At 38.3% G+C, this 72,089-nt stretch overlaps 1 protein-coding gene across 2 annotated transcripts; it reads left to right on the forward strand.

Moving 5' to 3' along the window:
* Positions 1–6,067: 6,067 nt before the first annotated feature.
* On the forward strand, positions 6,068–28,917 carry tfeb (transcription factor EB). Of its 2 annotated transcripts, none has more exons than XM_057327152.1 (10): positions 6,068–6,295; positions 7,594–7,677; positions 15,800–16,065; positions 18,093–18,380; positions 20,129–20,221; positions 22,867–22,984; positions 24,360–24,416; positions 24,984–25,059; positions 25,213–25,360; positions 25,508–28,917. In XM_057327152.1, the coding sequence occupies exons 3-10, from the start codon at positions 15,859–15,861 to the stop codon at positions 26,027–26,029; spliced, it is 1,509 nt and encodes a 502-aa protein (XP_057183135.1). In that variant the 5' UTR covers positions 6,068–6,295; positions 7,594–7,677; positions 15,800–15,858; the 3' UTR covers positions 26,030–28,917. The 2 variants fall into 2 exon arrangements, with proteins under 2 accessions (XP_057183135.1, XP_057183136.1); XM_057327153.1 differs by having other exon boundaries at positions 6,069–6,295; positions 24,366–24,416.
* Positions 28,918–72,089: the final 43,172 nt, after the last annotated feature.

A 72,089-nucleotide genomic window follows, 5' to 3' on the forward strand; every position in this document is an offset into this window, starting at 1 on the left:
GACGAGTGTGAACCACAAAGCGTGCAGTGTGTGTCCCCCCTCCACTGCTGAAATGTACACTGTGGGCTAAACACTGCTTTAGTGGCCTCTCAATTGGAGCTGCTTGGCTTATTGTACCTCTAGTACAATAAGCTTTTCTCCATAGGCAGTGCTGTGCCACGGGCTTGTGCTGTTCGCCCCCTGCCTTTGTACAGTATAGTTTGTGATGTATCCAGGCCTCAACGCACGGGACAGAAGTGTAGATGCTGCAAAAGTTCTTATACATTTACTATATAAGCTGTCATGTTTTTTTTAACGTAACCTTTGTTAATCCATACCATGCATTGCAGGACTCATTGTTTGTATATTACATTTGTGTCACACTACAGCATTACAAGGTACTGTTTGCATACTCCGCAAGCTTTCTCAGTAAATACATTTAAATTCCACTTCCTGTTTGGATCTTTCTCAAAATACATCCAACAGCAAAGTCATTCTTGTTTGCATATCGCTCTTCTGTAGCACCTAGAAAAGAGGAACTCTTCTGGTTGGGTACTCCCCAGGTTAGCAGAAGACACGGGGCGTGGGTCTTTCTGTAGCGGGGCGAGAGACATGGGGTTGAGGATGTTTTGGGGTGTTTCCATGTTGAAATTGCCACTCACATGAGTTGAAAAGAAAAACAAAACTGCGCCTGACCATCACATGACTTCCCCAATCACACTTATTACACACACATCTGATATGTGTTTATTCACAGTCTCAAGTGAATGACATTCATAAAATGAATGACACGACAATTAACAATTGTAATAGATGATAATGCCTAGATTTTTAGAAAGAAACTCTAGCGATAAAGCAAATCATTTTTGTTATTCTGCAATAAAAGTCATTGTAGGATCACTTAACGGGACAGTTCACCCAAAAAATGAAAATTCAGTCATCATTTACTCACCCTCGTGTTGTTCCAAATCTGTGTACATTTCTTTGTTCTGATGAACACAGAGAAAGATATTTGGAAGAATGCTTGTAACCAAACCTTTCTTGGCCACCATTGTATACCATAGTAGGAGAAATTACGACAGAGTAAATGATGACAGAATTTTCATGTTGGGTGAACTGTTCCTTTAAGGCCATTATGCTTTAACAGTAGACATCAGGCTCAACAATAAGAACATATAATATGAAATATATATTTTTATCGCTATGTTTTCTTTATATATTTAGACCTATATATTCAAGGCCAGTTACAACATTAGTAGGTCAGGTAAACATCTGAACTACTTCCCTAACTGGGCCTGCAAAAAATCCTTATTTTTTAGTCCTGTAATCCTCTAAAAGCATAAAAACAAAGCCTGATTCTACATGTTAATTTAAAGCAGTTATGTAGCAAATTACAGAAGTAACATTATTCACTGATAGTAGTAGCCATATTTATCACCATAGGCAGAACCAGGCAGTCCTGTTCTAATGTATACAGAAGCGTAATATCCTGTTTCAGTCTCATCCACACTGTATGCATTAGCAGGGAGTGAAGATACGGTGGCCACACTCATCTGAGAGTCTTTTCAAGACAGATATTTATCAAACAAGAATACAGTGTAAAGTACATGGGGGGCATGGAAACAAACAGGGGTGTGGTGTACTCTGTGTGCTGGGGGACGTGAAGGTCAGGCTGTCCAGAATGGAAGTAATTTCAGAGGCACAGGGCCATGTTTTCCTTTAGGCATGTACCTGGACCATGTGGAGTCCATTATCATGTAGAAGGGCACTTTACAGAAGCTGTAAACAAAAGCCCTATAGCTATAATTATTTTGTTTACAATTAATTATTTGATTATTATTTAAACAAACACAGTTTCATTTTGAGGACACTTTTGTGTGTTTTGTATAAACAATTGTGGTACTGTTTTGGGTTACCATGTCATGCCCTCTGTAAATCAGGTCCTGAAGAAAAACTAGGCCTAGTTAAAAACAAATGTCATGAAAATAACAGTATAAATACAATATCATTTACTTTTTAATTTTAGACAAATAATAAGCTCATCAAAATACCACAAACGTAACTATGATTATGTCGCGACGAATAAAATAAATCTTGTTATATACTGTATGAGCATCTTCAATGTAGTCATCTTTTGCCTAAACTTTTCAGAAATATTCTCTTGGCATTTATCATGCCACTTCTTGGGGTTTCACCCTAATGCTGTGTTCACACCAAACACGAACAATCACGTAGTTTTTCAACTTGCGCGGATGACACAATCGACGTACGTTGACGGCAAGCGCCCGATTCGCGTCATTCATGTCGCCCGGTCCGAGTTCGCATCTATTCATGTCTTTGCATTGACTTTGTATGTAATGTCCTCGTGCAAAATGCTTAATTCGCGTTTGGTGTGAGCGTAGCATAAGATGTCTTTTAAACAATATTAAAGGAGTTCCCATCTATTCATCCATTTAAGAGACATTTTTTATTTAAAAAAAATTATATTAGTTTATAATGAGAAAAGTTTATTTTTACATAATTATATTTTTGTCTATGAAACTACACCTCCAGTTGAAAACCTTTTTAATACAATAAGAAACATTTCATTCAAGTGTTCAAAACTTTTGACCGGTAGTGTGTATATATATATATACTGTATGTTATATATATAAATATATATAAATATAAATAAAAAATACAAATAGCTTTGTTTGTGTTCATCACTGAACCGAGCGTGTGCAATGGTTCAGTCATATCTCACACAGCTAAACATGGGCACAGTTCCTTTCTTTAAACTCTGACTAAGGGCCACAAGCATGTCATCTCTCTTTCTCAACCCTTCTCTCTCGACATACACTACACGCCAGATAGGCCAAAGGCTGGCCTAGTTGCCATACCGTAAATAAACAGCGCTGGTCCACTTTGCAGTTTTGAGAGGGTGAGCCAAAGAGGGAGTTGGTATGAATGGAAGCAGAATTCTTAGACATGACTCGCCGTTAGCACATTGACAATTGTGAACCGTGCTCCGTCACCAATGTTCCTAATCTCCACATCTCATTCCTTATCTAAACTCTTGCTAACAAATTTAAGAATGCTGGTAAGCTTGTTTTTTTTCTATTTTAGTTTCTTTAAATATCCTAACATGCTTGTTTAATATGTAGCTTACTCATATGTAACTTTGGGATTCCCCTCTGTCAGTTTTAAGTTTGTAGTTCCCTCACCTGTGATCAGAAACACCGAGGTAACAAGTAATAGAAAAGCCAGACCAGCTGGTTTTAAACGTATAGTCAGAGCCTAGAAATATCTTTTGCATGCCTTTCCTGTCCATAGGCTATTGTCATGAACACAACAGTTCCTTGGTCATAAACACGGCCTCCTACACAGGAGCCGGGCATTGCAATAGCCTAGCAGCTGTTTCGACCAATGAAAAACAGTTTTGTCTCCACGCTCTCTCTCTGCACCAAAATAATACTGTAAATACATTGTTGTCTGTTTTTAGTTTAATAAACCGCCTCAGTGTATCTGCACACAAGGATAGGCTTGTTTGTGAGTTGAATGTCAAAAAGCGGTTGAAATCCTGTTTTTGCTACAGTCTGCATCTGAGCAACTCTGTGTTTTTATTCTATGGTTTCAAAAGCCCCCCAGTAAGATCTCTTTGGAGGAAAGGTCACTGGTGGTTTGAGTGCTCTGCAGAGGTCACACTGCCTGAATAGAAATGCATGGTGGCCAGCCTTTTATTACCCATAATGCACCATCTGAACAAAGCCATGAATCACAAAAGCCTGAGAAGGGATTCTTAAATCCAGAGGTAAATAAAGATGTTTTTGTGTTGATGTAAACACACTTCAACTAGCCCAGGTTAATATGCAGAGGCAGGTGTACGTATAAGCACACTGGTGCTGTGGGTGCTTTCAACATTAGTCTGTTTGTTTAAGCGATCCAATACGGCAACACTGACATGAATTTGTTTGGCTAACTGATGACAGCTGATTTGCTATTTTGACTGGTGATGAATAAAGCAATAAATCAATAAGCAATAGTTTCAATCTGAAGCAATAGATTTGTAGCTTCAGTGCTGTATACAGTTGGATACAAAGAATGCTATTTTTTGCAATGTATTTAAATCTACAAGAATGTAGATAAAATCCCTCTAGACTCAAAAGCTTGTGTTGTCCAAAATGAAAACTGTCACGTGTTGCGGCGGAGACACAAACATTGTATATTAAAGGACCTGTCAGTGAAATCTAGGGGCATGTAGCGCTGAGGTTGCGAACTGCAACCAACGAAATAGCTCTTTCTTGGGTAATAAAAAATAACGCTTTATTATGTATGGTCTTTATACACCTCTGACATAGTTATATATATTATATTGCATTTCTGTCAATAGATCCTCCAAAAATGATACACTGGTGAAATAAAACTTTCTGATCTCTGTCAAGGTCCGTGAAGGGTGATTCTATTATGTTGTTATGATTTGATGATGTTTAATTGCGATACCATTACAATAAGCCTTTTATTGCATAATTGCATACATTGACACAGTCTGTTACACGCTACCATAGTGTGTATGCTACAGTTTCACAGTAGCTTGGGATCAAAACAGAATTTTTAAACTTCCGTAAATGGCCACAGAACGTTCTGCTGTCTCATTCTAAATCTGTTAACGTGGTTTTGTGGTCTTGTGTATCTGTGATCCACAACCAGCCTTTTTTATTGTCATATGCGTCCTGTAGCGCTGGGAAATGGAAAATTAAATTACGAAACAATATTCCAAAATGTTCTTCCATGTAAAAATCCATCACTCAGATTAGAAGAGTGTACTAGAAATATACATGGACGTAAAAAATGTAAGAACTGTCATTATCAGTTCAGAAGTCTTGAAGCAGAAGATCTGATGTCTGTTTAAATGACACACATTGTCATAATGCAGAAACCAGGTTGTTTTTCGGCTGCACATGATCTGAAGCATGGGTGGGGATAATTCAGTCATAATGCAATACTCATTTCTTGTAAGCAACATCTCGCTTCCTCTTAAATCAGACCTCCATGCTTGTGTTTGTCTGCTGTGAACCTTGAAAATGTCATCATGGTCTGTGGGACGTAATCTTGTGATGTGAATTAAAATAGGTCTCTGAGTTAGACATATTAGATGTGAAGGATCGATGCACAGCACAGGTTAATGAAAATCTGTTACTAAATTAATGGCCTAGTTTCTTAAAGGTAAAGCTTATATTTAGAAATGCACCCTCAATGAAAAATATGAACTCCTTGTTAAATCTGATTTATTTAATTATGAACTGCAATATTTTGCTATTGGTTATTTTTCACCACCAGGGGGAGACAGACTGTCAAAGCTGTTGTATTTTTTGATACTTAATGGCACCAGAGTAGAATCCTTATCCAGGGGTGCTGGAACTTCCCACAGGGTTTGTAAGCAACAGCTCTCCCGCTATCATGTTTACGGTTGCGCTGCAGTCATATTTGCTTCACATGTGACTTTACTGCTGGACCCACAGCACTAAAAGAGGAAAACCAATACATCAACGTGTATTAACATACGCGTGTATTAACCACCATTATTAACCACCTGAAGTGTGATATTCATGTCTGAAGGTTTCTTATCATTATCATGTGAGAGCTGAAGATCATATCACAGGGTTTCCACACTGGACACTCTGGAAAGACTAAATGTGTAGTTTTCAGGTCCAAAGTTATAAAGATAACAAATTTTTTAGAGAAATTGCTCCTTGTGAATGTTACCATTATTAAATCCGAAAACAGTCTTTCCCAATGTAGTTTATTCTGTGCTGCTCTTGTATATCACTTACATCATTTTAATTCAGGGTTGTGTGTATCTCTGTGGTTGTAAGAGGTGTGTATACATGCGTCTTCATGAGTATTTTCTTTCCCACTCGAATTAGTGACTCACCACCCCATACTCCCTGCATTCAACAGATTCAGATAAGACGGAAGAAGCCTCAAGGAGCGGGACCAGGGACAATGAGGCCTCCTTGTCCCTCTCTCACGGAAGCTTGTCATTTAGGGGAAGTGGAGGAGGCAATAGACAGCGGAGAAGTTCTGTGAGGCTTCATGACTAAGGATTTCCCTGATTGTTTGATCGCTCCCTCTCTCTCTCTTTCTCCGTGGCTATTGGTCACGGGTGACAGCGGTATAAAAACGATGCATCAACATGAAGGCTCAGTATTGTGTTGTAGCACCACTGGGTTTGGACTAGGCTGTGACTTACGTGAGGTTTGTGTGTTTTTGTGTGGATAACTGTACAAGACGAATATTGACCGGCACTCTTCGCTTTCGCGGCCCGTCTGTTAATAAGGTATGGAGATTCTATATACAGGGAGGGAGATTGATGTATACTGCAAAACAGACATTGAGGGAATCATTTTTAAGAAATTTGTTCATGGAGTTAGATTTCAAAGACGTACGGGCTTGAATACTTTTTGGAGGACATGGAAAGTTTTTTTGTTGTGTTTTTAAAGGTCAAGGATAGTAAGAAAATGTTTTGTTTCATTGGATGTCACTCAATAAATCTGCTTTGCTTGTTGGTTATAAAGTACTGCATTATTTTTTTCTAAATCTTGTTTCAACTTTACATGGGTTTTAATTTTCCAAAATCTGTAAAAAAAAAAGTAGGGCACAATATACTTTCCACATAGATTTGTGTTTCACCTTTACATATTGTTTTTTGTACCGCATTATATTAACGTCATATTGACATTACATAATATTAACGTGTATTTTCCTTGCGGAAAATTACCAGTACATTTTCCATTTGCTTTGTTTTAACAGTGTAGGCCACATTTCTTCTTGTACTACTGTTGCCTTTGAATTGATGGTCAGAAAAGTGTTTATAAGTGTATAAAGTGCATATATGAACTTAAAGGATCGTGATAGACACAACAGGCTCAGATGGAATCTGTGGACTTTTTCACATTCCTGTGCTAATCTGTGGAATTCTGTGAATGATTTTTTTAAATGGTACAATGTGCTGAACACAACTGAGAGTACTGCGCTCTTACTGGTAGGTAAGCATGATTTAGTTAGCCAAAATATTTAATAAACAAACATGCAAGGGACGGAGAATGCGTAATACTTTGTGAATAATACAAGTCTTCAGGGCATGAATTCCATATGGGTATGCCTGAAAAAACCCATATTGCCTCATGGTCAGCAATAGCGTGTATTACCTGTAATGTAGGCACCTGGATCAGCACATACGACATAATATTTATGTTGGGATATGAACCTTTTATTATCAAATTTAGCCTGACTTTTCCTTTGAAAGTGTATATGCAATGCATGCAACAATTCTGAAGAGTAGATTTACATAAGGTGTGAATTTAATAAATGCACTGTATTTTCTGACACTGGCTTGGAAACGAGTTTTATTAGATGTCTCACTGTTTGGCCATGATATCAAAAATACCTATAAATAGATATATTTCTATAATGCACCTGTTGTCTTGTTACTTTGGCCATCGCAAACAGCACAGCTGAAGCTCTCCGTAACATCCTCGGTCATACTAGGACTCTTTCTGCCAGACACCTTTATATAGCCCTATATACTGTGTTGCTAATAAACCACACTAAAACCGATCTCTGTTTCTCTTTCAGTTTTTCAGCCCGCTCATAGACGGGCACACAGTCATGTAGAGAGCAGAGAGTCGAAGACACCCAGGTCACTTTCTGCACAAAGAGGTAATTGTGAAACATTTCTCACAGTGATGCATGAATATGGGCTCAGAAAGCTGTGGAGAATACAGCATTCAGTATGTGTCTGAGCACAGCTGAGACTGTCTGTTTGGGGAATCCATGTCGCCGTTTGTATATTTTCCTGTAAATGCTGTCGATTAGATTGGGGTCGTAGTTGGGCAACTTTTGGCTGTAGGGTAAAGTGAGTAATCGGGGACAAAGGTTGAGCAAATGCCCTGAGATGTTTCATTTATTTTTTTTAAAGAGCAAACTTTTCAGTACAGAATTCAGGCAAAATGTAAAAATGCTGTCTGTACCGAAAACTCGATGATCTACTATATTTATGGTCCTCAACTATTTCAGTCCAAGATAGTTTTTTGCATGTGGCACAAACAGCACTCTTAAGATGATTAATCTATACAAAAAAAAGAAAAACATTTAATAGCAGCATCGTCTCTTAATAATACGCAAAAATATCCATTGATTCAGGTTCAACAAGCATAACATGGTGCTGTTTGTGTTTTATTTTGCACGAACTGAGAATATTTTGAGACCCACTGGTCATTGTTGAAGCTGGGTAAATTGGAACTTTTATGCTAGCTTGACGCTGTGCCCAATTTTATCAATCATCTTGACACTTGTGTACAAGGAATTCAGGAATGGCACACTCTTTCTGTATCTTTTTGCATCTTTACCATTCAGACCTGTGATGTCTTTCTTTATCGTTCATATGAACCAAAACACAGATTTGTGAAATGGTGTTATTTTGGGTTTTCTGGTTACAATGGGAGTGGGTTGTGCACCTCTTTTCAAGCTTCAAAAACACGAAGTGTCTAACTGTCCTGAAGGCATACAAACATTTTGTGAAGAACAAAAAAATTCTTGACCTTAAAATAAACATTATTATTAATGTTGTGTTAATACTTGACCTATGATAATATCATATATAGTAGTCAAATCTGTAAGAGCAAAAGTTGCTGTGAAGTTTATTTAGTTGATTGCGTGAGTTTTGGTGTTGATGACTCAACAAGTGCTCAAGAGGCATGACCATTCTGCACATGATCATTTGGACATTTTTGGGGATTGTCTTTAAATCACGAGACCCTAGATGTATTCAGCTTATAAAGGGCACCAATAGAAGCAACAAACAAAAATAATCACTAAACTGTTTTAAAAGCACTCCCCTTACTTTCCAAAAAATAAAAAAACACCCTGAAAGTCAGAAGTTGACATTTTGGGCATGATTAGTCAACTGATTAGTCTTTGAATGCTTTTATTAAATTAGTCATTGGAAATATTATAAAAATCAATTTGCATCTTAAATTCTGTACATCTTTTTAAAACAGCACTGACAGAGTGTACTTGTATTTTAATAGTTATGTTTTGTTAACTTCTCAATATTTAATGTGGATTCAGCTACTTTCATTCCCAACTTTTTAAGTTGTAAAGGAAAAGGTTTTTTACTCCTAGTAAAGTTTCACTTTAGTATGAGTCAGCCACCCGAGTTCTGCATTTCATCTCTTTAAAAACAACTCTTAAAGGGATAGTTCATCCAACAATGAAAAATAATTTACTCACCCTCGGGTTGTTTCAAACTTGTATAAATGTCTTTGTTCCAATGAACACAGAGAAAGATATTTGGAAGAATGTTAGCAATTTTCAGTTCTGGGACATCATCCTGTCATCTCTTGTTTTATGTGGAGAGAGACAGTTTTGGCCTTCCATATACTCCCTCTCTCCAGTGTGGCGTCTCTGTTCCCGACCTTTCATCTCCTTATTGCTTGTTAATTAGTTCATGTCCTGCACCTGTCCCCTTCTTGTTTTAGTCCCCTTTATATAGTCCTCTTGTTTCATTGTCCTGTGCTGGTTCATTGTGTTGCGTGTGTGTCCTGTTTAGTTTAGTTTAGTTTAGTTTAGTTTAGTTTAGTTTAGTTTAGTTTAGTTTAGTTTAGTTAAATGGTTAACAGTAGTCTTGTTTAAGTGTAGTTAGTCTAGTCATGTTTTATATCCTTGTGTTTTGTTGTTAACCCCCACGTGGGTCTTTGTTTTGTATTTTTGTAGATATTATTAAAGTCTGTCTTGTTAACCCCTAAACGCTGTCTGCACTTGGGTGCTCTGTCGTTGTCTCTGTGTCTCATCCCGAGAATCGTGACATCATCCACTGCCATAGTAGGAAAAAAAACATTTTTTGTTCTGTTGAACATATAATGAGATATTTTGAAGAATTTAGGAAAATAAAGAGTTCCCGGGCACCTTTGACTACCATTTAAATCTTCCTACTATGGTAGTCAATGATATCCCGGAACTGAAAATGACTAACATTCTGACAAATATCTTTCTTTGTGTTTATCGGAACAAAGTAATTTATACAGGTATGAAATTACATGAGCATTTTTGGATGAACTATCTGTTTAAGGCTGTGCTTATACTTATTAAGCTTTCCTGTAGCTCAGTGGTTAGAGCATGGCATTAGCAACGCCAAGGTCATGGGTTCGATCCCAGGGATTATTGCACATACTTGGAAACAAATGTGTAGTATAATGCAATGTAAGTCGCTTTAAAAAAAAGCGTCTGCCAAATATATAAACGTGTGTTTTTGGGAAACAGTGTTTCAACTGGTAAGGATTTTATAATACAATATCAGCAAAGATCAGAATGCAATGCATGATTATTTATTTCATATAATTATATTGTGTGTCAAGTTTCCTTGTCATGCCTGAAATCTGTTGTTTTACAAATCAAAACTTAAAGGCGCAGTTCTTAATTAACAGCGGCTACTAGCGTTGTATTATAGATTTGCCATGAATCGCTCAGTCCAAACACGACGGTGGCCACCACAGTACAAAAAAGATGTCGTTCTCATGTTGACGCAGGGAAGAGATTTTGCAGGCATTAGAAGGACTGTAGAAAGAGCGATGACTTATGTATTATACAAAATAAAAGGTTTGTGGATTTTAAGTTTAAAAAGGATAAAAGTCAGGCAGGAGCTAGGACCTGCGCTAATATTATAAAGACTTTACAGCAGAGACATGTTAGCAGATATGTACTCACAGATATCTATGGAGATACTTTCCAGCAGAGAGAAATGTTGGAGAGAAAGATCGTCTTAAAATCATCCCTGAGGAGGTTGCTTTGATTCGGATCAGTATGTGAGTAACATACCAAGATATGTTGTTGTTGTAATATTAGCTGTGTGACGGAGCAGTTTTGAGCGTCATTGTTTAACTTATCTGGAACCACTTTAATATTGTACTTGTCCAGATACTGGAGAGAGAGAGAGAGCGCGTTGGAGCTGCAACTGGAGAGCGAGCGAGAGCGCGTTTTACTCTTTTACTCAATGATGAATAAACTTTAAGTTAATCCGCGGGTCACATGCGTTCTGCACCGGAGAGAACGATCCGTACGGATCTTCCTGCGATCCGTTTCACCACGATACCGCAGCAGAGAGGAAGAGGAAACGCGTGTTGTAGAGTTGTTTGTCCGTTTAGGGCTGCTGTACAAAACATGGAGGCGAATTCAATGTATGTAGGGCCGCTCTGATTGTAGATATAAACAGCTTATTCTAAGGTATTACAAACATAACTGTTCATTACGTAAGGTCTTTATACACCTCTGAAGAAATAGTTTTGTATATTATATTGTATTTCTGTCAATAGATCCTCCTAAAAATGCCGTATTGGTCCTTTAAAGGAGAGCAGTAGAATCCGATTCTCGATTTCGTCTTGTGTATATATTTCTTCCCTCAGCTTTTCAGAGAATTTACACTTTTGAATAGCTTGAAACAAAAGAGGAAGTAACAGAGTTTGCCACAGTACATAGACAGTTGTGGCCTAATGGTTAGAGAATCGGACTTGTAACCCAAACGTTGCCGGTTCGAGCCTCAGTACCAGCAGGGATTGTGGGGGGGGTGATCAGCGCTCTCCTCTACCTTCAATACCACGGCTGAGGTGAGACCCTTGAGCATGGCACCGTCCCCCCCCCCGACTGTTCCCCGGGTGCCACAGCAATGGCTGCTCACTGCTCTGGAGGTGTGTGTGTTACTCACTGCTGTGTGTGTGCACTTGGATGGGTTAAATGCAGAGCACAAATTCTGAGTATGGAACACCATACATGGCTTCACATCACATTGACACTATCAGAAGACTGTGTTTTCATCTCGAAAGTTATCCTTTCCCCATCTCGCCCAACCAGACGGGTGTTAATCCCATGTGCAGCCGTGAATCTGTAGAACATGTCACATAAATTGATAAAAGTCTGAAAAGTTCACTGTGTGTGCTGCAGGGACTAGAATTTACACACCAGTGGTCTGTTACCCCAAGGGAACAGAGTGTCTCTAGAATAAGGAACAGAAAGTGTGGCTGTTATTTTTGTTCCGCTTGCCTCACTAGACAGGGGTGATAAATCAGGGCGGGTAGAGGAGGCAACAGACCCCTGGCCGCCTTTCCTTTTGTAGGTTCCTGCAAGCCACCCCTCAACTGTCTACTGCCGAGGTTTGATTTATATTTGTGTGTGGCAGTACACTTCAGGATTGATGGACTTGCTCACTAAATCATAGCGCTGCTCATTTCATCCCCATAAAAGTTCTCGGAGTGACAAAAACTGAACGTTTGTTTCCTCTTGTACTAATTTTAGTCAGTGGGAATGTTTTTGAAGTTTAAAGCTGTTGCTTATGTTTTATCAGCAGTGGCACTTGCACAGACAACAGGTTGAGTCTTGACATCATATCCTTTTTGTATTCTTTCCTATCATTTTCTGTTGCACTGTCCACATAAAGTTGACAAACATAAAAACACAGAAAGCAAGTTAACGTTAAGTGAAGCATTTTGCTTTATTAGTTTTTAATAGCAAAGACATTCTTCCACACATGTACTGAATATTGTGATCAGTGACATCGCATCTTGTTTTTAATGTTAAAGGAGTAGTTCACTTTAAAATAAGCCCCCATTAACTTTCCATAGTAGGACTAAAAATGACTAAAGAAAGTCAATGGGGGCTTATTTTGAAGTGAGCTACTCCTTTAATAAACACACATTCATTTCAGATTTCCCTATTATTGATTCCATAACATGCTTTGATAGGTGAATCTTCCATTTTTAGCTAAGCAGAGATGATAGGTACATGTTATTTCACCCGTCATATGGCTGTTTACAGAAACATTTACATTCAGTCCCGCATTACTGACGGTATGATTTTTAGGTTATTGTTAGCATCAGCCGCCACTTGTTGACCCACTTTTACTCTCTGCAGAGCCTTGTGTTTTGCAAATTAAATGAAATACATGCTATTTTTGCCTCCACTTTGGATGTAGAGATCCCAGGGTTTGATTTGCCACAGAGACAATGGGGCACTTTGATTTGTGGCTCTGTTGGATGTGTGTCTATCAGAGCAGTGTATGCCTGGCATTTGACAACGGGTGGAGTGGGAGATCTCTGTAGAGGAGCAACGTCACAGATGAAGGTGGTGTGCGAACAGAGCAGCGTCAGTGTATTTTTACATTGTTTTATGTCATTATGTTCAGAGATCGGCCTGACCTGCTCCACTTTAAACTTTAGTAATACTAGATGTAAAAAATATGGTGAAAAAAATCATGCACATATATTGAAGGAGGAACTTAAAGGGATAGTTCACCCAAAAATGAAAATTCTGTCATGAATTACACAACCTCAAGTTGTTCTAAATCTGTATAAATTTCTTTGTTTGGTTGAACACAACTAAAGATATTTGGAAGAATGTTAGCAACAGAGATTTCTGGGGCACCATTGACTGCCATTAAAATGGTTGTCATAGGTGCCCCAGAACCAATTGTTTTACTAAATTCTTCAAAATATTTTTCGTTTGTGTTCAACAGAACAAAAAAATAATAGATTTTTTTCTCCTATGGTAGTCAATGGTGCCCCAGAAATCTCAGTTGCTAACATTCTTCCAAATATCTTTCTTTGTGTTTAACCAAACAAAGACGTTTATACAGGTTTGGAACTTTAGGGTGAGTAATTCATGACAGAATTTTAATTTTTGGGTGAAATCATATGGGCTCTTTAAACTTGGGCAGTTGCCACCCAGAACATCATAGAAACCACATCGCAACAACATGGTTAAAAACTACTATAAAAACCTGATCTGATCTTGTTACTAATGCAGTTGTGCTACAACATCCAAATTTCTGGGGGTCCAGTTCTGAGTCCCAGTCTATGAATTAGTCCAGCTGTGGTCCCTTTCTTTGCAAGCCAGCCTGTCCCAAAGCTCTGCTCTCCTGGAACTATGTCAACCTCTGGACACAGCCCTGGTGACAAAGCCTGAAAGTGTCCACTGACGAGTGTGAACCACAAAGCGTGCAGTGTGTGTCCCCCCTCCACTGCTGAAATGTACACTGTGGGCTAAACACTGCTTTAGTGGCCTCTCAATTGGAGCTGCTTGGCTTATTGTACCTCTAGTACAATAAGCTTTTCTCCATAGGCAGTGCTGTGCCACGGGCTTGTGCTGTTCGCCCCCTGCCTTTGTACAGTATAGTTTGTGATGTATCCAGGCCTCAACGCACGGGACAGAAGTGTAGATGCTGCAAAAGTTCTTATACATTTACTATATAAGCTGTCATGTTTTTTTTAAGTAACCTTTGTTAATCCATACCATGCATTGCAGGACTCATTGTTTGTATATTACATTTGTGTCACACTACAGCATTACAAGGTACTGTTTGCATACTCCGCAAGCTTTCTCAGTAAATACATTTAAATTCCACTTCCTGTTTGGATCTTTCTCAAAATACATCCAACAGCAAAGTCATTCTTGTTTGCATATCGCTCTTCTGTAGCACCTAGAAAAGAGGAACTCTTCTGGTTGGGTACTCCCCAGGTTAGCAGAAGACACGGGGCGTGGGTCTTTCTGTAGCGGGGCGAGAGACATGGGGTTGAGGATGTTTTGGGGTGTTTCCATGTTGAAATTGCCACTCACATGAGTTGAAAAGAAAAACAAAACTGCGCCTGACCATCACATGACTTCCCCAATCACACTTATTACACACACATCTGATATGTGTTTATTCACAGTCTCAAGTGAATGACATTCATAAAATGAATGACACGACAATTAACAATTGTAATAGATGATAATGCCTAGATTTTTAGAAAGAAACTCTAGCGATAAAGCAAATCATTTTTGTTATTCTGCAATAAAAGTCATTGTAGGATCACTTAACGGGACAGTTCACCCAAAAAATGAAAATTCGGTCTTCATTTACTCACCCTCGTGTTGTTCCAAATCTGTGTACATTTCTTTGTTCTGATGAACACAGAGAAAGATATTTGGAAGAATGCTTGTAACCAAACCTTTCTTGGCCACCATTGTATACCATAGTAGGAGAAATTACGACGGTAGTCAAAAGTGCTCCAAAACTGTTTGCTTTCCTATATTCTTCAAAATATCTTCTTTTGTGTTCAACAGAACAACGCTATTTATAAAGCAATTTTCATACTATGGGAGTCAATGGTGGCCAAGAACTGTTTGGTTACAAGCATTCTTCCAAATATCTTTCTTTGTGTTCAACTTCATCAGAACAAAGAAATTTATACAGATTTAGAAAAACTTGAATGTGAGTAAATGATGACTCGCACTCTTGCAGTATTCGACCAATCACTACGCACTAGTTAACTGGCCCCAATCATAGCACACCTCGCTTTTCAGAGCGATGAGCTTTGTAAAAAAGGCGGGGCAAAGAGGAGATACAAACATGCACGGTATGTGGAAAATACAGCGTTTTTTTTATGTATACACATTGCATTACATCTAAAACAAATGATAATATTCCTTTTAGCCGTTTCATATGACCCCTTTAAGACCATTGAGAGGGTTTTTCACTATTGGAAAATGACAAGATTTTTCCATCCGCTTCCTCTCGTGTACATTCTGTTTTGTTCTTTATTTTAACTGCAGGGTTTAAAATGTGTTTGTTACCTTGGCAATATGTTACCCACAGTCATCAAGTTTATATTTTTAGTGTTTTACTGCTACAGGGCATTTTTATAACATATTTTAACATAACTAGTGTTTTATTATGATAGAGAGATATGCAGCCCTCCAATTATAATTATAATGGATACATTTACTTTCTCTAACGCACCTGTTTACTTTGCAGACCCCCCTCCACTGTTCGGGCTGGACTGTACGGCAGCCCGCCCCCCGCGTCCCCCAGCCATGTCATCGCGCATTGGCCTGCGCCTGCAGCTCATGCGGGACCAGATGCAGCAGGAGGAACAGCGGGAGCGGGAGAGGCAGCAACAACAGGCAGCAGCCATGCATTACATGCAACAGCGCATGCCAGGCCCACCCACGCCCTCGCCTGCCATCAGCGCGCCATCTCACTTCCAGTCACCCATGCAGGTCCCTGTTGAAGTTCTAAAGGTATGCATAAACATAATCCTACATGTGTTTTTAGTAAATGTCAATAAGTGTTTTCAGACATGCCCATTCCCATGAATCTCTGCAAATGCCAAATTACATAATCATCATGTAGGTGTGTGATCAAGGGCATGAATGAGCTCACCCATGAGACCACAATCTATCTTTGCATTGGCTACAGGATGAATAAATTCTACGGTGCACAAAGACCTAGTTAGGCAGGATTAGGTACTCCAGTAGGTACTCTCATACTGTGTTTCTATAGGGAAAAATAGTGGCCAAAGTCCTAAAGTCAGTGGGACATGCATGACTGACCACAGGTTTACAGCACTGGATTACATTTCAACCAAGATGAAAAAGAAAACAAAAAATATTTATGAAAGAATGTGGTGGAACGGCAGGCAGGTAGGAGGAAACGGGCAGAAAAGAGAAGCCAAATAGACTAGATGTGTTTCTTTTACGATAACACGTTTCTGTCTGATTCTATAGATCTGTTACAGGAGGCAAGCCATGTGCTTTGTCTGCATATGAAGAGTTCATTTGCAATAACAGATAACTGATAAATATTCAAAAATCATTGCAAAAATTTTGCATTCAAGTAATATCACTCAAACTGCAGTTGTGTTTTATTTGATTGAGTAATAATAACTCAAAAAAATACAGCTAACTAACACAATAAAACACAATAAAAACATAACTCAATAAAAAAACATGATTTTTTTATGGAGCTTTTGCTAATAAACTCTCCGCATACACATGTAATGGTAAAGCATGTGTGATGTTTGCCTTGTTTGTTTCCATTCATGATGATTTTAACTCTTCACACAAAATAAATAGAATGCTTTTCCACATGCTGAAAGCAGAAACAGCAGAATTGTTTGTTTCAGTAGACATAAGAATTTTAAATTCATCTCAATCCTGTGTTTTCATGCTACTTTTACACCATTTACATACAGCTATACACAATTCCACAGACAAAAAACAAAATACCAGGTGCAGTACACAGTTCCGAGATCATCTTTTAAGCATATTTAATCTTCTACTTTGGGAAAAAATATTGTAACTGCATGAATATATCAACTCAAAGGCTCAAGAAAGTTTTTAAGACTGGGTGACATGATGTATTACTTAACATTTTAATGTTTCCTGACTGATAACTATCAACGTTAATGATAGATGCCATCAGAGACTCTGCTATCAATTCGCTTACTTGCTTAACAACTTTGTGTGTGTTAGGCAACTAAAACCATTGTGTTTTCACAAGTGCCTCCAAAATGACAGTTTCTGTCAAATCGCATCTAAATAATTTAAACTTTTGAGTCCTGAGGACATTAACATTTCCAAACTGACCTTGTTTTCAAGAGTGAAACAATCTCCAATGATCTTAAAGGTTTTAATATGAAACAAAAGCTACTCTGATGGTTTTCTTTGGTGTACACGGCAAGAACTTTGTTCTTAGATGTTGTTGTTGTCCCCATGCAACCAGTCACGTGTCATCTCAGGATTAAGCAACAGTGTCTCTGGTTTCACCCAGCCCCCTATCATTTATCTGGACATTTACTGCTACCACTCCTAGATTAAATAAAAGTATGTGATGAAGATATGTATCCGTGTGAAATGACCTTCTATCTAACTTCTGTACCTTCTGTAATTTCACCTCTGAGAGCACAGAACAACTGGCCCTACCCAAAATGCCCTTTGCATGGGCTGCGTGGAGGCATTTAACCCCAGGGAAATGCCCTTCCTGGCAGTGCCAACTTTACAGCTTGTGTCCTATATCCGCACACTTGCACTATAAAGTTTTTATTTGATCCTCCATGTTTTCTTCTTTCAGTTTTTTCGGACAAGGGTTGGATAATTTGACAGTTGTTGTATATAGAGCGTTCAATTCGTTCACCAGTTCTGAGGCTTCTTTTTATTTTAGAAATGTGTTTTAGTGCCATTTAACTCATTCTGGATGACTTTGCTTTTTTGCATTCATAATCATTCATAAAGCCTTGCTTTCTAATCGGACCTCTTCATGTTAAAAGGTGCAGACTCACCTCGAAAACCCCACGGACTACCACATCCGGCAGTCTCAGCGGCAGCAGGTCAAAGAATACCTGTCCACAACCTACGCCTCCAAGCAAGCAGTTCACGCTGTAGCAAACTTGGTGCAGCCCTCTCCACCCACCATGGCCCAGTGTCAGACAGGAACCGTCCAACCTCCCCTACTGTCCCCTTGTATGCGCACAGAGCAGCTCATGACCTCTGCTGGAAACAGCGCACCCAACAGTCCCATGGCAATGCTCAACATTGGCTCCAGTCATGAGAATGAGGTATAGTCGGCTTTAAAGGACTTTAAAGAAATCACTTTACGAACGTCGTGTGTTGACACAGTTCATGTTAAAGTTTGTATTTACCTCTCTATAGAGAGAATTGTAGAGAGCGAATGTATGTAGAGCAGAATGGGTCATTATTACTTTTAGTCCATTTTAAGAGAGTAAATATTTAAAGGAGTACACTAGAGTATAGATGGATTCAAATTTATTAGAAATGCACTGGAAGCTTTTGACCTATTTTTATGATTTTGTTATATTTGTCTTCACATTCCTGCACAATGTTACAACACATTTTGCAGTCACATGTTTGTTTTACAATTTATATTTCTCGTACAGTTTTATATTAAGCCATCAACGTTTGATCCTCTTTTAGTTCACAGAAATCTGGGCCCGTATTCTTAAAGCTTCTAAGAATCCTCAAAGAAAGCTATTAATTTAGCTTAAAAACTTCTACGTAGGAGTCTTGGCTTAAAAGTGATTCAGGATCATGAGAGCAACTCTTAGCAAAGAAAAGACAAAAACGTTTATCTTAGTGAGGAGGCGGGGCTGACCCCGTTGCTGTCTTTTGAAGACTGTGATTGGTTGGTTGGCCAATAAGCAAAAAAAGAGCGCTTTTAAGCATAGGGTCATTAGTTTGAAATTGCACATGTAATTTATTCTGTTTTACCATACTCAAGCACACACACATGTATTCTTTCTGCGCTATCTTGGAGATGTTAGCGTGTCTCTTATAGGATCGGTCACAAACATCTAATGTGTTGTGTCTTATTAACTCACAGTCATCCAATTCAATGTAATTTAATGTTATAGCGCGTTTACAATTTGCATTGCATCAAAGCAGCTATACAAGAAAATCAAAGTTGAACACACACAAAAACAATAAAATAATTTGATAAACCTTTAAAGTAATATGGAAATTGTCATGCATTGCAACACATTTCTTCTCACTTTTCGTATTTCGTCCATTTTCTCTGCTGCTAAAGAAACTCTTAAGTCACTTAAAAGTCCTCCTTGCTACTTTTAAAATGTTGGACCTTAAGAGCTCTTTTAAGGTTTAAGATGCTTTATGAATTCATTTTTTCTTTACTAGGATCTTTTCTGTAATTCTAAGGGGAAACGCCCACATTTCTAAGAATTTTCTTAGAATTTTGTCACTAGGAGCAACTCTTTGCGCTAAGATTTTTCATGAATACGGGCCCTGAAGTTTAGTAAATGCCAAGTTCTTGCTCATCTCTGAGTGGTCTATTTCTCATCTCCGGTATTGTGGGTGTTATTCGCCCAGGTGCACGCAAAGGTCAGGGTGTTAACTAACTTAACTTCATTGTCATTGGAGTTTAAGTGGCCAATTATGGCCGTCAAGGTATAATTAAAGATTAAAGAGTGACAGGGATCCCACAGAATGACCCTTTGGAACCAAGCAGACTTTGGTCCTGTGTTTCTCTTCTCCCTGTTCCACCAAATGTTACGGGAGGATGAAGTGAATGTGCGATTGTGGCACATTATCAACATTTGTGAGCTATACAAGAGAGGAAGCATGTCCGTAGGGCTGTTGAGTGGAATACATCTTTCATCAGTAATTTCCATTGATTTCTCATTAGTTATAGTTTGTTTAGTTATTTTGGGTTCATGAAGAAGATTTGCAATAATCAAGAGAGAATGTATCGGTACCTACTTTGTATGCAAATGCATGATGTGTCCAGGTCCATTTTTTTTTATAAAGTCTTATGTGTTTGTTTTTTGACAAGATGGATGAGGTTATTGATGACATCATCAGCCTGCAGTCCAGTTATGATGACATCCAGGCTTATATTGACCCTGTGATGCAGATGCCAAATACAGTAAGTAAAAGCCGTTGCTCATAGTCTCGCTTACTCCTTGACATTTCTGCCGGTGACTAACGTAGATACTGTAGCCGAATCTCAAACGTTACGTAGAAAATTAAGTGAATGATTTCTCTTTATGATGCACAGACTGCGTCTTATTGTCGCTGAATACTGTAAGTCTATTTTTGAAACCCCCACAACCTTCTGCTTTGACAATGGAGGACTTATGCAGGATCATTTGTTGTGCTCTTTCTTTTTTAAATCACGGTTTAAGAGATGAAAAGCCTCTTTGTTATGTCCACCAAAAGTCAAATCTAATTATAGCTGAAGTTAAATGATGCAACTGTTTTGCTCTCATGCAAACTCAAAACAACTTCGTTTTCTGTTTAGACCAGGGCAAAAAAAATTGAATGGGTATTGAATCATACCTCATTTACTGGACAACCAATTTAAAGCCATTTCTAGGCTGCCTTCAGCCTCCGTGATGGAAAATGTTTGTGAAAGTGTTTAATCGACTTAAATAGTTTGACCCGATTCACTTAACAGAAGAGAAGACATTCTGAATAAGTAAAGTGGATGCACTGTGCTGTGTATCTAAAGCATCTACTCAACATTAACAATTAAGCCATACTCGGTTAGAGATCAACTTGTTTACAAGGCATTTTGTGAAGGTGGGGAAGCAGCAGAAGGGGGCAGTTTGGGAGAGAGAGAGAGAGAGAGACGGCTCGGGGAGGGGAGGCTGAAAGTCCAGATAGGAGAAAGTTCAGCATTTAGTGGTTAAGAAAAAGTAGAAGAGAGAAGGTCCTGAAGCGACTCAGGTCAGTCTCTCTAGAGAGGTCTGAGAGGAGGAGGGGGTGAACAGCAAGTGCGTGCCGACCATGAGAGACTCAGAGGCAAATATGAAAGAATCGAATAAAACCTATGCCATCGTGGAGGTTATCGATGGGGAGAATATTCAGCTGGTAAGACTCTCTGTGCAGGCCGGCAGGGGTAGGAAATGGGAAGTAGGGTTGTGTTTGCTTAATATATAGCCTATTCCTTGAAGCCAAAAATATAGAAATGCCAAATGCCACTTTAAGGTCACCGGTAACCTCTGTCACACGCGTTTAGGCATGCAACCTGTTGCTGATAGCTCGTATGTGCAGATGACTCGTTGTTTATGACTGTTGTTTAGTGACCAAGTATAATCACCTCTGCTATATTTACAAATTCTTTGTTTGCGTGATGTGGGCTGTAATGTAATGTCTATACAGTATTGAGTGAGAGTTGAGTGATTGACTTTTCTATTGATCAGTGGTCCTGGGGATCAGTTTCCGAGTTTGATAATTGATCTTTTGTTTCATCTGCTCTGTGGGATTTGCTGCTTGTTTGAATTGAATTTGTTTTTTGAATAAGATGGATTGATTAAGAACGTTTTACTGTTGGTATTATAGAGGGAAGATCATTTAAGGTCATCTTTAATTTGATTTCATTTCATTTTTTATTTCGAACAAAGATAAATATATGTAAAACGCAGTAAATATGTTGCAGCATTGAAAGAAAAAAAAGAAAAGAAAAACATCAACAGAATCTGCCAAAAAATCTTCTGTTTACCAGAAGCACTGCTATTATTTTCTACTTCCCGTTTCTTACCTGAATTCTGTATTTGACCGTTTTTAGTATTTTTTAGGTGATATATTCTCAATGAATGTTTAGTGTGCAAACTTTGTTTCACATGGGGTTTAAAGATCAGATTAGACATTGGGGTGAAGAGGTGGGGTTTAGACGTGACTCCAAATGAGTCTGCACCACAGACCACCCCTGACCTCTTGTTTGATCACTGCTTCAAAACTCTTTGATCAGTGACTTTAAATCTTTCTGAATGCAATTCCAAACCCAGCAGAGAGCATCCATTGCTTTCTCTTGCATTGTGCAAAAACATATTTTGAGTCATTAATTATCATGAAGCGGATTTAGCTTTTAGCCTTATTTTAGCTTTTAAAATGCGTATTGGGCCGATTGATCCGGATCAAAATCTTAAATTGTGAAGAACATGCAGCACAATTTCTCCCAGAAGCAGCAGCCTCACATAACGGGTCTCTATCTGCGCCGTTCTCTTTGTCTGGCTTTTACTGTTGATTTATGTTTGTTTGGCGTTGTGCTTCACAGTAGCGCCTGTGATAAGGTATCTGAGCTTTTCCGATAGCGGATTTGTCTGTTGCAGCTCATTAGGAGCTGAGAGCTGCATCAACTGCAACTCTGCGATGGAATAAAAGACACAACCGGTGTAAAACAATAAAGAGCACGATAAGAAAGAACTGTGATAGTCAATCATTTCTCTCACCTCAGGAGCAATAGTGAGTTTTATCTGTGTGTTATCTCTAGAGTTTATAGCTTTGCTCTGGAGATAAGATGCGTGTTTATGAGGCTTCCAATGATTGTGATGATTTACCAGGGATACGCTGAATATTGCTTTGTAAAAATGCCACATGCAAGACATGCTAGTCTTCTCCAGCAAGGAAGGTTTAGATGGTCTTCTCAAGCAAGGTGCATGGTTAAGGAAATCCAGTAGTCCTCAAATGCACGAGATGCATCATATGTTTGGGTTGAATTGTAGCACAGTGTCACTGTTTTATGCAAAAATACACTCACCCAGACTCATGTGTTTTTGTACAATGTAGCTCCCACTATCTAGCAGTCATTTGGACGTGTACACGGGGCCAGGTATGACCAGACCAGGAGTCGCCATGGCCAGCAACTCTTGCCCTGCCAATCTGGCCATCAAGAGGGAGATTTCAGGTAAACCACATCTCTAGAACCATACACTACCATACTGAATACAGTACTGATTCACACATAGGTAGAGTTTTATTGTTTTTATGAAGAATTCGCTAATGCTTTATTATAAGGTTGTATTTCTTAATATTAGTAAATGCATCAGCTAACTGGACTAACAATGAGTAATAAAGTTGTCAGCATTTATTAAAGGTCCAATGTGTAATTTTTGGGAGGTTCTATTGACAGAAATGCAATATAATATACATAACTATGTCTTCAGAGATGTGTAAAGACCTTACATAATGAAGCTTTATGTTTTTATTACCTTAGATTGAGCTTTTTCTATCTACTACATATACAGTGGGTCCCCTTGCATGGAATTCGCCATGCTGTTTCTACAGTAGCCCTAAATGGACAAACTGCTCTACAGAGCGCATTTCGTAAATACGTTATCTCCTTCGGCACAGAAAGCGAAAAGGTGACGACATCTTAGTTTTGTGTCAGTCACCGTAGTGCTTTGAAAGGGAGGGGTGGAGTGAGCCGTTGGTTGCAACTCGCAACCTCACCGCTAGATGCTGCTAAATTTCATACACTGGACCTTTAATCTTTGCTGATGTCGATACAATTGTTCAAGTTAGTACATGATGCGTTAACTTGTGTTAACAAATGCAACCTTACACCGTGTCTACACCGGACGCGGCATGGCATGACACGATAAAATACAATAGTACGCATTAGAACCAATTATAATTTTAAATTTTTGTCTACACTGGATGTGGCTCGATGCGACATGACAAACCCATTAAGAACAAGCAGTTGCCGTGTTGTGTCGCGCCAGTTGTGTCTGGTGTGTGTTATTGTAAAGTGTTAGCAAGAAGGCACAATTTATAGTTTATTCAAGATTTTAGGATCATCTCTCCTAAACTAAATTTAATTGATGAAACTAATGACTTTTATAGGGGGTTAAACATGTAGTTTATTGTAGTTGTAAGTGATCTGAATGTCATGATTGTAAAGAAACATCAAATCACTGTCACAGAAAAATAGGTAAGGTTTAATCAACGTTATTAAATTGTTTTCTGTGTGTGTGTTATATGCATGTCTTAAGAAACCTCACGCAAAACTTTAAACACTCTTATAATGTCTTGACATACTAACCTGAAATGAATAACAGAATATTAAGCTGAGCGTAAACAACAGTGCTGTAGGACCCTAGTAAAATATTCATTACATAAGCCTACTGGATAAAGTTTAAGCAAAGTTTCAGCGTGCCTTCGCTGTCCATCAACCTTACAAAATGTCAAGGAAATCCATGTCAAAGCAGCTTTTACACCTACACCAGAACATGCTCACAATTCACAGTCAATTCACAGGATCGCTTTGTGTTTTTGACAAGCTACAGATGCCCGTGTCATGGCTAAAGAGAGACAGAAGAAAGACAACCACAACTTGAGTGAGTATTCGCTTTTTCCTCCTCATTTCTCCCGGTTTACAAGCGCTCACAGTTTAAAGTACAGCAGCTCTGCCCTGCCATTGACACCCTTCATCACATCTGCCCCTGCACAAATTCAGCTGACACCGCAGAGCACTTTAGTGTATTGTTAACTCGGACGGATCCTGCTGCTGTGGCATTAAAATGTAATTGCCTGTGACAATTGGCAGGTATTGGAGTTGTACAATAAGACGGAGTAATTCTGCTAAGATGTGCTAAGCTTGGCCTTTTCCCAAGTACATCATTATACGATAGTATATAGAGCCATATCTCTTGCATTATAAATTGCGATGCTAGTGTGAGTGCGTGCAGTGGTGTTATTGCCTAAAACCTCACCTCATTTGACCTCATTAAAAGTTTTGAGTCATAAAACAAATAAAAGTCTTTATTATGGTATATTATGTCAAAGTCAGCTCAAATTAAGAGACAAACGTGTTGTAAAATACTGTAGATAGTATAGAGACTGTACTTTGTAATACTTGACATTAATATTGCCATACTAACAAATCCATTTTACTTTTCTATTAGTTGAAAGGAGGAGAAGATTTAATATTAATGATCGAATTAAGGAGCTGGGAACCATGATCCCCAAAACCAATGACTTGTAAGTTTGCATTTGTTTGAGCATGTGGACTTCAGTAATTGTTATTTCATCCAGCCCAGATGTGAATTTCTCTTTAAGCTGCATGGGTAGTATACTTTCAATCGCGTTCTTTTATCAATAATCAAATGACCATCTGGAACCTCTCATGTTCAGGGATGTGCGCTGGAATAAAGGCACGATTCTGAGAGCCTCTGTGGAGTATATTAAACGCATGCAGAAGGACGCCCAGAGGACCCGAGAGGTGGAGAACAACTTCAAAAGGATGGAGATGGCAAACAAACAACTGTGGTTCCGCATTCAGGTGAACATCTTTTCAATATACTTTACATATGATGTGGTAAACAATTTAGTTTAATTTGTTAGCTTTCATTTTTTGTATAATGAGTTTCCACAAATTCAGATCAAAACGGATGACAGTAAATGGTAAATCTGTGGTTGTTCCCGTCAGGAACTTGAGAGGCAGGCCCAAATGCACGGGCTTCCCAACAGCTCTCCATCTGGCCTGAACAACGTCGAGCTTCTAAACCCCTTCGTCAAGCAGGAAAACAGCCCAGAAGAGAACCATCTCCAACATCAGCCCCACCTCCCCCCTCACTACCCCCAGCATCAAGGCCAGCCGCAGCCACGCCCCCACAACCAGCTCCATCAGCACCAGCACCTCCACCCTCAGCCCCCACTGCAATATCCGGCTGTGGGCAGCTCTCAGCACTTTGACTATGCCCAGTCACTGGACTTGTGTGACGGAGGCATTCCTGGATATCAGGATGCGATGGGGGGCATGGGGGATCTCGGCTCGTTGGTAGGAGGCCTTGCATCAATGGGAAAGAAGAGCGAGCTGGGCTTCTTACTGATGGATGAAGCCCTGTCGCCTTTGGGAGGAGACCCACTGCTATCCGCCATGTCCCCCGAAGCGTCTGTGGACAGCAGCCGTCGTAGCAGCTTTAGCATTGAGGATTCAGACATACTATGATCTGTACCGCATATACACACACAGATCTCGCACATATCACAGTTAAAGGGACGGTTCACCATTAAAATGAACATTCTGTCATTATTTACATGCCCCCTTGTCATTTCAAACCTTTATGAATTTCTTTCTTCTGCAGAACACAAAAGAAGATATTTTGAAAAATGTTGGTAGCAGTAACTCGTTGGTCTCCATTGACTTGCATTGTTTTTGTGTCCATACAATAGAAGTCAATGGGGACCAACATTTTTCAAGATATCTTTTGTGTTTTGCAGAAGACAGAACATCACACAGGTTTAAAATGACAACAGAGTGAGTAAATGATGACAGATTTTTCATTTTGAAGGTGAACTATCGCTTTAAAACGGAAGGGTACGATAGAGATGCACAATGCCATCTGCAATACGGTTTAGGTACTTTTTTTCTGATTTTGTTTGACACATGAAATTCATGCTTTTAGTATGATTTATAACTTTTACAAACAAACCCTGTTCGCAAAAATCAGAATATGCACACAATGATACATGCAATATATACTGTAACTAAACAAACTGAAATGCTCGAATCCTGTCACTCAGAAATGGCTTTTATTGTACAAACGTCCAAACACAGAAAACTAGCCTGCTTCAGATGATTCCAATTGAACAGTGTTTTGTAACTCCAAGAAATGTAGCATTTAAACCATTGAAATAATTATATTCACCAATCATAACAAATCAAACCACTCTCCCACGTTCTCTCTCTTGCACTCCTCTACTTTTTAGCTTTGACATTTATCACTCTTTCACTAGTGCACCTGTCACACTTGATTTTATTATTAGTAGATAGAATGATGGCATTTTCAAAAGATTTATACCATAACATCTGAGCTGTTGAAACAGTTCCTCAGATTTCCCACAATCATGAAAATACATTCTGGAATTTTAAGATTGTGTTTTCCAGGCCAGGAAACGAAAAACATTTTAAAAATGTTGTGATTTGTTAAAAAACAAGTTAATTGTTGTTCTTGGGTATAGAGTAAGCCATTAAAATGCTTTATTTCTGAGTGAATTGGCTCCACATGGATCTGTCTAATGAATTGGTCCAACAACGTTAAAAACCCTCATCCAGTAGTCACAAAGGACTAAGTTAAGGTCATGGGAAAGTAATGGAAATTCTTTGGTCAAAAAAGTGCGATCATGGAATCATGTAATATTTTCGGTTATTGACATACTCGCCACCAAACATTGAGGAACTCGCCAAATACTGAAAAATACCAAAAATAACCTGCCATAATGCCTAAAGCATTAGTTTATTTTTGATGTAGCAGCACTTGTGATTGTTGAGGATAAAACATTGCTGGCAGGCTTTGTTTGTTTAACAGGCCAGACCAGGTGCTTGTGTGACAGTTGAGTCAGTAAACAGTGCAGAATGCAACATAAATTTACTGCTTACACTTGTTGCAACACACTCCTATAAGGTGCCTTAAAGCCAAGGCTGGATTCTTCAAAAAGCACAAGGTGAAATGTCCTCACATGTTGGCATGCCGTAAAATAGAGCCAACAGCGAGTGGCATTTGCCAAGCTCAAGTTTAAACAGCTCAAGGTGCCTTTCAGGGAACCTGGATTAATTTTCTGTTTAGTTTATCCAGGTTTTTTGGCTTTTAAGCTGAACGGTAAATGAAGTAAAATATGTAGAAAGGGTATATGTACTTATATGAGTTTTCTCTTTTTTTTTGTTCTTCCCAAAGCACTGGAAAAACCAATTATAATTTTATTGACATTATAAAGATTTTATGAAGTGAGTTTTATTTCAAATGTTTTATGCCACTAAGCCACTTAAATGTATTGTATCTGTCCTATTTTTATTTTTCTTCTGAAAAATACTTATCTCACTGCCGAGCCACTGAAATATACAAATATTTCATCTGCCATTCTATTATACAAATGGCAAGTGCGGAGCCATATTATATAAATATATATATTTATATATATATATATTATGTACAAAATCGTTAAAACACATCAGGGTTTTAAGAAATTGAAAGAACTTGTAAATGTTGTTTTTATATTGATTTGATTCCTTTTTTTTTTTTAAGAAAAACTGTTATTTGAGGAAAACTTGAGTTAGCGATTTATTGTTTTCATTAAATTTGAATTAAAACTTGGCGAATGTGAATTTTACTTATTGTGTTATAGGTTAAACTCAAGTTGGTTTGTAGTCTTTGTTAAACACGAGCTTTAATAGAAGCCAAAATCATGTTCCAAATGCAGTATGATTCTAACCAGCTCTCCCTCTGTTTTACTGCTTTATTGTTTTAAAGGTACAGTTCATGACCACTTAAAACCTCATGATGTAGCTTTAAAACTACAGGGGAGACACCATCTGTGATAGTGTGTTTTACACATTATTGTAATTGCAGGGGTTTGTTGTTATGACTAACCGCCTGCCCACTGCAGCAATTATGGATCTGGTTACTGTATGCAAATCTTTGACTTGGTAAACTAAAAAATGAATAGAAAAATATATGTAAAAAAATCGACGCTTGGGCATTTTTGGATAGCGTAGCAAGGGGCTTCTAATTTTGCTTGTGTGGTGTTTTTGTTTTTAGCCGTGCGCCGAGAATGAGAAGGTTTGCCATTAGGAATGAAAATAAATCTCTTGAAGTGAAGGAGTATGCTTTGGTAAAATATCTTGATGATTAAAAAACTTTGCCATTTCATTATACAGCATGCTGAAAGATAATACAAGCAGAATGTGACTGTTTTTCTCAGAGAGTTTTTTACCAAAACTCTCTGAAGGCCGTGAGAATGTTTCATTACTGTGGATGTGTCATGTATGTGGGATTTGCTCTTTCAAAGAACTCTGGATGAAAATGACACCTCTCATTAAACGTATTTAAGTTAATGCGAAAACGACGTCGGAGTGTGTGTTTTTCCTGTTATTTTACAGTGGTCGGAATGTGAAGTATCTTAGCATTGCCAGAAGAGGGCATTCTACTCTAACATTACACTACAATGCTACAAAATGTACTTGTATACTGCACAGGTACTGCATACTGCCAATTTCGTAGACAGTATGTGCAATACTGCATTGTTATGACCTCATTACATGTTTAATTTAGCAAGTCAGCAAATAAAAAAATATATAAAACAGCAAAAATCACATATGATATTAATAAACAAATAAGAGGTCAAGTTCACCACGTTGCATTAGGATACAGACACTCATGCATCGTTAGAAAATATCAGAATAGAAAAATTCAGAAAAAGTGTTCAGAGTATGCATACTACATGGCTGAAATAATAAGACTAGGAAGGTAATGTTTATAACAAAAAAAAAAACGTTTTCACTAGACCTTATGTAAATGTAGCTTTATTTATTTATGCATTTATTTATTATGTTAGAGATTCAAATATAATAATTTAATATAATATCTATTGAGATAAACATTGCTCTTTAGGGTCTTATACAAAAACATTTATTCATGCAAAATTCAGAAAGGGAATGTGTTAATCATTCTAGATGCAGATGCAGACATCTCTGTTCCTCTCTTTTAAACAATATTACGCACGCACACATACTTCTTCCTTAATTCAGGTTCTTTATAATATAAATTACACAATTACCTTAAAAACTTGATGACTTAAGCACCACAGTTAATTTGGTTTGGCACAAATTATGAATTGTTAGGGTATAAAACGCTTATTTTTGGGGCATGGACTCTTATTGCTTAGTTCAAGCATCAATCACCAGTAATCTGCCAAACCAATTAATTTTCCTAAGCACTCATGATTTAAGAGATCATCCTCAGTGCGGATAGAAAAGGACCGTCACACACAATACACACGCAGCACACAACATGTTACGTTATATCCTCTAGGGGGCACCAGAGAATCATGAAACGTCCTGCAGTCCTTTCAGAGCAGGGCCTCATTTATTTGCTGTAACAATTACAGAAACCGCACTGCAATGCAATTAACCTATTTTTAAATACCATTTTATTAGGGCAGTTTATCCCAGATAAAGAGAGGCTTAAAATAGGACGAGGTGAGGAATAATTAGCTCGCAGTCATCTTAGTAAGGCTCTTGCCACCTCACGCATATAAAAAAGGTTCTGGCCAATATTTGAATGTTGCTTCATTAAAAAGAGTGAACTGTAAACAGAGGCACAGGAAAGAGGGAGAATTAATCTGCTCCTAATGTATGGTGACAATTAAATTGAACTCATGTTTCACCTCTTGATACATCATCTAAAGAAACAAACAAGAATGTATCAAAGATAAAACAGTACTCGCATCATGAAGGCACGCAGGATAATATAATCAGATCCAATTATCACTATGTAATGATCTGTTGACAACAAGGGCCTTGATGTTCTATTCTGAATTTTTGTCAACTGAATACAAATGTACACAATTACATAACATAAATGAATCATTTGATGCATTTATTTTAAGCTTCTTATTATTTGAAGCTTCTTATAAAAATGTTCATGTTATTTTAATAGCATTAGAGTGCTAAAATAAGTGATTTGTTCAGATTTCCAAAATATAAAAACCCACACTTTTAAAATGAGACTGATAAATCGGACCTGGAAAAAGTCCTGTTTTATGTAGAGCTTGTCACATTTTCAACTCTTAACTTTTGTGGAATATGTAAGAGTGAAAAAAATCAATTTTCATCCGTCAAAGAAAGATTGTATCTTTAAACCTTGAAATTTGCTCACGCAAGCGTACACAAATGAAAAGACATGCACACACTCACATTTCACACCCAATACACCATCTGTGTCAGATTGAACAGTGCATTCGTGTAAACACTGCTAGTAAGTGCTGTGCAGGTGTACAGCATGATCGCTGCCGCTGTGGGCTATCGGTGGTCTGTCTCCCAAACCTTATGATTGAGTGAGTAAAACAGTCTTTCTCGCATGGCTTAAATCAAGACAAATCAGCTTTTCAGATTCAGGCGTCCATGTGTCTAGCTTCCTCAGGCCCTGGCACAGCGCCATTCTCTGTTTGTTCTTTATGATGCTAATAGACTTCCATATCAAATAAATCCTTGTAGATTTGAAGTGTAGAGATGTTATGGCTTGCTTCTAGAACTCCCAACCCCTGCAACACACATACACCTTTCTTCCTTTCACAAACAAGCTTCTCATCTTTAAAACATACACTGACCCATGCTGACTGGTGGTTTAAAAAAACCTGATATGTGCGAGGAAGAGAAAAATTAAATGTGAAAACATAAATTAAGGAGCAGGAGGGCTTGTGTTACACCACAAGGTTTTAGCACTGCTGAAGCATGTCTGCCCCGGAGGTGGCCTGGGCGGGACTAAAAATTCCTGCCTGCAATGGTGCTTGGCAGAAGCAAAGTTTGGAATGCCTGCATGTAGAAGTGGGCTGGAGAAAAATAACACGCAAGTAAACACAAAAAGGAAAATAATCAAGTGGTCATTTTATTGCCTCAGCAAACTACAAAAAGAAACAAGGGAGTCCATTCGGAATGTTTTTTCTCCCTAATTCTAACGTAATACACATGGAATATATTTCACATATTCATATAAAAATGTGAGGAAAATCTTAGATCGCAGGTGAAAAGTTCATCTGACGCTCCTCCACTCTCTAGTCCCTTTCAGTGCTTTCCAAAAAAGTTCACACCTATCCAACTCCACCTTCTCCTCTTTCTCTTAAAACACATCTGTGCTTTCTATATCACTTCCTGTTTCTCTACAGTATGTGCTCAATGGAGCGTCATCATGTATCATAGGGCTAATGATTAATGTAATTTACCCCCATGATGCATGGATGTTGGAGACTACCTTGTCATTTTTAATAGGCATGTGTCAAGATTAGTAAGGAAAAGTGGGTTAGAGGTTGTAAAACCTGACGGATTGAAATAAATTTATTAGGTTTTGTTCAAAAGACAGTAAAAAACTTTTATTAACACAAAGTGACATTGTGCAGTGCGTAAAGGTTTATGCACATTGCCTTGCTTTAAAACCTCAGATATTGCTTATCGATCCTACTCTTATCCATTAACACACCGTTCATCAAGGGATTTTTTATGATCTTGTCTAAGGGAATCGACAGCTCATTCGGCCTGCTGTGACACAACCCGTCAAACGTGCGGATTCTAAGCAAAATTGAAGGTTGTACGTATTCTTTATGGTGCTATGATCAATAGTAACCTTTGTCGGTCCATAGCGGCTAATTTTAATGAGGTAGGCCTAGACCAAACTCCGTGTCCTGAGAGAGGCTTCTCAAAAAGAGAATTATAAAGTTGGACAATCGACACATGGAGGATTGTGTCTGAGAAGTAAATGGGGGCGTTTTTTTTTACCCAGAAAGGTCAATTATGTTCGGTGACAGCTTCCTCTCAGGTAGTTACCCTGTCATCTTCCACCTTCCCCTCACTGCAGACTCCACTACATATTTAATACTTTTTCTTCCAGACTTCTTTCAATCCACCATCATACAGAGACCCAAATTGGCAGGGGTGAGAAAAGAAGGTGAATAATTCTCTTCTGCATTAACATGGTTTGGAGACGGATTGCCCTTTCCCGTCTTGAGAACGTGAGTGGGGGCTGAAGGAGCAGAGGTGAGAGAAGGTAAGAAAATGACATTGTTCAGCCTTCAGGATGCCGTCAGTCTTTAATCCGGCACAGATCGCAATTTTCCCTCGTGACGGCGCCTGCGACCTGCTGATGTCTCACAAGGTTCTTTCTTCTCTTTATATAGGCTTAATTAAGTAAGCTGCTCTTGAAAATCAGGAAATAAGAGGTCAATTTACAACTTATAGAATGAAGAGATCAAATCAAGTCACTGACAATTAACAAGGGAATGAGTGAGAATAAAAGATGGGACTGGGCCTCCAAGGGGCCTTTTTTAGTACTCGTGCCATTAAGGATTAGTCAGTAGGTCATCAGAAACCAGGGAATGACCTTGGAGATTAGACCTCCAGTTTACCCTCATGCAAACTCGACTGTGTCCCAGTGTAACCAATCTAAGCTGTCCCGTGAATGAACGAGAGCATCCTTTGAGTGCCACTACGATAACGGCTGGAGCTCTTCTGCACTGTAGCTCCCGTGCCGATCAACCTCTGTGTCATTATATCAGGAAGAATGTAAAAAGTTTTTAAAGTGCATACATAATGAAAGGACTTTTTTTCGGCTTCAAATCTGCAGGAATAATAGATGTCAAGTTTTTGAAAATCAATGAACACTTCAGTTAAACAGTCAAACCCCTGATCTCAACCCAACAGAGAGACTGTGACACTCTCTGAAACCTGCACGTTTAACCTGAACAACCTGCTCCAAATTTGTCTGGAAGAATAAAAAAAGAACAGTGCGGGATCCTGGAGGAGATTTACACCAACAGATTTGCAGCTTCTTGACTTTTAGCTTTTTGAATTTTCGGTAAGAACATTTTCTAACATAACCAGAATAAATGAAAATACAAATATTCACACATTGTGAAAAGAACAACATACAACATTGATTAGTGACCTGTAAAATCTTAAACAATTAATTATTATTTTACATCATAACTTTCTTTTTTATATTTTTGCTTAATAATTGCTTACATTTTCTTTCAGGAATGTTTTTGGATCCCAGATTTGAAATGTGATGTCATAGGCTACATTTCGACCCCATTCTAATACAAAAATTATACCTTTGGCGTGTAACTGTGTGCTTGTGCTTGTTTGTGTGTGTTCTCATGTGTTTAGACGTTACATGTAGATGTTTGTTTATACTGCAGGAAGCCTCCAGCTGTGTTTTCCCAGGCCCCTCTCTGGCTGAATGAATCTCCAAGCCAAATAAACCGAAGCAAAGCCTGATTAAGACCCATATTTCTCCCTGTGGTCTGCACCAGAGCAACAGCATGCAGATGAGATAAAACACATTCACTGTCTATTTTGCTGAAGTTGAATAAAAATGTACATGGGCAAGATCCGTAAAAGATTAGCTATTATTTTTGTAATCGTCTGTTTTGGAGTATATCTGTGTGATTTATTACAGTACAAATACAAAAAGCAGACTCACTGCCAGTGTTTCACTAGGCCAATTTGATTTATGTGAATTAATCTACAGCAGCGCAAGGAAAATGATGACAGAAAAAGTTAAAATAAACAATACCCGTACCATCTTCACATCTGTGCTCGAGTCTCTCGACTAATCGAGGATACGATTTTTAAGAATCTAATGTAAGAGGTTTACACCTCAAACTTGTAAACAACGTCAGGGAAATTTCATCCTACCTGTCAGATTGTTTTACCAGGCATGCGCACATAAATGTTACATCATTTTTTGCGCTGTAAATTCTTTCTTTTTTTATTGAAACAAATGTACAAACAAATTCGGCATCAAATAAACAGAATTAACAATTCATAAAAAACTACAACACTATTTCGCTGTAAATTCATAGTACCTGTTTATTTTATAGCCTGAAGTTAACTTCCGGTTTGTGTTTGGCTAGTGTCTAATAATATAACTATTTATATTTTATTTAATTTATGTTAATATTAATTTGTATGATTATTTTACTGTATAATAATTGTATTAAATAAACGATTTATTGAATGGGTCCTGTATTTGGTCGCATTTAAACAAACCGCGTGGTACATTGACATTTAGCGGTTGAGCTTGGCATCGGAGTCTAAATTCAAAATATTGGAGAGACAAGTTTAGCAAAGTAACGGTTCTTCTCGGTTGTTTCTTTTTATTGTTATCAGAAATAATCTATAGGTACTCTATTGTTTGTGAATGTGTACCGGAAGTTAAGTTGGAGGTTAAAAGTGCGCATGCGCAGTAACGTTTGTTTATGTTGTTCAAATGAAACCGTCTATACTGCTACGACAATCTGATAGGGACGTTTCGTTGTTAAATTATTCTACATATTTACTTAATACTGATAGGACAATTTGATACGCTGTAAACTCATTCTATGCGTTTATTTTAAACTGGTAGGACAATCCGACAGGGTATTTTGTGTTGTATAATCATCCTACCTGTTTATTTTGTCGATGGGGTTTAGATTATATTAATTTTTGCGCTGCGTTAGGAAAATCTGATCGGAAAGGCACTTGAAGTCACACATCCGACCTCCGAATCTTTCAACTCCGACCTCAGGGAGCGTCATTTGACGTCACGCCCAAAGCGAGCTACTTTATGTGAAAACGTTAAGCCAAACTTTTAAGTATTTTCACAGCACAAAATACGAAACAGTTTCTTATATAAGTTACATTACTAAATTAAAACAATAAATTCCCTTTTGGTGCTCTTTAATGCGCCGCGACGAGTCATTGACTGGAACGCCTTGAGGACGAGCATTTAATCTGGGATGATTGCGCCGATTCAAACTAGTCTGGGGCTGTTTTGCCCGATACGTTGTTGTACGAGAACTAATGCCTTTCAGCCTGAGGCCGGTTTGGCTGAGGTCCTAAAACAGTGAAACACTGTAGCCTACACCCTATACAGCAACCCGCAGAGATAACACCCAGAGAACCAACAGGGGGAAGCAGTGGCCCACATTTCACCGTGTGCAAGGTCAGGAAATTGTGCCTGAATGTAGACTTAAAACTTGATAGCAAAGATCATGTTATAATTTGTAGCAACTGTACATATCTATGTTTTATGGGTGTTTGTTAAAGTCCTCATCATTTTGGTTGCTGAAGTGTTTATTATAAGAAGTTTGAGCCATAAATCCTAAAAATAAATAAAAAATACTCCCTATTTACAAAAGAGAGCATTAAGCAGGATACCAAACCCACAGATATTATGTACATACTGTGTACAAACCGTTTAACATGTAAACTATTAAAACCATTTTAATTGACTCCATTTAACTCGATTCCAATATAAACCACAATTTAGCGCATGTTGGTTGACCTGTTAGTCGGTTTGATACAGTGAGAAAGCATATATATTCAGTTGGTGGTTGACGTCAAAGATTGTGTAAAAAAGGATGTGCAGTAATGCCTCTGCCAAATAAAATGCCACACAGAATGTCTTTCACAATGACAATGTTGCAAAGGTCTAGGTGTGCAATTACTGTTAATACCACTTGATATGCCATAATCACATGAGGAAGAGCTTTCGAAACTGAAAATAAATAAAGTCCCAAAAGAACAAACAAATTATTATAGAACATGTTAAAAATTAGACTTTTCTGTTAAAGGAATACTTCACCCAAAAATGAAAATTCTGTCATCATATACTCAACCTCAGATTGTTCCAAACCTGTATACATTTCTTTGTTTTGCTAAACACACAGGAAGATATTTTCTTCATGTGTGTTCAGCAAAACAAAGAAATTCATGCGGGTTTAGAACAATCTAAGGGGTGAGTAAATGATGACAGAATTTTCATTTTTGGGTGAAGTATCCCTTTAAGAAAAGGAAATGTCAAAAAATTGTGCTCTTAAATAAAGGTTTCACAATATCTTTTCTTTAAAATGAATTCTCTTAAAGGTCAATGCTGCATTCAGCCCTGATAACTAAAAGTGGAATCTGAAGCTGGCTCTACACGGTCATAAATCTCACTCTCATTTGACTACCAATCCTTAAATAAAATTACGAATCATACAGTCGCCCACGAAATCCCTTTCTTATATCTGTCGATTTAAAGTCTTGGACAATGCTGCTACTTCACCGATTCCACTTAAACCCACTTTCTCTTTGCTGAAGGGCCCACAACCCAAACCCTCGTGAACTTCAGACGGAGTGAGTGTGTACTGAAAGTGTTGGGTCGGATCCAGTCTTCCTCTGAGATATGTGGCGACTTAAAGTTGGATTTCATTTTCACTTTCCAGGTAATAAGAAAAGTTTCTTCTTTCGTCTGTGCCGCTCGCAGAAGATAAAGCCCTGGAATGACTTTGTGACGGAGAGATCTTAACACCACATAAGGCACCAAGAAGCTCTTTTCGACTATTATTACAGCCCTTGAAAAAAGAAAGAGAAAAAGATGGAGAGACCGAGAACGCGGTATACGAGAAACAAGTTAGTCGGTAAACGCAACGGAACCTGGTTACAATTAGAGGGCGATTTCCAAAAAGGTCAATGAATTCAGATAATATCCTTAGAGGGAGGGAATTTAATACCCTTTTTTGCTGAATTAATTAATTGTAATATTAGGCTCACTCAGGGGGGCTCTTTCTTGAGTGATTAAGCGAGCACATATCTTTAAAAGACTTCTTAACTCTCATGGGTGTTGTGCCTTTGAACCCAGGGTGTAGGATATATTTATATATAATGTATGAGTCTAAAATAATATACATAAATGTGCGCTTACCTCCGCCATGCCACGATTATTCAGATGATGAATTGGAGCACTTTCTTTTGTGCCGTTAACTTTCTAGGACAAATTTGTAGTTACTTGTGTTTTTTTATTATTATTTTTTAGAATGAGAAAGATTTCCATATTGATATGCAGGCTATTTATCCACTCTGGGATCTGTGGTTTTATAAACAAATGTGTAAATTCGCTTTTTTATAATTGAATAACTTGAAAAATTTGGCCTCTCTTCTGATCATTTTATTCATCTGGTCATGCAATCCAATTAAACTCCATTGAAGAGGGTCGGCCATATACCTGACATTTTGAATTGTATTAAACTGTCTTTTGATACTCTTAATTTCATCTGATCTTCACTAAAATTGGCTCTAGATGATCCAAAAGCAAGCTCCACAAAAGCTGTCAAAAAAGGCACTGTCTTACTGGGCACTTTTAAAAGTACAGACACAATTAAGTCACTGGTGCCAACGGCTAACGGGAAATGAGGCTGTATCTTCACGGCGCTTTTTCTCTTACTACAATGTAGGCCGTGCTTGGCCCCGTAATTGCAGCTTAAAGCCATATTTTATTAGTTCCTTACTTTCACTTAAACTTTTGTATTGAGTGGGCAGCGATGCCTTGTTAAAATGTCAAAAGTAACTTAATATTCCAGACCTATGTATATATTTAGACTGACTGTTTGACACATTAAAACATTTCAGATACAGCAAAGCATCTCCTTGATCTTTAATGTTTCCATCCTTACAAACCGACTTTCCAGTTTCTGTTTTGTCCCAGGAAAGGTCCCGTCAATTGCCGTTGCCCTGGGGAGAGCTGCACAAAGACCTGCAACATGACAGCTTCCTTAACCTGCTGCCAACGGTCCCCAATCAACCGCTCGTAATGCGTCGTGTCCAACAGGAAAATAACCGAGCTCATTTCCTCTCAGACTGGCAAACGCGTCAGTCACTTCGTACCCATTGATACGTCAATCAAACCTTGTCTTTTGAAAAGCTGCTGGGTCTTTTAACCACTCTACAGCTTTACAAAACCATTACAAAGTATCATCGTTCAGTAAGCATGCCATCATAACACGTTTTAGAGACTGATCTCCCTGTTGGTTGCCATGTGGGATTGTATTTGTGCAGGATATAATAGACTGAAGGTGGGAGCCATGACATGGTCCTTTGCATTCAAGCATCCATTTTTTATGGATAAGGTGCGATTTGTTGTTGTTTTGTCTGTTGACCGTGCAGGTCTTTAAAGCACGCCCTAGCATTTTAACATGCATGAACGTGTGCTGTGTGAAACAGACCCTTTAACATCATCTCTCCAAGTTCAAAGGTTAATGTTGTGTTGTCATAAACTGCTGTCTCCATGTAATGAGCATTAGTTGAAAACAAAAGTTGGGCACAGTTAGGATTGTGTTATTGAACTCTACACTTTTTCCTCGCCTCCCTTTCCAAATCTGACACATCAGGTTTCTTCCACCGGTAATGATCAAAGTCACATTAAAACGCTGCTTGTTTCACACAGGGGGTGGGGGGCAACGTGGGCGCCTCCAGCTCGGGTTCCTGAATTAATTTCCAGATGAAAATGTTGGTTTAGCGCAATCAAGTGATGTTATAAACATCCCTGTACCTCAGGCATTGTGCTACCATTCTCTGACCTTGCTAAACATTCAGGTGCAATTAATTATTTCAGCGAGATCCAACGACTGCTTCAAACTGATGAACCTCCCCGGGGGGCTTGGACATTATTTTAAAAACACTTTCTCATCATGAATTTTAATCATGCCAAAATGTATCGATTAATTATTAATTAAGTAACTTTAAGTGATGCCAGGTGGGTATAATTTCAAAAAGAATTGGAAAAATCCTTTTGGGGTGAAGACTTTAAAGTACAGACATTGTGAATTTATGAAGCGAGCATTAGCAGTTTGGCTGCTTTCATGTTCAAAAACACTTTTTATCTCCCCAAAGTGAGTCTTTGGTCTTGTTTGGACAGAGGAGACTTACTATGGACATTTTTTCTCTTGTTTGCATGGAGCAGCAGTTCTTTAGCCCCTAAGATATATTTAAATTGAGCACACTCTTTTTAAGTGACAGAGTTGTACTATTTAACAGTTGCCACTAAGAACCAATATGTGAATATGGGAACTTATCTGAAACTAATCTTGTCTGAAATTACAATAGGGCTGTGGCGGCTATTATGGATTTAAAGCTAGTTATTTCTGTTCATTTTATATACTTTTAATTAATTCTTTACATTGTCTTGCCAATATCATTCCTTACTTAAAGGGATAGTTCACTCAAAAATGAAAATTCTGTCATCATTTATTCACCCTCTTGTCATTTTAAACCTGTATGACTTCCTTTCTTCTGCAGAACACAAAATAAGATATTTTGAAGAATGTTGGTAACCGAACAATGGAGGTACCCATTAACTTATAATGTATAGACACAAAACCAAGTCAATGCGAGTAAGTAAATGATGACAGAATTTTCTTTTTTGGGTAAACTATCCCTTTAAATACAGAGTCCAAAACCAGATAATATCCTTTAAAACATTGCGTTCAAATTTATATATACTATAGAGCTGATGGGAGCCTAAATTTATAACAGTATGCCAATTTTAGAACCTGATCTGTTGTTGCAGATCTTTAAACTAGGGATGCATGATAAATTGTCGATCATATCGGTATAAAATTTTGGTCGATATATTATAGCCGATGAATCATAAATCATTTCCTCTGGTTAAACTTCTTCAGCTGCACGCTGCTCACAGTTACAATTCAATACCGTACTGTCATTTTGTCGTGATCATTCACTTGCTGCTATTTGCAAAACATTGTTGATGTAGGTACAGTATGTATGAATGTGTAAATTATAGGAACAAAAGCACATTGTTTGAATCAGACTGCTGTCTGAATGCTGCCTGTTAGACTTGTGGCTATTAAGAACATTTTTCTGGGTTGCTCTGGAAGAACATCTATAAATATATACCAGAAATGTTTGAAGGTTAAAGAATCGTTAACTAGTGTAAAGTAGGCTTGGTACATGATTTTCAGGGGGAAAAAGAGAACTAGTTTTCTGCACTGAATGTTTTTGAATAGTTGTCCACTTTTTGCCATTTGTTTCAGTCTTAGGGAATTTTATATTAATATTTAGATACTGTATATCGGCCATATATCGGTTATCGGCTTCCAAAGAATTATCGGTTATTGTTATCGGCCAAAATTTACATATTGGTGCATCCCTATTTTAAACACTTTTCTAGGTGTCTTTCAACACGTTTTCACGGCACATTTAAAATCCATTCAAGTAGCCGTCAAATGCAGTCAATCTAATCATATTGTAAATAAATAACAAGCCTGCAGGTAAAGCTAGGGAGTTGTACTTCAAATTCCACTTGTTCTGTTCAAATAGTGTATATTAACCTATACAGCAGGACGTGGGTGAAAACACAGCAAATTACAAATTACCTGCCTGATTATGGCTGACCCCAAATATCCTACAGGCATGAATATTCATTATGAAATTTATCCCAGTCTCGAAAAATTATTAATTTCTTCCCTCTCTATCTCCACTCACTCTCAGCGTCTCGTTCTCTCGTCTGGGTGGACTGTGAATAAGAATGATTAATGAAATTCTCACACATACAAATTCATCATTCTCAGGGAGCCGGAATGGTAATAAGGATCCAATTAAAGGCACAGTAGGAAAAGAGCAGTGGGGGCTTTAGATTCAGGGCAAGTGAGATAAAAAAGGAAAATCACTTAGTTTGGCACAATATGGTCTGGCGATGTTACAGATGTACAGTTAAAGTTGTACACTTGTACTGTATTTTAGATTTGCTGTTTTATTGTTATATTTATTACTATTAATGTTATAGGGAGTCACAGAATAAGACTATGAGTCTGAAGCCATGTTACCGAGCGCTTGACACCTTCGACCTCTCTGTTGTGTTTACTGAGGCCTAAATCATGTTTTCGGTTGCTTCGCACCCCTGCCTGTCTGCACACTGCTTAATTTCATGTTCCGTTGGATTCTAAGACGGCTCATCCGCCAGCCAAATATTTGTTGTGGGTTGGCAGGGTAATCTATGGCTGAGTACATACACTTATCTTTTGAAGCCGGCACCGGAAAGGAAGGACGCTGGAGTCGTGGGGCGGGAGGTTTGGGTGCATGCTGAACCCTGTGATAAAAGCATTTGGAGAAGTCTGAGCGCTGCCAATACAGCTTCAACCGTGAGGCATTAGGGCTGAATCCACTCTGTGGGACTTCTTTAAAATGAACCGTGGATGCTGGTATGGTGATGCAAGCGACAGCATAACACATTTTGTCTATTAAGTGTCTTTTACTGTGATCTGTCCTGCGATGGGTGAGTTACGCTTAGACGCGGAGAAAATGGTCAAATGTCAGTGACTACAAAACCAACTCTTATTAGGAAACGGTGAAGCTACTTTTCCCTGTTTCTTTTTTGTAGAGGGGTCTCTATATATTTTTGTCCTACAGTATGTGTTCGCTGTGTGTAAATATACAGCCTTGGGTATATGTTTTAGTGCCAAATCTTTAGAAATGTCTTCACCAATAGAGTGAAACATGTCTAAATCAGCCTAATAATAATAATAGTTATTAAAAACAATATTAATACTAATAACAGCAACAACTATTGTTATTATTATTATTAGTAGTAGTTATCATTAGTGTTATTATTATTAATAATTAAGTCATTAATAATAATTAATCATGCGTTAGTATTATTATTTTGTAAAATCTTAGAGCCATATTTCCTTTTTATCTGCTTATTTGCTTGTGGATGAACAGAGTAAAGAAGTGATGTTGAATGAGACAGATTAACATTTGTTCTGTTGCATACCACACACACAATAACTTTGACTGTGCTAATTAACAATTAGCAAAGACTCTGTGGCTAATTGTGTTATTTCTCGTAATTAAGGGCCTAATTACTAGAATGTCAATTTAGATTTAATTACTAAGTGCTTTGGTAATTCCCAGTGAGCATAAGTTACCATTTTCCAGCCCTTTTTCCTTTCTGTTCGCTGAAAAACCTTTATGTGGTTCCAATGACCCATTCCCTTCGGTTAAAACAGAAGAGAGAGGGAGGAAATGTGTAAATAAATTGTGGTGTTTTAGTTAATGATTAATGAAAGGAGTTACCTCGTGGCCATTGACTAGTTTCTGTATTTTGACTAAAAAAGACTAAAAAAAGAATATATATCCTTTAACATTTGTCATCTGTTCAATCTATACGTCCTTCAATCTCCACTAATATTGCAGCACTGTGGTATGTACATCCTAATACATTTGCATTTATTCATTTAACATGCACTTTTATCCAAAAAGACTTACAAATAAGGAAAAGCATGAGCCATAAGTCATAAGAGGCAACAATATTCGTAGTGCATGGTGCAAGTACAGTACATATATATGTGCCACCTGTACTGCCAAACTCTTCAGTCGACCACTAATGGGTGCTATTGGCTTAAACATGGTCCAGTCCACGTGAACCGAGCAAATTGGCAACAGTCTACAATTCCACTTGCTCTCCTGTTCCTTCCGCATAACGTTTTTGATTTTCATTGTAACTGTCTGACTCCCTCAAACCGCTGCCAAAATACAATAGGACAGGGTATAATATATATAATTACACCCACTTACATTAGCCATTATGCCAGTGAAGCATTCCTTGGAAAATGACACACGACCTGTCAAGACTTCATTCACGCCATTAATAAGCATCATTAGTGTCTACTTTGAATACCTCTCTTGCACATTGCAGTCATTTCAACATGTCATATATTTTAATTTGAGGCCAAAAATAGCTGTGTGGATATTATGCGCTCTCCCCGCTAGTCTTTTTGATCTCTTAATGGCCAGAAGTTTGACCTTGGATCTGCTCTCATTGGGATTAAAAATTCCCGTCCCTCAAAAAACTATCAGCCAAACATGCGTCAGTTGTCCTTGTTGTTGTTTGCGCCTTCATTTTCACCTATTAGATTCTTTGCATCATATCATTAACTCGCTGAAAATAACAGGCAATTATCTGTTTTGAGGAATGCCAATGGGAATTGATACACTTAAATTGAAGAGGAAAATAAGATTTCATAAATCCTCCCTTGAGCTGGATCTCAGTACTGATTGGGCTCTCTCAAATCTCTCCATCCTGCATCCCTGTCCCCCACAAGTGGCTCGGTCGCCCCTGATGACGAACTGATGAAAGGAAACATCTCGGTGTTGCTGAAGCGCAACTAAGCCTCCCACAGGTATCGATGAAAAATAAAGACAATAACTCATCCTTTGATCTAAGTAAGTCATTAACTTCTCTTCGCCTTGTTTACCGGCTTTGACAAAAAGCAGCTTAAGGGGCTAATTAATTGTAAAAGTGTGGCACAATGGTTAATTAGCTAGCGTCTGTTGTCACTGATGTACCATGGCAGACTTTTGTAGAGGTCTTCTTCCTTCACGCTCCTCCCCCGCCGTTACAGTGAGGGGGCTTCATTTTTCATTCGGGGACATGAGTACCCCGGCTGACATTTTAACTGGTAAGCCCATAGGAGGTCACATGAGAAAATACTCACGGTCCCCTTTTAAAAACTCTGATGTGTAATGTACACGCGGGGCGTCTGGGGTTCAGGGGTAAATGGAGTCCCGTTTACAGTAATTGACTGGCAGTAAGTGGGTTAGAAGGGCAAGGGAAAGTACCGTATAAATGTATAGCACAATTCAGTTATGTGCTTTCGCTGAAATGAAATTATAAATGAGATAGAAATACATGAATAGTTTGATTTTAAATCCAGATTAGGTTGTTATATTGAACTATTATAGAGGTGCATTTTGAATGTCTAGTGCACATGCTTTGATATTAGCAATGAAGTAGTGTAGAATTTAATTTAATATAAGAAAATGAAATATTGCTGTTATTTTTCTGAAACCTCGTATCTCCATATTTTGTGATTATTATTCTATGCCATAAATCCTTATTATTAGTCACCCTTTATGTTGGTCACTGGGTTTTGCAAATATCTAACCAATAAAAAGTATTAAAAACTGCTTCTCAACTTTGACAACACAGTATTTATTTAATCATAAAAAGTACAGTGTTTTTTCCGTTTCCATGTGACGAATTTGGAAGGACAGCGACGATGGTGTTAACAGGTTAAGGCAGGCAAAATTAGTGTGATTATCTATAGCAGAGGTGTTGTTTTTATGCAAAGAACAATAGAAATAATAGACTTAAAGGATCAAATCATAATTTATTAAAAAAGTGGCAGAGCCCTACAAGCAGAAAAAACAATAAAGGTTGATCTTCACAAAGCGTTGGACCCATTTAACTCTCCAGCTCTGAATGAGGACCAATTAAGCTGTTATGACTTTACACCTCTGTGGCCATAACACGTAACTCCCAGCGTGCCCCTGCCCCGCACCATATACTGCTGCTTACCTCACATTGTGAAGATCTTATACCTACTGTATATCATTAACTTCTGTAAACACCAATGCTGCTATTTGTAGAGGTGCCATGTATTAGCACCCGTTAGCTGTTACGTATTTACAGGAATCTTGAGATGTGTGATTTTAAAAGTATATATTTTTTTCTCTATATTGTGAGTTAGAAGCAGAGATCTCATGAAATGAAAGAACTATCTTTTAAAGCCAGAACCAGTTCTGTCCATTAGTCTTGAAGATGTAACCTGGGAACCTAAAATATGCTTCTGCCTTCTAATTAAAAGGAAATTAAAAAATCAGCTGCAAGACAAATACTGCATGACCTTTCGAAACCACCCCTGAGGAGTGTGTTTTCCTCTGCTTTTGAGGGTTGAAACCACAATGAGAGTACAATCATCTGGACATGTGGTTTGCTTTGCAGTTTTACTGCGATTTATTTAAATAATGACAGACAGACAGACCGGTTCAGTACATAAGCATTATTGAAGTGAAGTGAAGTGAAGTAAAGTAAAGGCTGCAGAGCATCATTTTTAAATCTCTTTCACAGAGTTGCTCTGTTTATCCAGCGGCAGTTTTGATTATTTTTTTGGGGGCATGTATAAAAGAAGAGACTTTAAAAAATAGAATTTCTTGAATTTTAGTACAGCAAATACTTTTTGGAAAGCTTGATATTTTTTGTCATTTAACGGCTCCAAACTTTACCTAAAGTAATGAAAATACACTTACTGTGTGACCAATTTTAATAATTAGTACAGCTTACAGTAAAATTTGGCACACATTTTCCGTTTTTTTTCCCCCCCAAACGTCTCTCTGTAACTCAAACGTATGACAGGCTGACTAATCCTAAAAAGAAAAAAACGAGGAAAGGGTAGGTGAGGGGTGGTGCAGTTAGAAATGTACATTTGAATGAGAAAAGGCAGTTGATGTCCATTTTTTCTTGTGACATATTTCTCCCATTACGGCAAATGAAATCCATTCAATTAGGCCACCAATCTCACAGCTTTCCGCTTCAGTCACATTAGCCAAGGTGTCATGAAATTTCAGTTTTATATCACAATGTTTGTGTTTTTGCGGTATGTAACATCTCTGTGTTCATAACACAGAGCCATTGAGAAAGAGAGCGATGGATGGATGGACGGACGGACGGACGGACGGACGGACGGACGGACGGACGGACAGACAGACAGACAGACAGACAGACAGACAGACAGACAGATAGATAGATAGATAGATTATATTATGCAGTATTGTCTGTAAGACAGAAGTCAGGATATGAGGAGCATTCATATTGAAGGTCAAGGAGCTGTCTCTGATTATCTGAATCTAATCAAAGCGAGGGCCACCTACTGTAAATAGACTCACGAGCACACGGGGGATTTTCACCGCGTAAGGCCGACTGCGCCGCATCATTTTCACATTCAGTTTTGGATATTACCATGCGACAGGATCCTGGTAATAAGAGGGTGAACGTGTCACGCATCCGCCCGAGAACGAACATAAAATTGATGTCATAATCTTCTCCCAAAGCTTTAATCATTGATGTAATTGAATGCTACAGTAGGCCTGGCACCAAATACCATGACTTTGATCGTCTTTTTGTGTTGGGAAGTCACACGACTGACAATGCATGTATAGCCATTTAGAGAAAGTGTGTGTGTCTGTGTGTGGGGTCGCAGGAGTTAAACTGAGGGGACAGGAGAGGCCCTCCACATCATCTCTCCACCGGGGGGGCGACTCACCCGCCACACACTTCCCATCTCCTTCAGCTCTCCTCTAGTGCTGCGGTGATTGGCAGAGATGTTAAGTGCCATTTGACATCTGAGAGGGTGAAAATTTGTGCGAGTGGGCAGTAATGAATTTGAGACGTCTGCGCAATTAAAATCACTGTTAATTTCTCCTGGGAGATGGGGGCCCATGGGAGCCCATGAATCACAGGACAGGAGGAGGGATTGAACGAGCGTAGGATGGGGGATTGAAGGATGAGTCACTGGGTTGTGTGTGCAGAGCAAGAAGCCCCCAACCGTACCTCTCTCTTAAGAGGAAAAGACACATTGTCAGTTGTTAAGTATATTTGATTAAAATCTGTAATGTTCTCTGCTTGATTTTTATTCTTCTCAGTCGATGTAAATTACTGTACTTTGAACATCATCGGTGGAGCTGTTCTGGATATGATTGTGGCACTTGTGATGTTCTAATCAGCGTTCATTGACACTGATTGAGATGGCCATTGTTTTAATGGGAACGAAAGGAACCCAGTGTGATTCCCAGTTACGCAGTCGAGCTGTTTGGTCCCTATAGCCTCGCTCTCAGGCCACAGACCGCCCACAGTCAGTGACTGTCTGATGTAAAATTGGCAAACGTCGGGTCAAATCTGATGCGTTCGATTCAAAGTGTAAGGGCACACATGTTTCCATTAAACTTTGGAAACAAAATCATGTTAACAGGGTTAACAATCAGTGCTTTTGAGAATATAAGAATTATAATTGTATTTGCCAGGTTAATGGCATCAAATCTTTTTGAAAAAGAATTCTTGTTTTAGAGCTTAAGGATATGGAAGGTGTGTGGTGAGTGAGTCGGGACCCCCTGGGTGCAGAGCTCCCCTCAGTTTAACTTGTGTGACCCCACAAAAAAGGAAACACACACATGCCCAATTGTCTTGTAGATAGAAAACAGACATGCATTTGGTATATTTTATATATTTCATAATTCATTTTTATATTTGTCTCTACTATAGACAGGTACATCAGACATACAGTGAGGGAAATAAGTATTTGATCCCCTGCTGATTTTGTAAGTTTGCCTACTTACAAACAAATGAAGGGTCTATAATTTTTATGGTGGGTTTATTTTAACTGATAGACACAGAATATTAAAAAAAATCAGGGGAAAAAAATGTTATATAAAGGTTATAAATTGATTTGCATTTCAGTCAGTGAAATAAGTATTTGATCCCCTACCAACTAGCAAGAATTCTGGCTCCACAGATTGGTTATGTGCCTATATGGACCACAGATTAGTCCTGTCACTTTAAGAAAGTACTCCTAAATCAGCTTGTTATGTATATAAAAGATGCCTGCCAACAGAATCTGTATCTTCCAGTTCAACCTCTCCAACACCATGGTCCAGACCAAATAGGTTTTAAAGGATGTCAGCGACAAGATTGGAGACCTGCACAAACCTTGAATAGGCTACAGACAGAAGCTTGGTGAGAAGGAGACAACTGTTGGTGTGATTATTTGGAAATAGAAGATATACAAAATAACTATCAAATGCCCTTGTTCTGGAGCTCCCTGCAATATTTCCCCAATGGGGTAAAGATGATCATGAGAAATGTTAAAGATCAGCCCAGAACTACACGGAAGAAGCCTGTTAATGATTTCAAGACAGTTGGGAACACAGTTAGCAAGCAAAACATTGGTAACACATTGGTAACACGCTATGCCACAGTAGACTGAAATCCTGAAGCACCCGCAAGGTCCTCCTGCCCAAGAAGGCCCGCCTGGCTCGTCTTAAGTTTGACAATGAACATAAAAATGATTCAGAAAAGGCTTTGGCGAAAGTGCTGGCACTGCTGTGAGACCAAAATGGACTCCTGTGTTTGGAGGGAGAGAAATGCTGACTATGAGCCCAAGAACATCATGTCTACAGAGAAGCACAGTGTTGGAAACATTCTGCTTTAGGGCTTTTTCTCTGCTACAGGTATACAGGATGACTTCACCGCATTGAGGGGCTGAGGGACGGGCCCATGTACCGTAAAATCTTGGACGAGAACCTCCTCCCCTTAACTAGGTCACTGAAGATGGGTCATGGATGAGCCTTTAACATGACAAAGACGCAAAACATATTGCCAAGACAACCAAATAGTGGCTTAAGGAGAAGCACATTAAATGTCCTAGCCAGTCTCTAGACCCTAGTCCTATAGAACCTCTGTGAAGGAGGCTAAAACTCCAATTTGCTGAGCGACAGCCAAGAAACCTTAAAGATTGACAGAGGAGTGGACTAAATGTATCCGGACACATGTGCAAACCTGGTGACCAACTATCAGAAATGTCTGACCTCTGTGCTTGCCAACAAGGGTTTCTCCACAAAGTACAAAGTTATGTTTTGCTTGGGGATCAAATACTTATTTCACTGACTGAAATGCAAATCAATTTATAACCTTTATATAACATTTTTTCCCCTGATTTTTTTTAATATTCTGTGTCTATCAGTTAAAATAAACCCACCATAAAAATTATAACCCTTCATTTGTTTGTAAGTAGGCAAACTTACAAAATCAGCAGGGGATCAAATACTTATTTCCCTCACTGTAAGTGCCTGGCCGAAGTTTGGGCCACATAACGTTTGTTTTATGTTGTTGAAACTGTCTGTATATTAATATTTATTTACTGTTTTGCAATAATGCAAAATTGTGAAAAGGCTATAAAAATAAATTTGAGTTGAATTAAATGGAATTTGAGGCACTACAAACACAACGCAAAAATGTTCAGACATCTGTTCTCTCGTGAACATCTAATTCATTTTCACAGAGTAATGACTGTGTCTTATTTTCAGTAATTTATTCTGCACTCACTTGCAATCTAGATTTGCCATAAAAGTCCACCATCTTGCCTTCATGTCATGTCAGATATTTCACTTTGTTTCCTCTCACGGGATGATTAACAGGAAACGCTGTGACTCTGGTTTCCTGAAGATGACCCGGTTGGTGAGCAGGTTGAGGGGTTTCACAAAGCAAATGTCACATTATAAACTGGAAAACTATCAAGTTCAAAGAGGGTGTTTTTGTTTTCCCGCAACTAACGCTACAATTTCCACTTTCCCTGCAGTTCGTTCCGCTTAAACCTTCATGACACACTGAACCCATTTTACCATAAATTCACTATTCCTTCAACCTCAATAATGTCACCCATGTGATATGTGTGCAGCTGAAATAATGTACTGTATGAGGAAGTGTAGAAGTGTAATTTCTGTCATAGTTCAAGCCAATTAATACAGTCTGTCAAAGTCTTTTCCTTCTTTGACCAAGAAAGTGTTCTCGGAGCGGGCCGGAAGCCTCCGGGGGAGAGACTGACCTTAGCAAACCCAGAGCAACCCTAGCGCTGATCAGAGTGTCACTACACCCAGGCATTCTCAGACTGCCATGTGTTTAAATTGCCTCCCACTGGCATTCAAATTACAGTCCCTATCTCATCTGTGGAGATCTGGCATTACAGCGAGTCCATCTCCCTGCCACACACGCGCACACTCGCCACCCGAGCACATAATGAGGCGAAGCCATCTCCATCCGAATCCCCACTGGGTGTACCTGTGAAGTAGGCCCAGATGTGCTATTTTCGAAGCGCCTTCTTTTAATTTATTTCCATGATTTGATGATAATAATAATTGTGCTGAAGGTGCTGTATTGAAATTAGCTGACGCTTCCTCGGGCGTTATCGGTCAGCCATCGCATCCAAAAGTGCCTCTTCCTCTCCCGGCGTGCATTCACTTCTCCTCTGCCTCTGAGTTGACACAAAGGCTGTTGAAGCGGCTTCTCCCTTCATTTCTCTTCCCTTTTTTCAGTTTATTCAAATCAGGTGTTTGAAAACTAACCTTGTTTGAATTGTAGCGCCGCAAAGGAGGGTTTACAATTTACTGATACAGCGGCATAATAGGAAGCAGAGCGCCTCTGAATTTAAAATGAATTAAATTTCTGCTTGTCTGTATTCTAATCACAATGTTACATGATAGCTTACAAGTGTGTCTTTGAGACCGCTTCTAACTAAATAAATTTGATTTTGGAGGGGTGTGTTTGGCAGATTGGCGTCTGCATATGTTCACCGCCAGCCAGGTGCTGTCATGGATAAAGCAGGTAGTTTATTGCACATAATAGGATGCAAGGATTTCAAAATATACATGAATTCTATTTGACGGAGAGAAGCAATATCACGAAGGCTCCCGCTCACTCGGAGATGTCATTTACCTGGCATTCAGACGGCCCGTGACGCCCACACTGGGCATAGATTAATCAGCATGCTAAAGAGGGAACTACATGTACATGTGACACATTTTTACCCTCTTCTTGGCTGATAACAAAGTGCATTAAAAAGGCAAAAGCTAAATACACTACTTACAAAAAGTTTTGGTTGAAACGTTCCAGCAACATTTACTGGCTTAGCAATAAGTGGCAAAGGAACATTAAGGTTATCATGCAAAATGTGAATTCTGTGGATTCATCTCGACATGTTTACTGATCATCTATGATCAGGTCTCAGGTTTCCTTGTCTGGAGCTTAAACTCCCTTCACTGTGAAACTTCCTCCGTGCTTGCCGTGAACTGCCATCATGTGCTTGTTTTTCAGGCCAGCTGAGCTCATAATTATCTGATGGAGCTCATTATGAGCTATAATTGGAAGGCTTCAGTAAAGGTGCCTGTATCCTCTGAGAGAGAGAGAGAGAGAGAGAGAGAGAGAGAGATAGAGAGAGAGAGCAATAGAATAAGCAGAAAATTGTGGGATACTCCAAAGCCGTGGGCCTTTTTTCCTACGGAACCTCGCTGAATGTGCAAACAATGTCTTTGCAATGCAAATCATTTTCACATATATTAGCATTGGCACTCTGATCAATGACCAATTAATGACCAGTCATGTGACATCTCACTACATTAATATGCATGTGATGGGTAGGCTGATGCACGCTGGGCACCTTATTACCATGGTTACAGAGAATCATAGCAGGCAGTGCAAATTAAAAAAGTATATTAAAAATATTATAACAATGGATGAATCTTTGCAGCTGTGACCTTGAGCATATGAGAGGAACATGTTTTATGATAATGTTGATAATTTTATGATAATTATGATAATGACAAGAAAGTTTTCTTTCTCAGCATTTAAAAAAAAGAGAAGTGATGCCACTTTTTGACACTTTTGTACATAAAAAAAACTTTTTTAATGTTAACTAAAATGACGATCAATATACATAAGCTTATTTATTAGTTTTATTATCATAGTTCTTTTTTCTATTTAATCCCAAATGACGTAAATATTTATAAGCCCTGATTCTTTCTTTTGGAGTCCCAAGTGAGCATTAGAATACCAAGTCCCCATCAAAATGATCAAAGAAAGCAAAAAGGCAGGGAAAAATACAACACTAAGGCCTAGCTGGCATTGTTTTCTCCCTGTTGCATCGCACACGCTGAAAACATCAACCCCTTCGCCCAAAAAAGCGTGATAGCATCACGACTGGGACTAGCGCGCTGTCCCTTTAAGATAAAATATTCTATCTTCAACATCATAATTATCTCCTTAAGGTAGAAATATTAGCATATCTTCCAATCTTATTATCTGAGAAATTGCCTCATTAAGTTGCCTGCCTCCCCTTGTGCCCACCTTGCACACCATTGTCCATATTTCATCAGTGATCCCATAGAGCTCCAGGCTGCTCTGATTGGCAAGAGGCATATGCCTTATAACAGGTCTCTATGGGGACCGAGAGTGGGCCGAAATATGCCGGCACAGCTCTGTTCTGACAGCGGGATGATCATTGTTAATTTCTTGTGCCTTTGCTTCTGTGTAGACAACCTACAAATGAGTGGCTTCCCTTTCTCTCTGCCTCCTGCCCTCTAGCCATCGCCTCTCCTTGCTGTCCTTCACTTCTGAGCATGCCAGTCGTGGAAATGTGCTCTGCTGCAAACGAGGGTCACGTCACAGCAGGAGATTGAGTCTTGGGGTGAAATGCTGTCTGAATGTACAGGGAGGAAATCAGATATTTGCCTGCAGCCTTTCATGCAGATGTGTGAATATACAATGTGCTTAGACTTGTTTGGATGAGTGTTATATTTAGTGATGAATCTCTTTTACATACTGTAGGTCTCTTCAGGGCCTTGGCTAAATTTGTGTTTGTTAGAAAATAGTCATATTTGCTCATTGGAACTTCATTTTTTTTAACCATAAACAGAAAAACAACTTGCTACATTCAATTCTTTTTAATATAAATAATTATAAATAATGATTTATTGGTTATTGAATTGTAAATGAAAGACTTTTTTTATTTTTTTAAATATAGCAAAAATAAAAAAGATTGATTTAACACTTTTTGTGCACTTTTGCTCTGAGCTCTGGTTAATTTTTTTAGCTTTAGAGTTTCCTATAGACCCCTTTGCAAGATATAAACACCAGAAGCACTTTCTTTTTTATCTGTTTTAAAACTGTAAAGTAAGATACTAGTTTTTTACATTTTGATTAAATGTTCTGTTGGTTGTATTGTGTTCAACTGTTTGTGTAGTGTTCTTCTGGACCAGCGTTGTTTACGTTTTCCAAAGAGGTCTATTAGTGGACCTAGGACAGTGTTTCCATTTCACCCCCTCGACGATGGCCCTTGGTTTTTATCTGTCTGAGAAATAAGCGTGCACCGAGGACAAATCCCTGGTTTGAATTCTAAGTTAATTGTCAAATAGGAAGGAGCCCCACAGTGTCCTAAGCCCGATTTCTTCTGCTGCATACATTCCCAGAAATTACTGAAATGATTACCACCACAAATGACACATTAGCACTTTCAGATATTAATGAGATGCGCTGGAATATCTCGAACGGCTTAATCGGCAAAATTTAAGCCATGAAATGAAATCTGACACCCATGGATTCATAATAAAATAATGTCTTTTTATCCCAGTCACTGACTGAGCTGGCAGCTTTAGGTATGATCTGAGACGCAGGACCAAATCTGAGCGTGTATCACATTTGGGGAAAAATGTGCCTCTGTTGACAACATGCCACTTGTGTGGGGTGGAAGGTGCGGTTCAAGAGCTTTACCGTGACCTGCCTTCACTCATCTTCGATGAGGAGAGAATGAAAATGAAATCTAATTGTGGTCTGACTGATACTGGCATTCTCTCACATGGCTGGGTGGACTTCAGCCTCCGACGTTAATTGAATCTATTGCTCAGTTAAATGATTTTAATGCTATGTTTTAAATAGGTAGCCTCCAGCTTCGGTAATGTTCTGCTCCATGGCGTGTTGGTAAAAGAGCGCTCATTTAAATCTAGATTGATTTGCATAATCATAATTTTGCATTCTTGTATAATGAAACCTTTTTTCTTGAATTACTCAACGTAACAACATCTACGGCATTGAATTATCTGCCTTTATCTACATTTCATTTATACAGGGGAATGTGAAGCGTTCCATTGGCTTAATGATCAATGATTCATTTAAGATCAGATAGCATTATTCGTGGAAACCTAAAATAATTAAAGCAACAGACTTCATACAACTAACCAGTAAAGCTCTTGAATTCATTTGAATATAATATTTTGCAGTCACTTCTTTTTTGTGAAAGTGCCTGTTTAATGTTAATAGATGATTTAGTCCGCAATGATGACAATTCATGTCTAGTCTTGTTCTTTTAATGGGAATTATTGCGATGGGAAAAAGAGGTCCTTGAATAATTGGAAATAACACGATGTTGGTTTATTTAGAGAAAATTCAAGCAAGTTACGCTCTCAGTGTAACTTTATGAAAGTGTGTGGGCAAGTGAGCGAGAGGGGCGGGTAAGGGTTTATGTTGTCTTCATTCTGGAGCATGTGTGGGGCAGGTCGGTCGAGTCCTGATATGCTTAACAGCCAATTTACAAAGGTCAGGTCCTATGGATCAAACCGTTCAGTAAATTGCACCTTCAAACTCATAAATGAGAAACAATCATCTTGCTAAAGGTCACGGCGCTAGCACTGTGGATTACAATAATAAAGTAAGCCGCCCTGCTCTTCCACTAATTTACTCTCAAGAAACTCAGGAACACTGGCTAGAGAACATCTTTGTTTCTTTTCTCACACTCTCCATCTCTCTCGCACATACGCTCTGTCTTTATCTGTGACCGGAGTCACAGGAAGGAAAGGAAACTCTCTTCACTTTGATCATTAATTTTCACAACCAGAAAAAGGTGATTATTTCAATAGTTACATTGTACACAAGGTATTCATATTACTTACCAGTCGTAAAACTATATTTAACATTTTTTGTAATTTTTTGTCCTTTTGACAAACAAATATCTACAAAGAGAGTGGACAGATCGGTGTTAAATCCATTGTCTGAACCCCCTTGTCCTCTGCAGAGCCATTGTGATTTTTTTTTCAAAATTAATTTTCTCTTTGAATCTCTTTAACATGTTACAATAATGAGGATCAGACTTCTGTTTTTAAATGAAAACCCTTTATTGTGTAATCATTTCTATATAAATTTACTATAGTGAGTGTTTAAAAAAATAAGACACTATTTTAGATGATGTGGTCTTTACAGCGTCTATGCAAACACATCCAGCTCTTGAAGTTCTTTGCAATATTACGGGTAATTTGTCATTAATTTGATGTACAATCCCTCTGATACAATCTCAGTGACCTCACTTAGTAAAAGAAATCTTGAACTATGAGAAATGATAGTAGTAAAAAGTTTGAATCCTTTAATGTGAGTTTTAATGAAATCATTCGGTTTGTTCATTTCAGGTATATTGCAGCAAGTTCATGAGAGCGGACATTTACCGCTGGACCCTGCCAAGTGTCAGATTACTTTTGACACCTCATTAGCAAAGCATCCATAAAGACGGAGCATGACATCACCTCATCACTGCCGCACCTGATCAAACTGCCACTCTACTAGAGGAACACTGAGTTTCTCAGATAAGTGAACTTACTCTCTGTTTAAAGTTAATACATGTCGTCATGTGCTAAAGCTGCAAAAGAGATCCTAGAACAGAGTTGTTACATTAAGAAAAAACGTGGCCTCTCGGGTATCAAATTCCACATGTCCCTTGTTCCCTTTTCCAAGCTCTTTGACTGGGGATGGGTGAGAAAAAGGAAAGACTGGCAGCCTAATTAAGCCTGGGGAAAGATGCCCGGGGTCAGCCAATTACATGCGTCCCTTAGGAAGAGATCTCTAGGGAGAATGTTGACATCGAACGGACAGTAAGAGACTCCAAGGCCCTAAAACGTGACAAAGTCCATTTGTTTCAGTGCTGGGGATTTTCTGGAAAATATACCGTGCATGTGTCCTATGGTGTGACAGCAAAAATTTAGATAACAAACTGTTAATAATATATTATATTAATAATGTTTAAAAAATAAAATAGCTTAATTGTTATTTTCTTTCTGTATTTTTGCTGTTACACCATAGGACACATTTACGGTTTATTTGTCAACTACCCAAATACATTTTCTTTAGAAACACACATTTTATTCAGAAGTCTTGTTTTCTATAAAAAATAAAATAAATTAATTAGTTTAGTTTAAAACAAGCAAAACTATCTGTCAATGAATATGGGCATAAACGTAAACTAAGTTTTCCCTCTTCACTGAGTACTTAGTGCAAAAAATATAAAAAAATAATCATTTTTTGTAGTCCATTAATTTGCTTTTTTTCTCTTAAGACTTTAAATGATATATTTTATGGGGCTTTTGCGTCCGTTTTAAAGCTTGAAGCGTCAGTCCCCATTCATGGAAAAGAGCAACTACATTTGGTCCATACATGTTCAATTTTTTTTGTTTTCCCACAAAAAAGAGACAACACAATTTTTGGGGGATTATTTTCAACCCAGCGTTGGGTCAAAAAAGGGACGAACCCAGCCATTGGGGTAAATTAACCCAGAAAATGGTTCTATTTGACCCAACAATATAGGTTTAAACAACCCAGCGTTAAATGGTCTCTTTTTTGACCCAATGCCGGGTTGAAAATAACCAAACATATTTCAGAGTGAATCTTTCATTCAGATTTGGAATGCAATGAGGAAACAGAAGACAGGAGGACAGCAAGTGAGGAATTTTCATTTTTGGGCAAACTTTCCCTTTAAGCATCAAAGTAGAGATGGGCACACTAGTTCTAGTTCACTGATAAAGCGTAATGTACGTGATGCAAATCTCAGCGACCAGCGTCTTACTCCCGTGAGTCAAAGCTAATGGGTCCGTCAGTGACACACTAATGACAGATTGGACTAATCACAGCTTCCTTCCATATGACTGAAGTCTTGTGAAGCGCTGTTTTCGCAACACTAATTTTTCTGCCGATACTTTTCCGCTCTCTCTTTTCCCCATTGTCCTTTAAACGGACACAAAATGATTCTGTTAGTGTATCCCCCAGCATTCGCTATTCACCTGTCAAATGACACAAAATACCAAATTGCTCTGTCTTTCACTGACTCTCGAAGCTATTTGTACAAATGCTGCGAGAGAAAAGAGACGATTGCTTACAGTTTGCAGTCACCAGGGGGTGACATGCAGACAATAGGTTTTGCTGTGGGGTAATTGCAGCCCGTTGGGGTGTCAGTCTGCCCAATGGAGGCCCGAGCGCACGCCGCAGGCATCTTATGCCGCTGTCGACATCAGACTCCAGGTTGTTGGAGCTGTGCGCAGACAACAGGGGGCAGTATTGAGTCACAGTTATCCTCACGTCCCCTCCATCAGCAGCTTCTTCATTTATTGCGGACAAACTCGTACCCAGACGATGCTGGCAGGGGTCCAGGAGGTGGACGAAAGCAGATTAATTACACTTTTTCAATTAATGTTCTAATGACGAACTGTTGTGTATTCTGCCGATAAGCACCTATAATCTATGTGTCGAGGGGGCGATCGGGGAGATAATGGCACACAGAGAAATAATATTTCACAGCTGACTGAAGCAAATAGAACCAGACAAGTCACATCTTGACCACTAAAAACATTACATGTCCACATCTGTCTAAATTTAAGCAAACAGCACAATACGTTTCAGGAAAGTATTGCAGGCACGTGTTGAATAATAAGGGGCGCAACTGCACATTTTCTGAGGGGTAACGGCCCATAACGTTAGTTATATGAAGAACACGGGCCTGACGTTAAAACTGCACAGCTCGCGTCGTATGGGGAAGCATGTCTTAATGAAGAGCCCGAACTAGCTTACAGTATATGCGTGATAGTGGGATACAGCTTTAACAGCCTTCTCATACTCTCCCAAATGTAATTATAAAGCTCATTCACAAACACAGATTTAATTTATAAGCGACAGAGATATGTGGAGGTGAACTGATAATGTTAATAGGCTATATCATACTGTATATTACTGTATATTATACTGATATGAACTTAAAGATTTACAGAGATGAAATGATATACCACTTGGACATTGTTGTCCTCATTTTAATTGTCAATTAACTTGTTTTTCATTTTCTTGTTCTGTTCTGCGCCTCGGGACGTTTCTTTGCTCGATCCATTTGGTCATGTGACTGTCACAGAGTGAGCGGTTTACATGATAACTTGATAAATAAAACGCGTTTAAAATGCTAGTCAAAAATTAAACAAAAATGTTTTATATAATTGTATATAATGACATTTTATTAAAAGAAAACTTCAAATAATATATTGGCACAATGGCGCCCCCCTTGTGCGGCGCCCCTATGCACCGCATATACTGCATACCCCACTTTTGCGCCACTGTGAATAATCATTCATATACGCATGTGATTTGCGGCCCTTGGGCACAATGGTAATGATAATCTAGAAAGCTGGATTCCAAATCATTCATTGGTTTGATGGCCAATTTGACCCACTGAAGGTCTTTAGTTTAACACCATTTAGATTAATGATAAATGTAGATCATGTAACAGATTTGAAAAGACTACGGTCAAACTGTATTTTGTACAATGAACTAAATGGTTCCCAATCTGCAAAAGAAGTGATTTGCTGTTGACTCAATACAACAGAATTAAAATAAAAATTGCTCTATTTTTCAGTTAACATAAAAATAAGAAATAGCATACCCGCTACTTTCCTTTTTACCCACAATAAGAATTGTTTTTAGTTGAATAATTTAAATAAAGATCATGTCCAGTAGTATTTTCATTAAGTTAAATCTTTAAAATCGTATGTAATAAACAATATGTAATATAAAAAAGAACATTGCTGTTTTGTGTCAATGAAGAGGTAGGGTACTTGAGCCTAATTGATGAGTAAAGAAATGGCATTGGCATTGTACTGTATGTCATATACTACATCTTGATTTGTTTTTTATAAAAAACAAAGAAGAAGCTAAAATAGCTGAAATTTTGGAAATTGCTTTAAAAACATGGTCTGTCCTGATCTATTGAGAGAGAGAGAGAGAGAGAGAGAGAGAGAGAGAGAGAGAGAGAGAGAGAGAGAGAGAGAGAGAGAGAGAGAGAGAGAGAGAGAGAGAGAGAGAGAGAGAGAGAGAGAGAGAGAGAGAGAGAGAGAGAGAGAGAGATCTGTTTTTAATTCCGTAGACACTTAACATGAGCCTTATTCTCACTTTAGCTAATCAGCGCAAATTATTTCACTACACATAGTTTTTAAGATAATAGGAACTCAAAGCGTGTTAAATTAAAAGACGCCGTCCATCCATGTGCCACGTCCGTGTGCAACAATACTGGAGGAGAATAAAATATTGGGACTGAGGGCTAGTGTCCATTATATCATCTCCATCCAAATCAGAGAGAGAGAGCAAAAGAGAGAATAAAAGATAGAGAGATAGCTCCCTTACTGCCTTGTGACTAAAGACCTGAATTCAACTTCCCATTAAAGTGTTAAAAAATTTAAATAATAAAAAGGGTAAAAAAAAACCTAACGCACTTTTTAATTAAAAAGGATCCTAATAATCCACATCATATTATACACCGTAGATTCATCGGTCAATTTAATAACATGGAGTCTTCTGGATCTTAATATCTTTGGAAACAGGTTTCCTTCATAACTGAGGGGCTTTGTTAATTACACACAGGGCCTAATGATTGTGAATATTCAGTGGCTCTCGATGTTTTGATAAATGGGCTTCCACTAAGATTTATTCCTAATTATCTCATTTGTCTTTCTCCATTACTTTTTATAGCTTAAATTTATGAAGTCATTAAGACGTTAGTGGCCCTGATAATGATTAGGAGAAAGAATTGTATGAAAGTGAATTATATGAAAATGATTATGGCTAAAGAAGTCTTTAAAATGAAGCCGGTGAGGAAGTTGCGTGGGCTTTGTTTAAAGGTGCAGGGAGCAGTTCAATCACACAACCCCTGGCACGATCCTCGTTCGCCTGGGCGCGGGCGGAAATAACGGTGATTAAAATGTCTTTTTGTCACCGTTCGCCCCTTTCTCTCCCTCTCTTCTGTTCTTTTTTCCACTGATTCATCTTCTAATGTCTGCAAGTGCTGACGATAGCAATATTCACGCCGGGACCCGAGATGAGATCGCTCCCTGAAAAAAGGGGGCTATTTTTAAAATGGCCTTTTATACTAGCACGTTTGTTTAATTTCAGCCCGTCTTTGAAGATAAAATGAAACACATAAATACAGGCCATTACATCCGCATTTGGGCGCCTTTATTATTATTACATTTTTACTGGCTTTGCAGCTTCCAGACCGACAACCAGGCTGAAACATTTACTTTATTGCTTTTCCTCTCTCTCATTCAAAACTGATTTCCACTCTTTCTTACCTAATTAAACAATGAGGTATGTAATATACCATGTGTCTTCTCTTCCATTCTGCTCGTCTCTTATGATGAAACATCTGGCGATTCAAACGTTGGTCATGCGTTGATTTTTATTTTCTGAATGATGTAGTTTGAATGATGTTGGGCATTTACACAGTAAACAGTTCTGCATCACTTACAAGGTGTCTGGTCTTTAAAGCTAAAGCGTGTCTCCAGCATCTCTGAGTGTTTTCAAACAGGTTTCTTCACCATCCCTCTGTTGGTAGGTTAAACAGGTGCTGTCCCAAATTTAGACCAAATTCTTGACTAATAGCTGTCTGCATAACAAGCTGGGATGGGACAAAGTATTTTGGCACACTTTAAGAGTTCATGGCTGTACATAGATTAGCATTTTAAAAATGTCCCCCAAAATTAATAATAAAATGTAATGAAAGTGGTCCTTACTAGTAAAAATGTATTTTACATTCAATCTAATTCAGGGGTAAAAGAAAAGAAAACATATTGTGATAGTCAAAACAATGATAGTCAAAGATCTCCAAGTGATACAAACCTGTGTGAAAAAGTTGGGCTATAATTGTGATGTTATCCAAAAACAATACAAATCTAAACGTATATTAATTTATCTACCAAAACTGTTTATATTGTGTGTGAGGATGAGGAGCAGAAGAATATCTTGATTTGCCATCCACATGAGATTTAGTAACAGCTCATCTGTGTTCTTTTTCTCTCTCTCTCTCACCGCTCCTTGTCTCTCCACAGAGAAAGAGAGATCTGAAGAGGTTGTGTAAGCCCTCTGGTTAATTCATTATTTAATTATCTAATCAAGCAGATGAAGAGCATCTCCCTACACCAGTGTTAATTATGAAACAGCTGGGGCAAGTGTGCTGAAGGAATATTGAAACAGGGCTTGGCAGCCTTTAGTTTTATCTCACTCACTCTCTGGCTCTCGCCCATCTCTGCAGTCACTGTTTCCTCCAGCAGGGGGAGCAGTATCTCTGTCTGTGGGGATCAGAGTTGCTGAAAACTGAAGAATATTCTTAGTTTTCACGAGGTAAGAGTTTATGGCTCGGGTTTTGCAGAGATATCTATGGAGGATATTTATGTTTACCAAAGCACACATCAGTGTGTTGGCAACACGTTTAAAGTATGCACTTTTAAAAGTTTATTGTTGGTCTTTTTTAAGCTAACATAGACTTGCAAGACAGACATTAAGGTGCGGTTTCCTGGACAGGTATTAGATTAAGACAGGCCTAGGCCTTAGTTACATTTTTACAAACATGCCTTACAAAAATACATTACTTCTGTGTATTTTGTGACAACAAAATGGCACTTATGTGTTTTAAAGGGGTCATATGAAACGGCTAAAACGAATATTATTGTTTGTTTTAGATGTAATGCAATGTGTAAACACGGTTTAAGGTTTAATTTACCATGCATGTTTGTAGCTCCTCTTTGCTCCGCATCTCTGAAACGCGCAGATTTTTTACAAAGCTCATCGCTCTGAAAAGCGAGGTGCGCTATGATTGGCCAGTTAACCAGTGCGTAGTGATTGGTCGAATACTGCAAGTGTGTGATGGTAATGCAACGCCTCTTTCCATATTTGGAACATCAGGCTCTTACTTGGGCGGTCTTAGTCAAATCATACCACGAACTGACGTAGATTTTTGGGGGTGTGGTTACACGAGGCGTTTCAGGCAGGTCTGGAACTAGGCAGGTCATTCGCTTTTAGATAGAATGCATCTTTTGTTCCGACACTTTAATTTGTGCAATTTTACGTGTCTAATACATGCATGGGCAACTTCTAACACACCAAAGACACAGAAAAACACGTATTCGCGCCATATGACCCCTTTAAGATGTCAGTGCAAGCCGTTTTGAGTTTAGACAGCTCTATTTATTATTTAGGACTAGTCTTAAACCCTGTATGGGAAAACAGCCCTAAATGTTAACTGATGTTTGCACGGTGGCCAAAAGTGATGTCCGGGGGCATATTTGTACAATTTTTGCACAATATTTGCTTTTAATGCCTACTCAAGTTAGATTAAACCATCAAAATATGAGATGGTACAAAATGAACACAGTTGTAAGGTAATTATTGGACAAAATTATATGGACAATATCAGGGAATGTGAGTTTTAATTTAAAATACAAAAAAGCAGGGAAATAAAGCAAACACTAACTACAATTTTGAATTAATATTATTGGATCCTCTCTTGTGCTAATATTTTATAGTCATTTTCTTGGGCTATTCGTAAACTTTGTGCACGTGTTGTGTATAATATTTTGCCAAGCCTTCTTAAATTCTTCTCGAAGCTGAGCTTCAGTTCATCCTCCAAACGCACAAATTTTGTATACATCTTTTTGAAAATATTTGAATAAAAAGCAAAGATGTAAATTGTCCAAAGTTGGACGTCACTTTTGTCCGGGACTCTATATAGACCATTCACCTGAATAATTGCAGACTTGATGGTGTAGTTACACCATTGACCAGCAGGGGCCAAACCTTCCCCTTTGGATATATAAACTAATATTCAAAATTGTGGGGTAAAACTTTTTTAGATCCACCTTTATTGATGTTTGAACACAGGAACATATGCTCAGCTTTGACCAGGCAGCACCGAGAGTGAGCAAAAAATGAGTCGATGTGAAAGGAAGAATACATTGTGGTTACAGGGACATGCATCGCATTCGAACCTGCATTTCCCGCATGAGCACCACAGCGTGTCTGCAGAGCACATTCTAATTGCTATACCACCAGCATTCCTCTGCTGCCACCTGCATGGACTTCTCTCTCTCTCTCCTTCATTGCCTAATTAAAGCATTTGAAAAGAATGTCAGAAATAGCCCGTCACACCGGTCAATGATTAAGACCACCCTGAGTCTCTCCCCTGTCTCCTTTCTCAACAGCAGTTGCACCTAACAGCACAGAGCAGTGGAATTGCCTTTAATTGCAATCATCTAGACAGGCCCTGGGTGTCCGCCTGGTAGGGAGACACAGTTTCACAGGCTCCATACGCTGCATAAAATTAAAGGCAGAGCGGGGACTGGGATAATTGGCTTGAGTCTCCGGCTCTCCTCAGTCACGCAGAAGGGCCGGTGTGTATTTCTCTGACACGCGTGTTCCACGGTCACTTCCATTCGCAGGCCAGCACTCGGCAGGCTAAGATTAATGAGAGCTGGCTTGCCGTAATACGGGGTCTGAAGAACTACTCAATTTAGCAATAGGTGCCAAGTTCCTAGTCAAATGTCTGTCGCTAATGGTTATTTGGGTGTAGAAAGGTATGTTTGTGTTTGTGTTTGTGTTTGTGTTTGTGTTTGCAACAATGGAAGCAAAACATTGTTCACAACTGTACAATAACATGCAACAATATTTAACACTTAATGCACAAATCTGTCCCCATAAATTGTAACGTGTGCTTCAGTTTGATTCAGCGCATTGCATTAGTGAAACAATAAATGGCATTAAAACACACAACAGTGAAAATGAGTTTATTTTCATATTAAACTATTTAAAAAACTTGTAATATTTACATTTGTAGATGTGTAAAACTAAAGCATTTGTGTGTGTTTAAACACAAAAACACAAAAGGAGATATTTTGAAGAATGTTGTTAACCGAACAGCGCCAGCACCCATTTGGACACAAAACCAATGCAAGTGAATGGGTGCCAGTTAACAACATTCTTCAAAACATCTTCTTTTGTGTTCTTTGGAGGAAAGTCATACAGGTTTGAAATGACATGAGGGTGAGTAAAGGATGACAGAAGTTTTTGTTTTTGGGTGAGCTATCAATTTAAATGCAAAACACAATTCTGTTTTGGGACAGTTTCACATTATGTGGTTAGCAACATTTCTCTTTTTGTTGTGATTTTGTCTCATTTGAAGTGAAGCAAGTGGATCTATGTTTGCACAGGGAATGATCAATATGTACAGTTTTACAGTATTCTATAGTGTCTCTTGGAGACTATTGAGCGTGTTCGGTTTGGAGAATATGGTGAAAGACTGCATTAGATGGAGTAAAAGTAAAGGTTAGGGCGGTTAAACCATGCCAGACAGAAGCAAAAAGCTTTCCATTAATGCCTATTCAAAAAAAGGCATTTTTTGCAAGCACCTAATAATTGCAAATATTTCATATATTATAGCACATGTATATAGGGTGGCTCTTTTCAACACGCTAAACAAACATTTATACAACAGTAAATTATTGTCCTAGACAGTTATACCGGACCCAAACAAATGAAAGGTGAGCTTTCGTCAGGTCTTTTTCTTCTGTCCCCTGAAAAGGTTAACAGAGGATTTGGTGAAGCACTCGCTGCATGGCACAAGTGATTGCCGTATTAATTGCCTCTCTCATTCCTCCACAAGGTCACCTCTGTCCACTGGAAGATAAGACAAAGTAATTCTTCTGTACTACACTGGAGCAGAACATATCACAGAACTATTCAGCCTGAACCAACGAGTGCAGGGTTGGGCTGGGGGTCTGGGTGAGGTGGGTTACCTTTCAAGAGGCTTGACATCCGCAACAATGCAGACCTCATTAAAAGGTAAGGATATGACCGCACTGGCCAATTTAAACCTCTGGTTATCTGTGCTGCGACTAATTTACTATCAGTGTCAATAACATATTGCACAAACAGACAAATTATGTTGCTGGTTTCAAGTGGAATAGGCATGTGTATTGTTTTTAAATATGGCCAGTTGTGTTTATTACTGTGTATACTAATATTTGCATTTTTAAATAATAAAATAAAACTAAAAAAATTGTCCCAAATATTCACAAGGAAAATAAGTATTTGATATTTCTGATAAATAGTTAAAAATGTGCTTGACTTAAAACGAGAAGATATGAAGGTACTTATCATATACTGTACATTGAGAAATGGTATTTTTATCTATTCAAACTTTCGATATGAGAGACATTCATAGGTCAGGGCTTCCGCTGGAAAGGTATCTGAATGATCCCTCTCCTCCAGCTCTCGGGAGCTTCTTTCCATGAAGTGAGAAAAGCTTAATTCTCACCTGACAAAGGGGCAGATTGGACATGTTCATGCCCTGCCCCAGATACTGCTGAATACTAGAGAGTCATTTCTAATGTGAGTTCGGACAATGCCAGTCATTACTGATTTCTCCTTTGAACAACCTTGAAGATCATAGTTTTGAAATGGGGGGATGGTGCCCACCACTCCATAATGCTGATGGTAATTCAGGTTAATATGTGGCAATGATTTTTTTTATATATCTGCTGATTTGAAAAGTTGTGACGTTCAGATTTGCTTGCGATTTTCAATGGTTGTGTATCAGGTGGAAATAGAGAGAAGTAGAAACAGTCTGTGTAGCCTACAAGTTAACATTTTTCTAAACATCTAAAGATGCACACAAGTGACACTTTTCTCTTATGTTCAACAATATCAATAACACTCTTGAAAGTTATTTAGCCTTTGACTGCCAAAATGATTGCTGGATTTAACGACTTTTAGTCTGGAAGCAAATCTATGTTAAATGAATCTAATACACACGAGACAAGGAAAGAGAAAAACTGTTTATTTGTCTTGTGTAAACTTGTAGAAATACTTACAGCCTTGATATTTCTCCAGCTTTTTGCTTCTTCCGTTTTCCAGCTGTCATTTATTAACATGCTCATGCCAGCACTCATCCTATTCCACACATGTTTCAATTCCACATAAATAATACAAGATTTCAGAGAAAATCTTAAAAAAAGCATATTCTAGAAAAAAGCAATATTGCTTATATATGCTTCATATTATCCATAAATGTATAGTGCTGTATAGCATATTAGAATATTAACATAACTGTTTGATTTTGCCAACAGGCATATAAGCATAGATCACGCTCTCAAATGAGGTTTCTGTTAAAATGGAGTTGAGAGGTTTGATATTCAGTTTCCTGTTTGACTGACACTGGGTGGAACTCAGGAAGAAACTGAGCCGTAAGTAGCTCCTTTGACAAGAACATTAAACTATTAGCATGTCAGAACAAAGTATGTCGTGAGACCACAAATAGATGAAAACAGTTGAATATGGTTTTAAATGGCCTTAATATTCATTTTCCACTTGTTGTAATTGTTAACATGTGTGAGCTTGTATAAATGTTGGCCTGTTGCTAAACAATATGGATGACAAAATATGATAAGGCTTCAAAACCTGAAGACATGTCTCCAGTTTTCCTGGTAATGGATATTCATAATTCACACAAAATGGACATACATAAAAAAATTAATATATGTAATTAACATACGTCCTGCACATCCATGTGGTTAATTAAGCTTTTAATTGTACAAATAACAATACTGTCAGCTCTACTTAACACTTTTAACCACGTTCAAATCCATTTCACACCAAATCAATGCAGAAAATATGAGCGCAGATTATGATCCAGTTCACCGGCCCTCAATCTGAGAGAAGTATTGAGACTACGAGGGATAAAGTGGAGAGTGCTTTAAAGAGAGACCCAAAAAATCAATTCAGCCCTCAAACCCTCCTTTCTCATTTTCTTCAAGGACTGCTATACAACCCTTACATCAAAGTGCATAGCACCCCTCACACATACAGTAAATACACATACTGTATTTATATACTAGATATGCAGTGTGTGTGTGCATGACTAATAATAGCAAAGCAAACATCCTAAAAGGAGACGCGAGGAAAAGGCAACAGGAAACAAGCTATTTTGCTAATGTGGCGCTCGTCCTGTAGAATCCCCAGAGGTTGCTTGATGCTCGGGGTCCTATTGTGCTCGTGTAAGAACACACCTGCTCTGAGGCAAGAGACCCAACGCTCAGCAGGCACAGTCTCTGCACACTGGCCCTACAGATGCTGCTGATCTGTTACATATCCTCCCCAAGCTGTGCAAATACATGCTTCATTTGACACCCTGTTTAGGGATTTGAAAATGCAAAGAAATGAAGTTGTTCTCTCCGTTCCAGAATCAATACTCAATACTCTGGTCAACATACCGGCCCATGCTCCAGCCCATCCGGACAGATGCTAATTTGATGCACCTGGTAGCCTACGTTTAAGTTTACCTTTTGGAAGCACAGTGAAATATTTCCAATCAGGCTTTTGTAAATATTAGACAAGACAAAAATCTCCAAGAGTTTAAGATGAGCAAAAGTTCAAGATGAAATCAGAGAGCCAGTTAGCCCTGAAAATGTTTACATGTGGCAAGCCTCCACGAAGGGCCGCTACGTCCTACAAGGCCACGGTCTGTGCTCCTTGTTTGCGCAAGCTGCACTGAGTCAGGGTGGGTTAAACAGAGGTCTGTTTTTACATGGTCTGCCAAGCACCTCTTTGACATTTAGCTCGGATACATAAAATGCTGTGTGTTCTTTTGGGCTTAGACTCACACAAAGCACACTTTTGAGGGAAGTTTTTGAGATTGCGGAACAGTGACATACTGGTTCATTTCAAGTATTGGTAGTCTTGCGCTACTTGGCAAAATGCACGTGTGCATGTATAAGTCGGCCAGTGGTAAGAATTTTAATCAAAGAAAAAAATGCTATAATGAGCAACATTCAAATGAATTTTGAGGCAAGTGGACTAAAAACTGTATTGATGTAAAAATATTAAACATTTTAAATTCTTAATAAAAGTGCCATTCTGTGGGGGAAATCAATTTCCAGTGTGAAAGTTGAACTCTGGCCTTTTATTCGCACAGAACAAAACCTATACCAACATACAGCCACAGAAAAAAATGAGACCGTTTCAAAGGTTTTTTTTCAGTTTTTCTGAATTCAGTATTTATAGATATGTTTTATTAGGTAAAATTATAATTTTTGTTTCATTCTGTGAACTACTACAGTAACAATATTTATCCTAAATTTTAAATAAAAATATCGATTCAGAAAATGAAAACTGGAGAAACAGGTCAACATAACAGAAAAGATAACTGTATTTTTTTCAGACCTCAAATACTGCACAAAAAAACCCCCAAGTATTCACTTTTAAGCAACACAACAGTTCAAAGTTCAAAAAGCATTTTTTAACCTCGGTTTTTATCACAGTCTTGTGATGCTGTCAGTCTTTCACATTGCTGTTGGATGACTGTGTCACTCCTGAGGTTTGATTGTGTTGAAATTCAACCGCCACTGGACTGGAATGACCACAGTACATCTAGAAATGCTGATTAAATGAAAAATTCTCTGTGGCTGTATTTTTAGTATAGCTTATTTTTAGTATAGTTTAGTGACTTGCAGTCACAAAAAAAAAACATTTAATACACAGCTAAACGATAGCAGTATACTCAATTGTCATACAGTCCATACAAGTGGTCAACCCAGGTGCCTATTGCAGTACAGATGCAGATGCTGCATTTTTGGCTGCAGACCAACAGTTGCATAACATCATAGCCATAAAACAGTGGGGCGCATATTGTACAGTCTTTTTGTCACATACACCCTGGATCACGACAGAGAAACCAGAGGAAGTATGCACAGCAGACGTGCAGACAACCTTACATCAGAGCACGCCCACCCACCAAGATCAAAATCGCCACCCCACTGTTCTGTCTGTTTTTACACCACTGTCTCCTTTTTCTTAACCCGCATTGAGCAATACCATAGATATACACCAGACTTCATATTTAATGCCTTGAAGGGAGTTTGTTTTGGACATAAACTTGGTGTATTAGAAATACAAAACGTTATTTTGACGACCATGAATCAAAATGAGATTTTTATACATAAAATGAATTGCATAAGAGGAAATATATATATATGTTGTTGCCAGCCCACAAAAGTGTCCGGCGCCTAGATATTACATACAATTTTACTCTATAATGGGGAATCCAAAACAAAAAGGAAAAAATATTACATCAAACTTAAATGAAGACATTTGAAGAAGCATCATGATGAGTTCCATTGGCTCATGCCCAACTCTCCAATCACTGTTACATTATCTCTGATATTCACTGTATGTATGGCAGGTTCATTATTAAAGCCACTTACAGTAATCTCATCCATCTTTTAATTTTTTCCTTCTTAATTTTTCCCCTTCTCTCTCTCCCCCATCGGTTTCCCGAGACTGGTTTTTGATTAAATAAAAAGCCAAAGGGAAGGATATGGCTGTTAATTGCATGGGGCTGATGCGAGAGCTGAATCAACACAGAAGAGAGGTCATTAAACCCAGCCGGTCCCCTTCGCTGCGTTTGTCTGACTGCCCCCCGAGCGCAACCCCCCCCCCACCCAACTGTTGTGCAAATTCTGCCTTTAATTTAACTTTGCAGTGTTGGGTTGCTCCAGTCCACTGGAAATAATCTTCCCTCTTCATCTTCAAACCGCTGTTATCCCCCTGCTCGTATTGTGCGGTCACGTACCCCCTTTGTTCAACTACCAAACTTCAATTAAAAAAGGAGGAATATATCTGGGCATTCATCAACTGATTCATTATTCCGCAATCCGGCACCATCGTGGTTGTTTGGATAGGTTGATTAATCTTTCTGTCATGAATCTATAAAGACATATGATGATTACATATCAAATAAAGAAAGAAAAAATTGAAATAAAACCATCATCAAGACGCTGGGCTGGGCATCACGAGCTTCATAAAGAGTGGTGTGATGAAAAATCACTTTAAAACAATCATTTCAGAGCGAATCGAAAGGAACAAGGTCAAGATCCTCCAAAAATGCGTTACTATCATCTTCGATCACATCTTTGCATTAGTGCCGTAGCTGTTTGCATTATTGCAGACACATATGTTGGATCGACCGTGTAAAGATATTCTGAGTTATTCTATGGAATATGGGAGGTCTTGAAGATCATTTAATCTACGTTCTGGGAGTGAGAAACAGAACTCGCACATTATTTCTGCTGACTGTGAATTCTCAGTTGCAGAAGCCTCATTGTTTGGCGAGTGTAAAGGGAAGCATTGTGCTCAACATGTGTTTCTCATGAAGACATCAGTGCTGCGCAGAACTAGTGTGCTATACGGCAAAACTTGAAAAACAAAGTGAGGCTAACGGATTCAGAGAGAGGCATGTTGAAAAAGATGATGATTTACTTGCGTGATATTGGTTGCTTTCTTATGACATTGCAGAACAGATCGTCTTACTTAAAATAAAATAAAAAAACTCAATTTTACAATAATGTTGTATTTATTAACATTATTTAATGCATTAGCTATCATGAACTAACAATGAACAATTCTTCTACAGAATTTAATAACTTTAGTTCTTGTTAATTTCAGCATTTACTAATACAGCTGTATCTGTTAACATTAGTTACTGCACGATTAACTAACATGAACAATTGTATTGGCCTTAACTAACATTAACAAAGATCAATAAATGCTGAAAAGCTATATTGCACATTGTTCGTTTGTGTTATAATGCATTTAGAAATGTTAACAAATACAACCTCATTGTATAGTGTCACCAGCTAGATGTAAATATTAAATACTGAAAGAAGGAGAACAGGTTTGGCCCTTAACTTTTGGTCTGTGTTTGGTCACAATATAACAATTTGTTTTATATTTAATTTATATTAATATTTGATTTGTATATTAATCGTAATAAATTAAATTTAAACTACAACAGTTACTGATTCTTTGCAGAGGTCTACCACAGGTTTGGGCCACATAACGTTTGTTTATGTTGTTGCCGCTGAAACCGTCTGTTGATATTCTGCAAGTTTGTTTAAAAGGCAGTCATCTTTTCTTATGCATTCACCAAGTTTAACTGTCAGCCAGTTATTGGGTTTTGGATTTTACACAAGAAGAGAAGAATCATTTCAATCTTACATGTTATATTAAAGCTTCATTGTCCAAATAAAGCATGACTGAATCATCCATCACTGTCTGCCAGGCTGCTCAACTCCGTATGAGCCACGATAAAATACAGATACTGCTTATTTTCTTCTCTTTTGTATACTTTATAATAAGCTCCATTGTGTGCATGGCAATCCCATGCACAGTTGTGTGATGAAGCATGTTAAGCCTGCTATATGCAGCAGCTCTCCTTTGCTTATGTTTTTTTTGTACTGTATAGTATTGTAATATTGTTATTGTAGACTGTCAATTCTTCAAGAATTATGAATAAATTTAATTTATAAAATGTATTTAAAGGTTTATGGTCTAAAAAATCCGTAAAAATATGGCACAATATACTGTATTAATATGAAGACATTTTCCATATACATTTTTTACAGTTGTTTTACCTGTATTTTACATTTTGCACTGCATTAAATTACATTTTAGTATTAACGGAAAAGTCCGTAAAATAAAGGAAAATGTACTGGTAATTTTCTGCCAGTACTTTATCCGTTTTTTTACAGATTTTTTTTACAGCGTACGTTTTTTAATAATTTCCATATATTTCTGAAATGTTTACAAAAGGGTTAAAAGGGATTTGATGATTATACACAGTACACAAGAGGGTAACGGGGAAGCTTGATTGATGCTATTTCTAAATTAGAGACTAATAAAGAAAATAATGTGGGAAAATGCGACAAAATTGTGGGGGGTTTTTTGCATGTAGGAACTGGCATTTTTAAAATCCTTCTACAGGCTTGGAAACTAGCAGCCACAGTTTATTTATTGGTGTACGACGCATACCGTTGCCACTGTGTGTTTGTTTCCCTTCAATGCAAAGGTTTCTAAGTGCACTTAAGCTACACTTTGTTAATGAAATACAATGATGGCTTAAAGACAGGCCTCAGAGCGAGCAGAACATATAAGCCAGCTCTTCTTTTTAAATGTGGGAGGACAAGATGCTTCACTGTAGAGCAACTGGCTTCAGTCCCACATATCTGGTGACTCACCAAGCCTTTTCAGCACTGATCCCTCTGGTGTGTGTGTGTGTGTGTGTGTGTGTGTGTGTGTGTGCGTGTGTGTGTGTGCGTGGGTGGACTGGTGTGTGACTGTGGTTGTGAATGTACAGTACATGTGCACAAAACC

The sequence above is a fragment of the Triplophysa rosa genome, unplaced genomic scaffold (genome assembly GCF_024868665.1).
Source record: "Triplophysa rosa unplaced genomic scaffold, Trosa_1v2 scaffold17_ERROPOS2993530, whole genome shotgun sequence".
Classification (NCBI taxonomy): Eukaryota; Metazoa; Chordata; class Actinopteri; order Cypriniformes; family Nemacheilidae; genus Triplophysa; species Triplophysa rosa.

Bases quoted from the DNA above. Each gene is read 5' to 3' on its own strand.
- tfeb (XM_057327152.1), top strand. From the start codon at position 15,859: ATGTCATCGCGCATTGGCCTGCGCCTGCAGCTCATGCGGGACCAGATG. The intron at 20,222-22,866 runs GTAAGTAAAAGC...TGTACAATGTAG, and splicing joins TGATGCAGATGCCAAATACA to CTCCCACTATCTAGCAGTCA. The intron at 22,985-24,359 runs GTAAACCACATC...GTTTTTGACAAG, and splicing joins CATCAAGAGGGAGATTTCAG to CTACAGATGCCCGTGTCATG.